General features: G+C 40.4%; 1 protein-coding gene and 1 long non-coding RNA gene across 3 annotated transcripts; one reads left to right on the top strand and one right to left on the bottom strand.

The window, feature by feature from the left end:
- Positions 1-33,241: 33,241 nt before the first annotated feature.
- Positions 33,242-59,794, bottom strand: A230098N10Rik. The gene is made up of 2 exons (XR_001784834.1): positions 58,296-59,794; positions 33,242-33,371 (listed from the first exon to the last, which is right to left on the bottom strand). It is a non-coding gene; the product is annotated as an RIKEN cDNA A230098N10 gene (long non-coding RNA).
- Il6 (interleukin 6) lies at positions 41,921-48,782 on the top strand. 2 transcript variants are annotated; one of them, NM_031168.2, is made up of 5 exons: positions 41,921-42,017; positions 42,183-42,367; positions 43,639-43,752; positions 46,812-46,961; positions 48,188-48,782. In NM_031168.2, the coding sequence occupies exons 1-5, from the start codon at positions 41,999-42,001 to the stop codon at positions 48,353-48,355; spliced, it is 636 nt and encodes a 211-aa protein (NP_112445.1). In that variant the 5' UTR covers positions 41,921-41,998; the 3' UTR covers positions 48,356-48,782. The 2 variants fall into 2 exon arrangements, with proteins under 2 accessions (NP_112445.1, NP_001300983.1); NM_001314054.1 differs by having other exon boundaries at positions 48,246-48,782.
- Positions 59,795-60,948: the final 1,154 nt, after the last annotated feature.

Genomic DNA, 60,948 nt, shown 5'->3' on the forward strand with positions numbered 1-60,948 from the left:
GAGGACAAATTCAATAATGATGTTAAGATTGCTATAAAATATACAACAAAGACAAACTTTCTTCATTATAACATATGTTTTAGTAACAGCAATTTATATATATATATATTAAAAGATATATAAGAGCACAAAAAAGCATAAAAGTACATAAGTACTAATGTAAAAGATAACATATCAGACCTGTGTGCTTTTTTAAATTATATTTTCATGTTTTTTTAGCCACAATTTAAAAACCTTAGTGGCAATAACACAAATTTATACCGAAATATGTAAAGTACTTTTTAAAAAATCAGTATAGGAGCTGGAGAGACTCATCAATTAAGAGCACTGACTGCTCTTCAATTTGATTTCCAATATTTTGTAACTAGTTTTAGGGGATGTTCTAGGGTATACAACACCCTTTTCTGGCCTTCATAGGCACCACACACATGCATGGCACATAGACATATTGCAGGCCAAACACCCATACACATAAAATAAAACTAAATTAAATGTCAAAATAGCAATAAATATTTTAAAAATCAAAATAAATTAAAATAGGCATAAACTTATGGTATGAAAAAGTCAACATTGTAAATATGTCAACTAAATCCATAATAACATATATTGCAGGCAAATTCCAATTAGAATTTTAAAATATTTTCTGAAATTTGAGTAAATGATGCCGAAGATAATAAGCTATAATGGATGAAAAAAACAATGAGAGAAAGTAGTAATGAAGGAGGCTTCTTAGTCACTAGGCAGCAAGACCCATTTTAAAGTCAGTACTCTACACACTGGCACTAGTGCTGGAGACTCTGTGACCGCACAGGAATGGCTCAGAAAGTCCAGAAGCTGACAAGTGCACATTTGTCATTCTATAATGAAGTGACAACGCTATCAATAGGAAAATGTGAAATTAATCAACAATAATATTGGGAGTTTAAGATATAGTTTTGGCATTTGAATACTGGCATTTTGCCTCACTTCACTAAAATCAGTTCAAAGTCAGTTGAAGGATCAAAATTTTAAGAAGAAGAAGAAGAGGAGGAGAAGGCAGAGAAAGAAGAGGAAGAGGAAGAAGAGGAAGAGGAGGAAGAGGAGGAGGAAGAGAGGGAGGAGGAGGAAGAAAGGTACCATACTAGAAGAATATAGTGAATATTTACATAATACCAAAATCAGAAATGACTTTATTATACATTGTATTATGACAGAAACTGCAAAAGTGATTTTTGTTTTACAGTAGGAAAAAAATGGAGGCACAAGGAAGCTAAATAACATACCCAGAGTCAAATGGAGTCACACAGTTTTAAGAGAAAGCAGGAGATTTGGGTTCATGTTAGTTGACTCCAGACTGGTGACCTTATTATTGTAACCTTGGGTTTCATATGGCAAAGCAAAGAAAGATGAAAAGGAAGAGCAAAATTGAACACCCAGAACCTAGAGCCTAAAGCATGCTCAGTTCTAAAACATGTGCAAACACAGTTACACTCATGCTGCAAGACAAGCATGAATGCAGACACCATTTTCACCCATTATTTAACAGATTTAATAATGCTGAGTGCCCAGGAACGGAAACAGGGATGGAAACGAGGTCTTCTCTTCACTGCAGTGAAAAAACTGGAACCACCTTCAGGAAGATCAAGGTAGCCAAACAGCAAAGCTTACCAAAAGCTGTAAAAGGTAAGGGTTCTTTAATGCCACAGTTCCCCTTTAGACTTTCCCTCTGAAGTGTCAAATGAGAGAAAACTGTGGCTGTGTTCAGTGTAGCATTACGTATGAAGGAAAATGCAGAAATGACTTGTGAATATAAAATTGAGCTGATGCAATATGTAGATCTCAGTGTAAAACTATTGGGCATACTCTGACATGGATTATTCTGGAACTATGACAACACGTTGCCAAATTTTAAAATGAGTAGGGCAGGCAGTGAGCACAGCGGTGTAGCTCTTTTGGAATATAACGTATTTAGAAAGATCAGATACAGGCATAGACAGAGGGCTGCAAACAGATACGCCAGTGCAGCAATAGTGGTGACTTCAGAGTAGTAGTTTATGAATGAGTTCTCCTTTGTGCTTTTTGGTGTTTTCCCAATTTTCTCTACTGAACAAGTTTTGTAGATAAGGAGGCTAGCATTCATTCTAAAGAAAAGGAAACAAGAAATCCAGAGCAATCTCTCCAGCCAAGAACAATTAAGAATTCAATGTCAGATTATAACAAACGATGGTGGGTGTAAAAAGGAGGGACCATTTCTTCAGTAACAAGGGACAACATGGCTCACTCAGGCCTTCTCTGGTGGGAGTTTGGCCTCCTTAGGTGATTGGCAAAAGTGCCAAAGGAGTTTTGAAAGAGATCAGGAAGGGAGGACAAGAATGAAGTTCTACACTTATCACCTGGTTATATTGCCCTGATTAAGGCTTGTAAACACATGGCAAATGCAGAGAATCGATTTGAAGCTGGTGGCATTCATAACTGTCAGATCAGTACTGACTCACAGATGCCATAGGCAAGAAGGAACAGGAAGAGGGTGTTGCTATCCTGCTAGAGATAATCAGTTCTGTTTCAAACATAGGTCTGGAGATAACAGCCATGTAAGCTACATGAAGCTCTTATGCAGTGTCACATGCTCCTTCAGTTTCAAGTGGTCACTCATATTATCTTGTGGGGTTAGAGATGGAGAGGTTCCTCCTTTTGTCTACAGAAACCCTATCAGATTTTGCATCAAAATTCCTGTGGCTGGATTGGCAGAACTTCACAGAATGCACTAGAATGGATTATTCTACTTTGGAGTATTAAAGAAAATAAAGTTGTACTTCCTGATTCAATGCCAACATTCCTACATCTTATTGAATTTACATTGTTAATTAATCTTGACTCATGTTATAAATACTAATGACCAGAGCTGGAGGCTGAGAGGTTGGAAATAGGAGAGGAAATATTTCAACAATGACAAAAGACCATCACTTTCAGTTTCTATGATGTTAGAATAATTGATTATTCAGCTATAAATTTCAACATTAATGGAGAATGGGTTTGGTGTCATAGGGAGAAAGAAATCAGGAAGAAGCTTTGAAGTTACTCAAAGGAGTAGAAGAAAGTACTGTAGCACACAGGTGGGGCCTCCTCATTGAGGAAGCCTGGGAAGATATCAGTTATGTGTAGTGGTTGGGTCTCTTTTCCTGTCTGTAATAAGATAGAAGAGGAAATTATTTCAAGAAAGTGAAGCAAGGACCTTCTGTCTTCAGAAGAATTTAACACTCAGGTTTTCAGAAGAAGGCCATAGTGCCTTCACTCTACCCTCACTGCTACCTGGAATGGCTGAGGGAAGCTCCCAGTGGTAAAGACGTGTGTGTCCCATTAGTTGGGACCTTTTGGTCTGTATTTCTATAAATAGTGGAAGAAAACTTAGATTCTTAGCTTTTGCCTCTCTATGTGAACTTCCATCTCATGGACACATTTTATTATTATTATTATTATTATTATTATTATTATTATTAGAGATACTTTACAACTAACTTGGGAAGCAAGGAATCTACTTTGGTAAGGAATAGCTAACTGTTTCTATAGCAGAAAAACACTTTGTTTTTCCAAATATATATTTACTTATCCCTAATGATATATGCACACCTACTGTGCAAATCTGCCTCTAAAGCAGCTGGTGGTCCTCAGCACAAGCTCTCAGGAACAAAAGAAAGAATCCAGGAAGGGGTAAATAATTTGTAATTTAAAAATATAAACATGGGCATTATATAGAGAAATATGAGCTGGGCATGGGAGCTTATGTGTGTAATCCTAGGAACCGGGAGCCTGAAACAAGAGGGTCACAGTGAATTCAGATCAGCCTGAGCCACATAGTGAGTTCCTAGTTATAGAGTCAGATCCTGACCCCCAAAGCAAAACAAAACAAACAGAATAGGAACCAAAAGATATAAGCAATTCAAATTTATAATAAGCAGTGCTACTTAAGCAATGACAAGCAGGAGACCTAGAACTGGACAGAATTCCTGTGGATCCCCATACTTCTAAGGAACTAATACCAATAGTCCTGCAGCTACTTCACCAACTAGAATGAAAGGAACATACCAAACTCATTCCTTGAGTATTACGTCAAGGCAAAACCAGACAAGGACCAATTTTCCGATGAACATAGATGCAAGAAAAGGGAGAGATTTATGCATGTGTGTGCTAAATCTCTGGACCGGACAATGCAGTGCTTTTAAAGCTTTGAGGCAAAGACAAATTATGAAAACTCAGAATGATGTTAGACAAAGAAATTGGGGAAAAAGGTAAGAAATATCAAAGGGCTAAAAATTCACATGTTTTGATCTTGTGTCCTGGGTCCCTCAGAGACCAGTCTGCACACGTGAGAGTACAGACTACAGAAGGGACGACACAGCTTCTGGGACAGACCCCGTTTAGGGATCCAGACATCTGGGCACCGTCCCCACCAGAGGAGAAGGGGCCACCTGGGAGGGCTCTGACTGCCTGAGCAGGTGAGGGAGCCATCTGGTGTCCCTGGTCCCTCGGAGATCAGTCTGTGCAGGTGAGCGCGCAGACTACAGAGGCAACACATCTTCTGGGACAGTCCCTGTTTCCAGACTTATATCTTCATCCAGGAGGCAGATCTGAGCGCCAGACCTTGGTGGACCTCGTCTGCAGAGTACTCTGACCACTGAGACTCAGGAGAGAGCTTGACTCCCAGGACTGCTGACAGGCTAACACAATCACAGGAGGAACAAGCTCCAGCCGGAGACAACTATAACAACTAACACCAGAGATTACTAGATGGCGAAAGGCAAACGTAAGAATCTTACTAACAGAAACGAAGATGGCTCACCATCATCAGTACCCAGCACTCCCACCTCAGCCAGTCCTGGATACCCCAACACACCCGAAAAGCAAGACTCAGATTTAAAATCATATCTCATGATGCTGGTAGAGGACTTTAAGAAGGTCATTAATAACTCACTTAAAGAAATACAGGAGAACACTGCTAAACAGGTAGAAGTCATTAAAGAGGAAACACAAAATTCCCTTAAAGAATTACAGGAAAACACAACCAAACCAGTGAAGGGATTGAACAAAACCATCCAAGACCTAAAAAGGGAAGTAGAAACAATAAAGAAAGCCCAAAGTGAGACAACTCTAGAGATAGATGCCCTAGGAAAGAAATCAGGAACCATAGATGCGAGCATCAGCAACAGAATACAAGAGATGGAAGAGAGAATCTCAGGTGCAGAATATTCCATAGGGAACATGGGCACAACAATCAAAGAAAATGCAAAATGCAAACAGATCTTAACTCAAAACATCCAGGAAGTCCAGGACACAATGAGAAGACCAAACCTACGGATAATAGGCATAGATGAGAATGAAGATTTTCAACTTAAAGGGACAGCAAAAATCTTCAACAAAATTATAGAAGAAAACTTCCCATACCTAAAGAAAGAGATGCCCATGAATATACAAGAAGCCTACAGAACTCCAAATAGACTGGACCAGAAAGGAAATTCCTCCTGACGCATAATAATCAAAACACCAAATGCACTAAATAAAGATAGAATATTAAAAGCAGCAAGGGAAAGAGGTCAAGTAACATATAAAGTCAGACCTATTAGAATTACATCAGACTTCTCACCAGAGACTATGAAAGCCACAAGTTCCTGGAGAGATGTTATACAGACACTAAGAGAACACAAATGCCAGCCCAGGCTACTATACCCAGCAAAATTCTCAATTATCATAGAGGGAGAAACCAAAGTATTCCTTGATAAAACCAAATTCACACAATATCTTTCCACGAATCCAGCCCTTCAAAGGATAATAAAGGGAAAACACCAACACAAGGACGGAAATTATGCCCAAGAAAGTAATCCTTCAACAACCTAAAAGAAGACAACCACAAGAACAGAATCCCAAATTTAACAAGAAAAATGACAGGAAGCAGCAATTACTTTTCTTTAATTTCTCTTAACATCAATGGACTCAATGCCCCAATATAAAGACATAGACTAACAGACTGGCTACACAAACAGGACCCAACATTTTCCTGCTTACATGAAACCTACCTCAGGGAAAAAGACAGACACTACCTCAGAGTGAAAGGCTGGAAAACAATTTTCCAAGCAAATGGTCTGAAGAAACAAGCTAGAGTAGCCATTCTAATATTGAGTAAAATTGACTTCCAACCTAAAGATATCAAAAAGACAAGGAGGGACACTTCATACTCATCAAAGGTAAAATCTTCCAAGATGAGCTCTCAATTCTGAATATCTATGCTCCAAATGCAAGGGCAGCCACGTTCATTAAAGAAACTAGTAAAACTCAAAGCACACATTGCACCTCACACAATAATAGTGGGAGACTTCAACACCTCACTCTCACCAATGGATAGATCCTGGAAACAGAAACTAAACAGAGACACATGGACACTAACAGAAGTTATGAAACTAATGGATTTAATAGATATCTACACAGCATTTTATCCTAAAACAAAAGGATATACATTCTTCTCAGCACCTCATGGCACTTTCTCCAAAATTGACCATATAATCAGTCACAAAACAGGCCTAACAAATACAAAAATATTGAAATTATCCCATGCATCCTATCAGATCATGGACTAAGGCTGATCTTCAATAACAGCATAAATAATAGAAAGCCAAAGTTCACGTGGAAACTGAACAACACTCTACTCAATGATACCTTGGTCAAGGATGAAATAAAGAAAGAACTTAAAAACTTTTTAGTGTTTAATGAAAATGAAGCCACAACTTACAAACTTATGAGGCACAATGAAGGCAGTCCTAAGAGGAAAACTCATAGCCCTAAGTGCCTCCAAAAAGAAACTAGATGGAGCATACACTAGCAGCCTTGTCAGGCTAGAAGCTCTAGAACAAAAGGAAGCAAATTCACCGAATAGGAGTAGACAACAGAAAATAATCAAACTCAGAGCTGAAATCAACCAAGTGGAAACAAAAAGAACTATTCAAAGAATCAACCAAACCAGGAACTAGTTCTTTGAGAAAATCAACAAGATAGCTAAACCCTTAGCCAGACTAACTAGAGGGCACAGAGACAATATTCTAATTAACAAAATCAAAAATGAAAAAGGAGACATAGCAATAGAACCTGAGTGGGGGGGGGGGGGGTGTGGGGAGTGGTGGTGGTGGTGGCGGCTCACTCCTTTAATTCCAGCACTTGGGAGGCAGAGTTAGGCGGATTTCTGAGGTTGAAGCCAGCCTGGTCTACAGAGTGAGTTCCAGGACTCAAGCCAAGGCTACACAGAGAAACCCTGTCTCGAAAAAAACTAAAAAAGCCAAAAAAAAAAAAAAAAAAACAACAACAGAACCTGAGGAAATCCAAAACATCATCAGATCCTACTACAAAAGGCTATACTCAACAAAACTGGAAAACCTGGATGAAATGGACAACTTCCTAGACAGATACCAGGTACCAAAGTTAAATCAGGATCAGATTAACGATCTAAACAGTCCCATTTCCCCTAAAGAAATAGAAACAGTCATCAATACTCTCCCAACCGAAAAAAAAAAAGCCCAGGACCAGATGGGTTTAGTGCAGAGTTCTATCAGACCTTCAAAGAAGACCTAATTCCAACTCTTCTCTAAATATTCCATAAAATAGAAACAGAAGGTACTCTACCCAATTCATTCTATGAAGCCACAATTACTCTGATACCTAAGCCACACAAAGATCCAACAAAGAAAGAGTACTTCAGACCAATTTCCCTTATGAATATCAATGCAAAAATACTCAATAAAATCCTTGCAAACAGAATCCAAGAACACATGAAAATGATCATCCATCATGACCATGTAGGCTTCATCCCAGAGATGCGGGGATGGTTTAATATATGGAAATCCATCAATGTAATCCACTATATAAACAAACTCAAAGACAAAAACCACATGATCATCTCGTTAGATGCTGAGAAAGCATTTGACAAAATCCAACATCCCTTCATGATAAAAGTCTTGGAAAGATCAGGAATTCAAGGCCGGTACCTAAACATAATATAAGCAATATACAGCAAACCACAACCAGTAGCCAACATCAAACTAAATGGAGAGAAACTTGAAGCAATCCCACTAAAATCAGGGACTAGACAAGGCTGCCCACTTTCTCCCTACCTATTCAATATAGTACTTAAAGTCCTAGCCAGGGCAATTTGACAACAAAAAAAGATCAAGGGGATACAAATTGGAAAGGAAGAAATCAAAATATCACTATTTGCAGATGATATGATAGTGTATATATAGGTGACCCTAAAAATTCCACCAGAGAACTCCTAAACCTGATAAACAGCTTCAGTACAGTAGCTGGATATAAAATTAACTCAAACAAATAAATGGCCTTTCTCTACACAAAGGATAAACAGGCTGAGAAAGAAATTAGGGAAACAACACCCTTCACAAGTCACAAATAATATAAAATACCTTGGGGTAACTCTAACTAAGGAAGTGAACGATCTGTATGATAAGAACTTCAAGTCTCTGAAGAAAGAAACTGAAGATCTTAGAAGATGGAAAGATCTTCCATGCTCATGGATTGGCAGGATTAATATAGTCAAAATGGCTATCCTGCCGAAAGCAATCTAAAGATTCAATGCAATCCCCATCAAAATTCCAACTCAATTCTTCCCTGAGTTAGAAAGGGCATTTGCAAATTCATCTGGAGTAATAAAAAACCTAGGATAGCAAAAACTATTCTCAACAATAAACAACCTTTGGTGGAATCACCATGCCTGACCTCAAGCTGTACTACAGAGCAATTGTGATAAAAACTCATGTACTGGTACAGTGACAGACAGGTAGATCAATGGAATAGAATTGAAGACCCAGAAATGAACCCACACACTATGGTCACTTGATCTTTGACAAGGGAGCTAAAACCATCCAGTGGAAAAAAGACAGCATTTTCAACAAATGGTGCTGGCTCAACTGGCAGTTAGCATGTAGAAGAATTTGAATTGATCCATTCTTATCTCCTTGTACAAAGCTCAAGTCTAAGTGGATCAAAGACCTCCACATAAAACCAGAGACACTGAAATTTATAGAGGAGAAAGTGGGGAAAAGCCTCGAAGATATGGTCACAGGGGAAAAATTCCTGAACAGAACAGCAATGGCTTGTGCTGTAAGATCAAGAATGGACAAATGGGACCTCATAAAATTGCAAAGCTTCTGTAAGGCAATAGACACTATCAATAAGACAAAAAGGCCACCATCAGATTGGGAAAGAATTTTTACCAATCCTAAATCTGATAGGGGACTAATATCCAATATATACAAAGAGCTCAAGAAGCCAGACTCCAGCAATTCAAATAACCCCATTAATAAATGGGGTACAGAGCTAAACAAAGAATTTTCAACTGAGGATTACCGAAGGGCTGAGAATCACTTGAAAAAAAAATGTTCAACATCCTTAATCATCAGGGAAATGCAAATCAAAGCAACCCTGAGATTCTACCTCACACCCCTCAGAATGGCTAAATCAAAAACTCAGGTGACAGCAGATGCTGGCGAGGATGTGGAGAAAGAGGAACACTCCTCCATTGCTAGCTAGTGGGATTGCAAGCTTGTACAACCACTCTGGTAGTCAGTCTGGAGGTTCCTCAGAATATTGGACATAGTACTACTGGAAAATCCAACAATACGTCTCCTGGACATGTACCTATGCTCCACTATGTTCATAGCATCCTTATTTATAATATCCAGAAGCTGGAAAAAACCCAGATGTCCTTCAACAGAGGAATGGATACAGAAAATGTGGTATATTTACACAATGGAGTACTACTCAGCTATTAAAAACAATGAATTTATGAAATTCTTGGGCAAATGGTATCTGGAGGATACCATCCTGAGAGAGGTAACCCAATAACATAAGAATTCACTTGATATTCACTCACTGATAAGTGGATTTTTGCCCAGAAACTTAGAATACCCAAGATACAATTTGCAAAACACAAGAAGTATCCAACGTGTGGTTACTTCATTCCTCCTTAGAATAAGGAACAAAATACCCATGGAAGAAGTTACAGAGACAAAATTTAGAGCTAAGACAAAAGGATGGACCATCCAGAGACTACTCCACCTGTGGATCCATCCCATAATCAGCCACCAAACCCAGACACTATTGCACATGCCAGCAAGATTTTGCTGAAAGGACCCTGTTATAGCTGTCTCATATGAGGCTATGCCATTGCCTGGCAAATACAGAAGTGGATACACACAGTCATCTATAGGATGGAACACAGGACTCCCAGTGGAAGAGCTAGAGAAAGTACCCAAGGAGCTGAAGGGGTCTTCAACCCTATAGATGGAACAGCAATATGAACTAACCAGTACCCCCGGAGCTTGTGTCTCTAGCTGCATATGTAGCAGAAGATGGCCTAGTCTGCCATCACTGAGAAGAGAGGCCCCTAGGTCTTACAAACTTTATATGCCCCAGTACAGGGGAATGCCAGGGCCAAGAAGTGGGAGTTAGTGGGTAGGGGAGCAGGGCAGGGCGGGGAGGGTCTAGGGAACTTTCGTGATAGCATTTGAAATGTAAATAAGAGAAAATACCTAATAAAAAGAAAAAAGAAAATGTAGAACTCTCAGGTCTGCTTCCTCTATGCCTGCCTGGATGGTTCCATGCTCCTGCTTTGATAATAAAACACTGAACCTCTGAATCTGTAAGCCAGCCCTAATTAAGTGCTGTCCTTATAAGAGTTGCCTTGATCATGGTGTCTGTTTACAATAGTAAAACCCTAACTAAGACAAACAGTATTAAAAAAGTGACTGCCCATGTGTTGTATCTGGAAGCTAATAGAAACGCTTTTGAATTCAGCAAGACATGCTGCTATACTTTTATTTCTAGAGGTATGAGAGTAACTCAGAAAAGTGAATGGACAGATGTGAGCTTGAGGATGAAGAGGTGAAAGGAAGGAAGCCCTGTTTTTCAGCATATGCTAAGCCATTGGTGTGTGTATATCTGCACACCCTCCAACTACAGTTTCTGTATCCATAGACTCAACCAACTGTGGATGACAAATCTTTGGAGAACAAAAAGTGTGTGCAGTGTGCATATATGTACTTTTTTGATCAATAACCCTAAATAATACAGTAAAACATCTATTTATATACTATTTGCCTTGTAATTTATGTCCTCAGTATACTTTTTAAGGGCACATAAGAATACGCAAGTCTATTTTATTTAAATACTGTGCACTTATAAAAAAAATTCACATGTTTCTTGCCACAAAATTATTTTCTTCCAGTATCATTTTTCATGTCCCCAGCCATTAGCCACAATTTTAGCAGGACTAGGTGGCCGTGGTCTTTATTTTTTGGGACATGTACAGTTGCGGTTATTTTAAATGATTTGATTGTCAACTATAAAATATAGCTAAGATAGGCATGTTCTCCTGTTCACTATCAAGCATTGCTAAAGCTTAGAATCCATCAAAAATATCTGTCTTTTCTATAAATCATTTAGAAAAAGACTAAAAATCTACAAAGGAGCCACAGGCCCCCTGTCCCCTTCCTTTTCCTTTCAGATCACAATGGGGTGAAAAACTGCTTCCCCAGACCCTCCCAACGACTTTACTCTGCCTTACCATGAACTAGAGTCACATCAATGGAGTGCTGACAAGAATTATAAAAAATAAGATGATTTACAGCAATCACGTGGTAATTTCATTCAGTCGAAGAGTATGCATTTCTATAAAGATAAACAGCTCTACAAGCACCACCAGGAAACTGCCCCAAATACATTCAAATTAAACTACCTGGTAGCCATATGTACACTTAGAGCAACACAATATTCCCATTCTCTTTCCCATCCTCCCAGCTGTGTTTCCAGAAACTATTACTTCTTAGCCTTTCTGCATTTATATGTCAGCCAGCCACTATGATTCCAAGTCAGTGCTGCTATTTCTGCAACGCATATGGTTTTATTTATCTAAATAGCTTATTTGTTGTGAGGAGCCGCCCTCACATTTGCCATTACAAGATGGCGCTGACAGCTGTGTTCTAAGTAGTAAACATAATCTGCACACGTGCAGGGGCAGTTTTCCCGCCATGTGTTCTGCCTTTCCCGTGATGACAACTGGGCCGATGGGCTGCAGCCAATCAGGGAGTGACACGTCCTAGGCGGAGGATAATTCTCCTTAAAAAGGGACGGGGTTTCGCCATTCTCTCTCTTGCTCTCTTGCGCTCTTGCGCTCTGGCTCCTAAAGATGTAAGCAATAGAGCGCTTGCTCTTGCTCTCTTGCTCTCTTGCTCTCTGGCTCCTGAAGATGTAAGCAATAGAGCTCTTGCTCTCTTGCTCTGGCTCTTGCTCTCTTGCACTCTTGCACTCTTGCGCTCTTGCTCTTTTGCGCTCTGGCTCCTAAAGATGTAAGCAATAGAGCTCTTGCTCTTGCTCTCTTGCTCTCTTGCTCTCTTGCTCTCTTGCTCTCTTGCTCTCTTGCTCTCTGGCTCTCTGGCTCCTGAAGATGTAAGCAATAAAGCTTTGCCGCAGAAGATTCCGGTTTGTTGCGTCTTTCCTGGCCGGTCGCGAGAACGCGTGTAAGAATTTGTGGAATACAAAATTTAGAAATATAGTGCATGCTTAATACTTACTTATTAATAAGGCATTATTTTGATTTGAATGTCTCTTCTAAATTTTATATTTAAATTTAACTGCCAGTGCACCAGTGTTGAAAAGTGAGAGCTTTGAAAATCTATTAGGTCAGGGGGTTCCTTCCTTATGAATGAGACTATTCATTTATTATCCAGGGGTGGACTACTTAGAAAGGTGAAAGTTCAGCCTTCTGAGATCATGTTATGAGTAAATGAATATTCTAGCTCTTCTAGCACTGTCCTTCTCTATTACTTCAAAATATAAATATTTATCTGAGTCAGGTCTTGAAGGCCAGATTGGGCTTGAATTTGTCATCCACCTGCCTCATCCTCCTTAGTACTAGAATTACAAGTGTTTGTTACTACAATCAACTATAAATTACATGTATTTAAGTTAATCAATTAATTTTCTCTACCAAGTGTATGTCTGTGTGTCTGTCTGTGTGTTTATGTGTGTATGTGTGCATGTGTGTGTCTGTGAATGTGAATGTGCTCGTGGGACCAAGTGAAGGTATCAGGTGTCCTGCTCTACCATGCTCTTCCTTATTCTTTCTTACTCCCCTTTCTCTTACTAAATCTGAATCTAGGCTGACTGGTGACTAGCAAACCTCAATGAGTCTCTCATTTTCCCCAACCCCATGTTGAGGTTATAGTAACATGTACTTGGCTTTTAAAATATATCTATTTATAGGTGCTGGAATCCAAGCTCTGGTCCTCATGCTTAGTGTTTTTACCAAGCTATACTTGCATAAAAGTATAGCCCCATAACTATACTTTTAAATTAACTAAATATTGTTATAGTATTTATCACAGCTAAGTGTATGTCCATGTTTCTTTGTTTTGTCATTGTTGACCTTAATAATTATTTTTTCTTTTCTTAGTTTGTGAATCATCTAGTTTCTTAGTTTGTGAATCATTTGTACTCATCACACCAACTCCTATAGCATTTGCGCTCCTTCCAGTATCTGCCTCAATGGTTAGTGCTAATAGAAAAGCTGCAATTCCCCAGTTTCCCATGGTCCATCCACATACTTTCTGTCAAAACCCCTTTCTGGTAGTTTCATACACTTGAACATATTGGAATAATTCTTCAGTCTCTAAGATTATCTAAAGATTCAACAAAGTCTATGGAAATCTCAATGGAATGCTTTGTAGATATGAAAACAGATACGTGTACACTAATCCAACTCCAACAAGCTGACACAAGGCAGACATATAGACCAGAAGGATAAAGTAGAAAACTTATAAATAAGCTGTTGCATCTATGGCCAAAGGATCTTTGAAAGAAATTCCAAGACCACTCACTGACTAGGAAAAATGACAATCTCTTCAAAGTATGCTTCTGGGAAAACAGAATAATTATCCCTTGACAAACAATCTGCAAAAATTAACTCAAAAAAAAAAATTAAAAGCCTGAACCTCCTACCCCAAACAATAACACTCCTATGATAAAATCTACAGAAAGGTTTCATAAAATTGGATTTGGCCATGATTTCTTGGATATAAAGCCAATGGCATACAAACCAAGGCAAGCACAGATGTCTTAATCAGGATTACTATTGTTGTAATGAAATATCATGATCAAAAGCAAATGGAGAAGGAAAGTGTTTATGTGACTTATACTTCTACATGACTGCTCATTGTTGGAGGAATTCAGGGCAGAACTCAAACAGGACAAGAACCTAGAGGCAGGAACTGATGCAGAGGCCATGGAGTGGGTGGTGCTTATTAGCTTGCTTATCATGGCTTTTTCAGCCTGCTTTTAAAAAAAAAAAGTTAGAACTCAGCCCAGAGATAGTACTCTCTCACCTCCCAGGTCTCTGGTGCATTCTGGAGGGTACCCCTAACCTCCTACCTCTCGAGGTTGCCTGTTTCCACTCTCTCGCTGGCCCTCGGGGCTTCAATCCTTTTCCCTCATCCAATACCAGATTAGGTCCCCTCCCTCCCATGTCCCTCCCTCCCTTCCTTCCCACTTGTGATTGCTTTCTTCTTCCTTCCAAGTGGGACTGAGGAGTCCTCACTTGGATCCTTCAGCTTTTTTAGTTCTTTGGACTGTATCTTGGGAATTCTGTCCTCCTCCTCCTCCTCCTCCTTCTTCTTCTTCATCTTCTTCTTCTTCCTCTTCTTCTCCTCCTCCTCCTTCTCTTCTTCCTCCTCCTCCTCTTCCTCTTTCTGTCTAATATCCACTTATTAGTGAGTACATACCATGCATATCCTTTTGGGTCTGAGTTACCTCACTCAGGATGATATTTTCTAGTTCCATCCATTTGCCTGAAAAAGTCAGGATGTCTTCATTCTTAATAGCTGAGTAGCATTCCATTGTGTAAATGAACCACATTTTCTGTATCCAATCTTCTGTTGTGGGACCATCTGGGTTGTTTCCAGCTTCTGGCTCTCACAAACAAGGCCACTATGAACACAGTGGAGCACATGCCCCTGTGGCATGGTGGGGCATCTTTTGGGTATATTCCCAAGAGTAGTATTGCTGGGTCTTCAGGTAGATCTATTTCCAACTTTCTGAGGAAACTACAGATTGATTTCCAGAGTGGTTTTGCCAGTTTGCAATCCCACCAGCAATGGAGGAGTATTCCTCTTTCTCCATATCCTCTCCAACATTTGTTGTCACCTGACATTTTGATCTTAGCCATTCTATTACTGGGGCTATCGGGAGTTCTCAAAAAGGGACCTATCATGACTGCACTCCGGAAGACCCAACAAGCAGCTGAAAGAGTCAGACGCAGATATTTGCACCCAACCAATGAACAGAAGCTGCTGACCCCTGTGGTTGAATTAGGGAAGGGCTAGAAGAAACTGAGGAGGGTGATCCTGTAGGAGGACCAGCAGTCTCTATTAACCTGGACCCCCAAGATCTCTCAAACACTGAATCAACAACCAGGCAGCATACACCAGCTGATATGAGGCCCCTAACACATATACAGACAAGGACTGCCAAAGAAGATGCACCTAACCCTCAAGAGACTGGAAACCCCAGGGAGTTTAGAGTCTGGTTGGGTGGGGGGTGGGGTGGGGGATGGGGACGTCCTCATGGAGACAGGAGGTAGGGAGGAGGTATGGAACAGTCAGAGGGTGGACCAGGAGGGGGAAATAAAATCTGGAGTGAAGAAAGAAAGAAAGAGAAAGAGAGAGAGAGAGAGAGAGAGAGAGAGAGAGAGAGAGAGAGAGAGAGAGAGAAAGGAAGAAAGAAAGGAAGGAAGGAAGGAAGGAAGGAAGGAAGGAAGAAAGAAAGAAAGAAAGAAAGAAAGAAAGAAAGAAAGAAAGAAAGGAAGGAAGGAAGAGAGAGAGAAAGAAAGGAAGGAAGGAAGAAAGGAAAAAAGGAAGAAAGGAAGGAAGAAAGGAAGAAAGAAAGAAAGGAAGAAGAAAGAAAGGAAGGAAGAAAGAAAGAAAGAAAGAAAGAAAGAAAGAGAGAAAGAAAGGAAGAAAGGAAGGAAGGAAGAAAGGAAGAAAGGAAGAAAGAAAGAAAGAAAGAAAGAAAGAAAGAAAGAAAGGAAGGAAGAAAGAAAGGAAGAAAGAAAGAGAGAAAGAAAGGAAGAAGGGAAGGAAGGAAGAAAGGAAGAAAGGAAGGAAGAAAGAAAGAAAGAGAGAAAGAAAGGAAGAAAGGAAAAAGGAAGAAAGGAAGGAAGAAAGAAAGAAAGAAAGAAAGAAAGGAAGGAAGGAAGGAAGGAAGAAAGGAAGAAAGAAAGAAAGAAAGAAAGAGAGAGAGAAAGAAAGGAAGAAGGGAAGGAAGGAAGGAAGGAAGGAAGAAAGAAAGGAAGGAAGGAAGGAAGGAAGGAAGGAAGAAAGAAAGAAAGAAAGAAAGAAAGAAAGAAAGAAAGAAAGAAAGAAAGAAAGAAAGAAAGAAAGAAAGAGAAAGTCCTCTAGGCTCGTGTACATTTTTTTTTGGAGACATTTTCTAAATTGAGGTTCCTCCACTCAGATGACATTAGCTTGTGTCAAGGTGACATAAAACTATCCAGCAGAGCTGGCCAGGATATTATCATAAGCTATTTTGCTAATATCTGTAGCCCCTGATAGGCTTCATTAGGTAATCTCACACTCAAGTACATACAGAAAGCACTAAGTGGCATCGGTCTTCAATTTTGAGGAGCTTGGGAGTTGGCTCAGTAGGTAAGAATATGAATTTAATCACCAGCACCTACAAAAAAAGCTAGCCATGTCCCTGGAACCCCAGTTCTGTGAAAAGGTGGGAACAGGAGAATTACTGGGGCTAGGTAACTGCCAGTCTAGCCAAAAGCTGCAAGCTAAAGATTTAGTGAGAAACCCTTCTCAAAAAAGTAAGGCAGAGAGTGCCAGAGCAGGACATTGGTCTCTGCAAGTGCAAGTTTGCTCATATACCACACACATGTGTATGTGTACACACACACATGCACATACATGTATACATACACACATGAATGAATGCATGCCTATATGCAGGCACACATACACTTGTCCCAAAATCTTATTGGGAAATAAGCGAAGAACTTCAATGGGCATTTCTGAAAAATTATATATGTGCTAGTCACCTTTTATAACAAACAAGTGAGATGATGAACATCTAGAAAAAAGTTTCTGTTGGACCCAGAGTTCTGGAGTTCTTGGTCTGTGATCAGTTAGCTCTGTTACTTTTTGCCTTTGTTGAAACTGTTTACCTCATGGCCAGAAAGAGAAGAGAAAGGGCTTAGTGAAGGACCTTTATGTCACTATTAGGCACACCCTCAAAGGCAATTGATGTCTCCGGGTCCTTTCTTTCCTCCTTTGGTGTTCTGGCCATAAGGTGTGTTTTGCATCACACGTCACACCATTCGAGTGCCATGCATTGTGCCCAAAAGCAAGGGGGGGCAACTGATCATGAAGAAACCCCCAAAACTGTGAGCCATACAGATCTTTCATCATTACAAATTAATTGTCTCAGGTATTTATAATAGCAATGGAAGGGTGACTAACAATCACAAGGGTTCAGCACCATCAATCAGCAGAGAAATCAAGACCACAATGAGCTTTCTTCACATCCATTAGGATGGTGCTAAAAATAATAATTAAAGAAAACAGGTTTTGGCAAGGATGAGGAGAGATTGGAACATCTGTGTGTTGTTGATGGGATTATAAATGATGCAATTACAATGAAAAACAGGGTATGGTTCCCCATAAATCAAAACAGGATGTGATCCAGCAATCCTGCTTCTAAGGGTATTCAACTGGAAACAGGGTCTTAAGTTGGTGCTTGCAAACCAATGTTCAAACAAACACAGGATTGTTGTTAGTCCTGTAGAAGCAACTCCCATGTCTATCAGTAGATGGACTCATTTATGCATGTGGCACATATTTAGTGGGCTACTATCTGGAGCTACAAGGGAAAGAATGCCTGCCATACACTGCAGCATGGATAAACTTTGAGTGCTTATGCCAAGTGAAATAAGTAGGTTATGAAAACATAAAAACGGTATGATTTCATGTATGAGGTTTTTAAAGTAATCAAGAACATAGGAAAAGAAAGGAGAATGGTGGTTACCAGGGTTACCAGATGTGGTGTATGACGCGGTGTGGCTATTTGATGGGGTGTAGTTTTTCAGTTTTACAGAATGAAATTCTTCTGTAGATCTGGTTTGTTTTTTTTTTTTTTTTACAACAGTACAAATATACATAATGCTTCTGAATTGTGCAGTTAAAGTGGCTAGGACAGTCAATGCTATAGCCAATTTTTTTTTTTTTAGAAGACTGGACTGATGGCCCATGACTTGGTGACTACACAACTCAACCTATCTCCTGAATTTTACTGTCTTGTTCTGTGAGGACTGCCTTGACATCACTTGCATAACTGTCATCTTGAATCAAGGAATTTCTTTCCCTCCTCTGTACCAATGGACTTTCTTGTTTTTCTACTCTTTTTTGGCCCACCATTCAGCTATACAGACTGAATCCTCTAGGAGCTTTCTATGAATTTTTGTTTTACGGCTTCAGTAGTGAAACACTTGCTCAGAATATTCAAGACCCTGGGTTTGATTCTCAGCACCCAAAATTTAGCTTCTTTAAAAAATACATTTTTATATGTGCCTGTCTTAAGGTTCCTTCTTTCCTTCCTTCCTTCCTTCCTTCCTTCCTTCCTTCCTTCCTTCCTTCCTTCCTTCCTTCCCTCCCTCCCTCCTTCCCTCCTTCCTTCCTTCCCTCCCTCCCTCCTTTCCTTCTTCCTTCCTTCCTAACCTCTTCCTTCCTTCCCCCTTCCTTCCTTCCCCCCTTCCTTCCCTCCTCCCTCTTTGCTTCCTTTCCTTTTTGCCTTCTCACTTGAAGGTTTGGCTTACCATTAAAATCTATGCTAGAAATCTAAGCCTTCCATCTCAATATATTAAAAGTTTTGCTCATTCTCATCTAATTTCCAGTGCTGCTAAGAAATTACTGTGACCTTTCCTATGATATATCTTTTACCTCTCTGTCCTCTCTTTCCCCATCTGAGCTTTCCCTTTCTTACACTAGCATAAGGAAATTTTATCATTTTGCTGGTAGTATTTTCTCATCTATTGAACTAACTAGACAATCACTGGCCCTCTTTAATCACTCAGGTTCTACAAAGTGGAAGACTGGCATGTTGTTTTATCTATCTATCTATCTATCTATCTATCTATCTATCTACCTACCTACCTACCTACTTATCACACCCCCCACACACACACAATTAGATGTAACAGAAAAGGTCGTTGTTGTTGTTAACTTCCTGGTGTTTGGATAGTGTAATGGCTATTCCTGGTTGTCAACTTGACTATATCTGGAATGAACTACAATCCAGAATTGGAAGGCACACCTGTGATCCAGATCTTGAGGATGGAAGACACAAGTTTCTGACCTGGATCTTGGCATGGAGATTTTGAGGCATAGTGGCCATGAAAAGCTGAGGCCCAAACAAGGAACTACACACCTTTAATCCCAGGAGATTGAGGCAAGGAGATCTCTGAGTTCAAAGTCAGCCTGAGACAAACAAGACTAAGATCCAGGCATGGTGGTACACACCTTTAATCTGGACTACACCTTTTGCTAGAGGCCTACATAAGGACATTGGAAGAAGGAAGATTCACTTTTCTTTAACTGCTTGCACTTACTTGCCAGCACATCTGTTAGAACCTACTTCTACAGAAGACCAGCTAAAACAACTAACTTCATGGGACTAAACAACTACTAGATTCTTGGACTTCACATCCACAGCTGCCCATTGTTGGGATAGTTGGACTATAGATTGGAAGTCATCACAATAAATTCCCTCAATATAGAGAGATATTCCATAAATTCTGTGACTCTATAGGACCCTGACTAGTACAGATAGTTTTAAAAATATAGCGAAATCATGTGTTTAAGTCACCATATTAACTCAGAAATCCCCTAAATAGAACTTTTTTTTTTTTTTTAGAAAAGAAGATTCAACTCACAACACAGGATATACTTTCCCATTTACATGAAAGAGAATAGATGGCTTTCATGCGATGTGGAAAAAAAGATGAAGGCGGGAGCTCTCCTAGTTCCCACTGGACCCTTATGTGGTGGATGGTTTCTTTTTAAAAATCCATAAAATGAATAGTTTGTGAAGGACTAATATTAACGACCCAGTGTAAAGCAGTGACCTCAGTCAGTGTAGTAGCACACACCTACAACACACCTACAACATACCTACAACACACCTACAACACACCTACAACACACCTACAACACACCTACAACACACCTACAACACACCTACAAGTTGTGGTTACTTGAGAGGGTTAGGGGAGAGGGTCATTCAAGCAAAGGAGCTCAAGATTAGCTGGGGTAACAGAATGAGACTCCGTCTCAGAAAGTACATGTATGAAATCATATTTAAGAGAGAGAATACACCATAGGTTCATGTGCCCCTTACCCAGACTATCGCCGATTTTAGTTTGCCAGTGGTATAACCAAGTTACAACCAGTCATATGACGTGTGTGGAAAGGACAGAACTCTATAATCGACTTTGTATCCTATAAAATACGTGTCTCAAGATGGGCATGGTGACGTGCTCCTGTAAGCCCAGTAATCAAAGCTGAGGCAGAACTATCAAACATTTGAGGCCAGTCTTTGCTACGTAATGAACTCAAGAGCAGCTTGGCTATGTAGTGAAGCCCTGTGAACAAAATAGTCATTATCACAACAAACAAACAAAAAACAAACAAAAATAAATAAAATTACTTCTTTTACTTAAGCCACTCTGCTTCTGCATAGAGAAACAACCTACAACTTAACTATTAATTCAAAAGAAGAGAAGCACTAAGAAAGGGAGCAGGCAAGACCTTGGCTCTGATGTTGGTATAATCAGGCTCACCACATCTTCCTGTGCCCCTCCTTACCTCACACCTTCCCCTCTAGCTTATAATAGGACTCCCAGGATCACTGAAATCCTGAATGCATGTCTGATTCACATCCCACACAGCCAAAGCTTCTTCAAATCTGGTCTGGTGAAGCCTTCTTTCTTTTTCAAATATTTGTAGCAAGGAAATAAGAATATGATGAATCTACCCAAACTGACTAGGTTCAACTTCTAGTTCTCCTACTGACTGCCAAATTAACTCACCCTCTCTGAACCCTAACTTCCTCACTTAGAAAATGAGGATAAAAATGCCAATTGCTTTCTAAGCTGTATGGAGAGTGATCTGATACTTGTAATTGCCAACTGAGACCCCACCCTAGACCAGAGATGGTTCCTGATCAGGTGGCTACAGAAGGCATCAAACTACAGTTTCTTGCCCCCATGGAGCTTTAGTCTAGTGAGAAAGGCAGATTCTATTTTCTGAAAACAAACAAACGAACAAGTCAGGAGTGGTAGTGCACACCTGTAATCTCATTCCTGGTAAATGGAGGCAAGAGGATTGTGAAACTGAATTCAAGGTCATCCTGGACTGCAGAATGAGAACTTTTCAATAAAATAAAGTGAAAATAGATAAGTAAGTACAAACAAAAATTTACAGCTTGCAAATAATTATATGTTGTGAGACATCCATAGAAGATAAATACATATAAAATAAAGTTTATACTAGGGGAAGCATTTTATTTTTATTTTTTCAACAAATTCTCATAGCAAAGATAGAAACTCAATGATTTTGAAAGGCAATCCATCAGTAAAAGCTCCCCCTTGACTAATGCTGATTTGAGAGTATGTTATTGTATCTCAGAAGAAATTGTCCCCTTTAAAATCCATAGCAAGCAGCTATCTGATTTGCATCCTACACAGCCAAGCCTTTTTAAAATCTGGTCCTGTGAGACCTTCATTCTTTTTCAAACATCTGTGGCAGGGAAATGAGTGTAATGATCTATACACCTAAACTGACTAGGTTCAACTTCTTGTTTCCTTCTTCCATGGAACAAGTCATAGGTTATCTTAGTAAGCAGATGGCAGATTCTAGTGTGCCCATTCTTTGGAGAAAAAGAAGCGCTGTCATATTACTTCTTACCCTAAACTAAAGCAGGGTGCCACATACCTTCCACAGCAATCAGAGCACGTTTAGCATTCACTACACAAGGAAGAGCACTGCACACCTTGGATAGTTCCTACTGTCACAGTGGTTCTTGGGGATACTCCCAGCTGCCCCAGGGAAGACCTCAGAGCCCTCAGTCAGTCTCAGCCTTTGGACAATAGTTTGTGTGACTCGATTATCTAAAGCACACTTGCCAAACTACTCTGTACCACAGACCCCAGCCAATTACTTATCCCAGACTCTGTGTAACATAGGTTGTAACTTAAAAACTTTTAATCCCTAATGTATAATAGTGTGAAATGTGAGTTAAGGTCCCCAAGACCACCAATCTACTACTACTATCCTCACAGATCCAATGGACTATAAATGGCTAGAGGCTTTCAGTTTCTTTGAGTTATTCAGGAGTCAAGACTCAATGAAAACTATGGGGGTCTGTAGTCTCCAATCAGAATCTGGCCCTGGTCTTTATGGTCAGAGGATTTCCCCAGAAGCTCAGTAAAAGAGAGAGAGGAAGTGAGTAAAGCCCTTCCCTTCCTTAGAGTCATGAGATCTCTGCTATTTCCTATCTGAGATGCTCAGATTAGAAATGTCCAGGAGAATGGACAAGATAGAAGGTGGAAGTTACCTTATATTAAAGAGAACATAAAATATACATCATCAGTCTGAGCGCAGATCCTTGTACATGTGTGAAAAACTGATGCAGTGTGCTGGGCAAGGTAAGGTGGGTTAGGGAGCTCTACAGAGCCCAAGACACATTTCACTCAGTCGTTAATTTTTACTGAGGAGCTGCCATTTGCCAGGCAGTATGCTAGACTATAAGCCAACAACAGTATGCAAAATCAGACCTGTTATCTGCTCTTAATGGAGTATTTACACAGGTGAGTGGGTCAGTTATTGGCTAATAAGCATACATACAAGGAGGCACTCTGGGAGTACCTGTAACTGGACCCTAAAAACTAGAAGCAACTGGGGAAGGTGAACTGACAAAAGAGAGATCTAACCTGTTTGGAAAGATAAAGAGGTGGGACATGGGAAAATCTACTTTGTAACATTTCTAGAACTCTTAGCTTACCTTTGGGGTGAGGTTTGTTACTGGAGATTACTCTATATGAGGTAGAGAAACATTAGCACTTTTAAGTAGGAAATGTTGAAACATTACATTTTTTTGCATTTACTTAGAGAGAGAGAGAAGGGGGAGGGAGTGAGAGAGGGAGGGAGGGAATGAGAGAGGGAGGGGAGGGAGAGAAAGAGAGAGAGAGAGAAGGAGGAGAGAGAGAGAGAGTCATAGGACAACTTGCTGAGGTCATTGCTCTCCTCCACCATGTGGGTTTGCTGGGTAGTGAGTGCCTCAAACCCATCGAGCCATCTCCCCAACCCTGTGAAAACACCTAAACAGGCATCTCAAGTGGTCTCACTTCCCATTTATTTTATTTCTACACAAATGAAAATGGTCTGCTGTTAAAAACCAATGCTTTCTTCTATTTTGTTGATTAAAAACACAACATCAGATTAATTTTTGCATAGCATATATCAGAAACAATTATTAAAGGGAAGGGCTTTGAGGGTTTTTTTTTTCCTGGTCAAAAGACACTTGTATCTTTATTCTATTCTTTTTTTTTAATTGGGTATTTTCTTTATTTACATTTCAAATGTTATCCCCTTTCCTGTTTTCCCTCCTTCCTGGAAACAGCCTATCACATCCTCCCTCCCCCTGCTTCTATGAGGGTGTTCCTCCACACACCCACCAACTCCCACCTCCCTTCCCTTGATTCCCCTAAACTGGGGCATCTATAGAGCCTTTATAGGACCTCTCCTCCCATTGATGCCTGACAAGGCCATCGTCTGCTACATATGCAGCTGGAGCCATGTGTACTCCTTTGTTGATGACTTGGTCCCTGGGAGTTCTGGGGGTTCTGGTTGGTTGATATTGTTGTTCTTCCTATGGGGTTACAAACCCCTTCAACTCCTTCAGTCCTTTCTTTAACTCCTCTATTGGGGACCTGGTGCTCAGTCCAATGATTGGCTGTGAGCATCCACCTCTGTATTTGTAAGGCTCTGACCGGGCCTTTTGGGAGACAGTCATATCAGGCTCCTTTCAGCATGTACTTAGCATCCACAAAGTGTCTGGGTTTGATAACTGTATATGGAATGAATCAGATTCTTCCACATGTGAACTATTTTTAACTGGATTTTTGCTGCAGCTAATTTTTGTTTACAAGTGTCTTTACATTTTAGAAATTATTATCATCATTATTATTATTATAAAATAAAATTATTGCATTGTTGTATTGTCCAAATTTCTCCCAATAAAAAAATAGCAGCACAGAAAGTGTAAAGCTAAAGGGTGGTACAAATAATGAGAGGGTCGGGAGGGTGGTGTGCTTATGAAGTTCTTCTGGAACCTGAGGCTAATGTGGTGCCAATTCAGCACTGTGTGGTCTACTTCTAGGCACAGTATGAGCATTTCATAGGCAGTGCTGTCTTTCTTTTTTTTAAAAGATTTATTTATTTTATGTATATGAGTACACACTGTAGTTGTACAGATGGTTGTGAGCCTTTAGGTGATTGTTGGGAATTGAATTTAGGACCTCTGCTTGCTCTGGCCAACCCCACTTGCTCCTGCCCAAAGATTTATTTATTATTATAAGTTCACTGTAGCTGTCTTCAAACTCACCAGAAGAGGGCATCAGATCTCATTATGGGTGGTTGTGAGCCACCATGTGGTTACTGGGATTTGAATTCAGTACCTTTGGAAGAGTAGTTGGTGCTCTTACCCGCTGAGCCATCTCACCAGCCCAGCAGTGCTGTGTTTTAAGACACAGAAAAGGAAACAAGAATATCACACCCAATGGCTCAAACTCAGTGGTTTTTTTTTTTTAAGATTTATTGTTTAAATTATATGTATGTGTGTATATATGTGTGCACATGAATGGGAGTGTAGGCGTACAGAGAGGCCAGAAAAGGGTGTCAGACCCTCTGAAGCTGTAGTTACAGGCAGTCGTGAGTGATGTCTGATGTGGGTACTGGGAACTGAACTCAGCAGCAAGCCTTCTTCACTGGTCAACCATGGCTCCCCAAAACTTGGTGTTAAACTTCATATTTTATAGCACTCTGTAGACATATAGGTAAAAAGGAAGGCTTTTATTTAAGTTCACATATATGAAGTGAAGATAGAAGAACAGTATTCATAAGTGAATGTCCTTCCATAGGTTAAGACTGGCTTCTTTGCTTTTCTTGCTTTGTTTGTTTTGAAATCTATATCTGAGGGAATTTGGGTAGAAAAGAATGCTTAAATTTTCACCGTAGCCAAAGACCATGAGAGAAGGCTCCCTTGCACATCTACTCCCAAGCATTACAGATTTGCAGTGCTAAAGAGTCAGAATTCTTTTGTTTGAGTAAATTTATTGTCAGTGGGAAAATTGCTTCTTATTGAGTTTGAATCTTCTAGAAGTTTTCCTACAAGTCTAGTTTTAAGAACCTGGCAATCTTGGATTCGAATTCTGCTTTGCTGCCTTCTACTTGTATGATCCCAGTGACTTTTCTGAATTTGAGTTACCTGTCTATAAAACATGAATGATTTATATATGACTAGAAGGGCTTAACAAACGTTTGCTGGCTATGGACCAAGCTGGCAATGGGCCAGGTGTGGGAGGATGAAGATGAACAAGAGAACAGTTTCTTACTCTTGCAAAGCACTTAGTCTAGCAGAGAAATGAATAAGAAATCGTTGTAATGCCACAACATAATCTCTACACATGGAGATGTATAGAGAGTGGGGACATCTCACCTGGGCTTGGGTTTCTAGCTCTCCTTTAGGTCTGTCTCTCCTTTTCTTCTAGCCTGTTGTCAACATTGTCTGTTCTACTTCTTGCAGTCAGTAGCAGCGGTGCTAACTAGGCTGAAAAGGGAAGGAACTAACCACTGTTGGTGTCTATCTTTAATTGCTAGCAAAATGACCTCTGGACTCATAATAGTAAAGAGTATATGCTCAAATATTTCCTTTAACTTTGCTGACAGAAGCAAAGAGGAGAACTGGTTGAATAAATGGCAAGACGCAATATATCATATATTATTTATAAAAGCAAAAGCCATGCTAACTGATATGGATGGATTACATAGGGAAAGAAGCCCCAAAGAACTGGAATTAACAATGTTTTTCCTCCAAAGAGTACAGCCAGCTGCAAAGGCATTGCCACCAATCTTTCAGCCATTAGATTCCTTTCTGGTTGAAGTTTTCCCTCCCCAAGGGAATGCAATTGTTTTTCAATCTAAGGCATTCTCTGTCATTATTAATTCCAATGGATTGAATCATAGGCTCTCAGGAGATTCTAGCCTTCAATGTTAATAGCTCCCTAAACAGAAGCATAGTTCACTTTTTGGAAATGAATGGGCCTTCCCATCAGGAGAAGCAACTTACAGGGCTTTAACGTATGTCTTGCTAAAGTATTTTTTGGCTTTAAAGCAGAAAAAAATATGCAAATCAAGTTGAATCACTAAAAGTCCCCTGAAGTCAAAATCAAGGCCTGTAGTCAGTGCTGCTGTCTGAAATTTAAATCAAATTCAATTAAAGATTTACAGTGTCTGAGTTAGTGTCTCCATGTTTCCTTTCACAGCCTTTTCTACCAGATACTACAACTCCTCTTTTCAAACCCAATCTTAGGGAATACGGGCTGAATTAAAGGTTCAGAGACAAGAACTCTGCTGTCTATAGATAGTGGAGAGGCAGCTCATCTGTAAGTGGCTTTACATACATTCCTGGCCCCTGGTCTACACACTGACGAGAGCTTATTTCTGCATAGCAGTTAAGGTCACGGCATCCTAGCTTCCAACCTGTGCTCTGTCTTTTCTAGATGGCGCACTTTGGTGTGTTCTTTAACAATTTTAATGCTCTGAGTTCCCACCTGATAGGCTCAGTTTCTAACCACAGCTTCCTCAGAAAGGTGTACAGAGGCATAGTGAGACCTCTAAAATGTGACCTCCTAGGAGACTCAGCTGGGACAGTGGCCTGAGGTACATCTACAAAGAGGACAGAGAGGCATCAGAGGGGGGTGGGGGAGAGAAAGCAAAGAACTAGCATTAAGGAGTGGTCAGGATCAGGAGCTTCACAGATGCTACTTGAAGTACATGTAGACCACACAAGCTTTTATAGGGGCTAGCAATGGGGAGTCATTAGGAACACACTGATGATATTTGAGAGGGAGACTGTCTTAGTGTTCTGTTGCTGTGTCGTGGCCAAGGCAACTCTTACGAAAAATAGTGTTTAGTTGGAAACTTCCTTACAGCTTCAGAAACTTAGTCCATTATCATCATGGCAAGAAGGTGTAAGTAGCTGAGAACAACACCCTGTTTCATGAACTCAGAGCAGAACACTGGGCCTGTTATGAGCTTTTGAAACCTTGAAGTCCACTTCCAGGGACACACCTCTTCTAACAAAGCCACACTTATTCCAACAAGGCCACACCTCCTAATCCTTCTCAAATAGTGCCACTCCCTGGCATTTAATTATAATGGGGGTCATTCTTACTCAAACTACTACAGGGAACAAAGCAAACAGTCAGAATTTCTAGCATTATTCAATACCTAGGAGCCATGTAACGACTTTATGGGAGTTTAAAGGTAGCTGGGTGATGGCTCATGCCTATAATCCTGGGACACTGAAGCAGAATTGCCATGAATTTAAAGACTGATGGACATAGTGAGATCCTTTCTCAGAAAAAAAAAAAAAAGTCAAAAAGCTCCCAAAGGTCAAAATAAGGCAGTGCATTACACAATAGTAATACACAATACAGAAAACCTGGAAAACAGAAAAAATTGTAAAAAGAAAAAAGTCTTGATTGTTTTAACTTATAGCTAGACCTACAATTTTTCTTTGTTTAGTTTATTTATATCAAGGGTTGATGAGCATAATCCTTCTTGTTCTCTGATGAACAGCCTGCATTTGCCAAGGTCTTGAAGCCCCATACCTTGAATGAAGGAAGGATCTGAGAATGTTCTTGTGACATCTGAGCAGAGTAAATAACCCATTAAGCTCAAAGAGTGAAACCAGATTCCTTTTGTAGCTGCTCCAGAGCTGTCAGTTGACAGATAATAAAATTTAAAGTGGTTCTCAAATATCTGACAGAAGGCTCCACCTTTCTTAAAATAAGATGCACATTAGAACTCTAGTGAAATCTGCTTTTCTCTTCCTCTTATCAGGCTGGTAACGATCAAGAATCTGGTTGCCTGAGGTGTTGATGAACACACTGGGGAACCTCCTGGGAGGGAGTGTCACATTGGTGCAGCTTCTGTCACTATCTGTCAAACTTGCCCAGATCTTTTGAGTCAGCAATACCATTTCTAGGAAACAATTCCACCGATACAAGAAAAAACACACTCGGACAAGATTATTCACTATAGGTTTGGCTGTAATGACAAAAGATTGGAAACAACCTAAAATTCCATTGATGGGCTGTGGGTCAGTTAAATGGGATACAAGGGCTACAAGGAAAGGGCCAGTCCTGTATCACCTATTGAATGGTTTCTAAGACATACTCCATAGAGAAAGATGTCATAGGAACTAATTCCTCACTGTATATGCAATGAGTGAAAATAGATAATAGAAAAGGAAATTATAAATTCATAGAATATTTCTAGAAGGAACCACAGAAGTCAATAGTCTATCTAATAATGGTTGGGCTTAGTAGATGTGATTTATTTTTCACCGTGTTCCTTCTGTACATTCTGAATTTTTTGTTATAAGTATGTGTAATTTATGCAAAAACTACAAAGGTAAAATATAACATTCTGAAACGAGATGAAACCTCTGAGCCATGTATTAGCAGGTTTTTTGCTTTGGTGCTGGGGTTAACTCTAGAGCCTCAAGATGTTCTATCAGCAAGGTATTACTCTCCCACCCTTTGTTTTAAAGACAGACTTTTACTGAGTTTGCCAGGATGGTCTTTGAACTCGCTTTGTATTCTAAATAGACCTTGAACTTGCAATTCTTCTGCCTCAGCTTCTCACATAGCTGGTAGCAGCTTTTATTTTTGAGTAACCATGCTCTTGTGTTGTTTAGTTTGATTCTTTTGTTTCATATTTTCCCCCTTGTCCTGCCTCCATGAGAACTGAAAAACAGCAGTTACCACCAACTGACAGCTTAGTACAATCTAGTAATGGTCCGATGGATATGACTTCATTTAATTCTCACAACTTCTCTCAGATGGTTAATTATGTCTGCAAAATCCCAGAAATCCTGGGTATAAGAAATGAAAGCATCTTGGCAAAACCACACAACAAATAAAGCGTGGAGCTGGATTATAGACCAAGCCTACCTCGAAAATGTAGGCTCTTTCTAGACAACTGTACAACCAGTGATGCAGCATCAGCACATATATTTTGAATGATGCTTTAGTCTTCTTTTATAGTTTTTGAATCAAAGGAACTTAGTATTTTATGTGGTTTTTAAAACCACACAGTACTGCATGAATGAACCAGCTAGATGCTCTTCACCTCACACAGGCTCCAACCACCAAGAGATAAGGTACAATTGCTATTCCCATTTTCCAAGCAAAAACAATGAAAGCTGATGTTAAAAACTCCCCAGTGGAGCTCAGTGTGTAAATTACAGAACAAAGATTTGGATCTAGGCAGTTTGGCTCCATGATCTGCCATCACCACACTGCCTGGAAATACAGTTGTACAGTGCATGACCCTAGGGGAGAGACCAGAGGAGAACCTTCACTATTCCTGGAAATCTGCACAGGCTTCCTGGAAGATTGAGGCAGGATCTGAGTCTAAAATATTAAGGCATAGAGACATTACAATATCCAAAAGACGTCATTCTACCCTGCACTGAAACAGTTCTGGAAAGATCAACATGCTTTGTGGGGAGGGAAGAGACGGAAATTGTAGCACAGAGCCTCATATGACATGTCTGGGAATTGTGCCATGTAATAGAACTGAGTTTCTGTGAGGGATTTCAAATTTTACTCAATATTCTGAAGTCTAGCTAAAACACAGTTAAGTGTTGACCAGGTTCTTATCATCAGTAGGTACTGTCGAAAGCAGTTGGGGGTTGGATTTAATGGCATTGTTTGTTTTTATAAGGCAGCATCCTAGAAATTAGCAACTGAGCTGCAGCAAAGATGAATCAGATGTGATGCCGAGAATAATATTAGAAGTGGTGCCATGCCACTCTAGTGAACTTGAAAGCAAGGCACAGTTCAACAACAAACAGTCTTTTGGGGACTCTCAAAGTCCTCATGGCTCTGCTCATCTTGTCTTACAAACGGCCTCAAAATTAGCCTTTTCTTTCTCATCCTCCCAGACCAGGATGAAACAGGTGCACAAACCTAGTCCTAAACAGGATGAAAACCTAATCCCAAGATGTCTCTGTATTGGTCAAATTTCTTCATGGTGTAACTATCCTTTAGTCTTAATATGGCTTGTAAGAGCTAGACTTGACCTCTGCCCATGCAGGCAAGATCCATTTCCAGGCTGGACAAAATCCAAGAACATGTGTAGAACAAGGTCTACCCTGCATATTTCCTAATTCTCCTTTAATTCAGCTGGATGCTTTTATTTGGGGGGCACGGAAGAAGCAGCATACTTTGACCACAACAATCTTTTTAAAACTACACTTATTTATTTTATGTTCATGGGCTCATTGTACATGTGCCATGGCATGTGCATGGAGATCAGAGAACAATTTGTGGGAATTGTCCCTCTCCTACCATGTGCGTCCTGGGGTTTGAAATGGGCTCATCAGAATGATGAGTGAGGATATAAAGTGGGTTCATCAGAATGCCTTTACTTAATGAGCCACCTCAACCAACCTCCACAAGAATCTTTAATCAAACATTCTTTAATATGTTTGCTGTGTCTTTTTCTTATGCTCCCAAACAGTATTCACATAATAACTAATCTCTATGTTGAATTGATTGTAATGTCAAAATACCCCTGCATTTCCTTGGCCAGCTGACGTATGGGGAGATATTTAACAACTCACTGAGGAAGGGAGGGAAGTAGGAGGAGGGGTCTGATTTGTAGCTCCTGCCAACAGTTACATTATAAATATTTTCATCTTGTCTAATTCTAGGTTGCCACCAGGAGTAACTGGATACAGAGTTGGGAAGTGATAAGCACAGTTTTCTCTTGAGCCTAATTGAACCAGCCAGCTCTAGTGGGTGTGCCCACTGCGTTCTATCCTCTCAGGGGAATATGACTGCAACATCCTCCAAACCCTGCTTCCTGACTTCAATCCTGGGATCTTTATTCTGCCCCCTCAGATAACACTATTCCCACTATTTCATAGCACTATTCCCTGTTTGATCCATCTTCCTTGGCTCTTCTTTCTTTTTACTGCCACCTAGTTTTCAATGTCCTTGGTCCTGCCAAAGAAAGTTATTGCTTTTAATAATAATACAGAATATCCACTGGAATTTCAGTGAACAAAGAACATGTTTTAGCATGATCATTTGATATATATATATTACAATATTACATAAATACTAGAAGTTTATTTGTATGTATCTGAAGTTTATATGAGTAACAGCTTTTATCTGACAATCTTATTCCTGACCCACCCAAACATTGATCTTAGGTAAGTTACTAAACCTCTTAGACATTCTTAATCATCAGGGAAATGCAAATCAAAACAACCCTGAGATTTCACTTCACACCAGTCAGAATGGCTAAGATCAAAAATTCAGGTGACAGCAGATGCTGGCTAGGATGTGGAGAAAGAGGAACACTCCTCCATTGTTGGTGGGATTGCAAGCTGGTACAACCACTTTGGAAAGCAGCCTGGTGGTTCCTCAGAAAATTGGACATAGTACTACCAGAGGATCCCGCAATACCTCTCCTGGGCATATATCCAGAAGATGTCCCAACCGGTAAGAAGGACACATGTTCCACTATGTTCATAGCAGCCTTATTTATAATAGCCAGAAGCTGGAAAGAACCCAGATGTCCCTCAACAGAGGAATGGATACAGAAAATGTGGTACATTTACACAATGGAGTACTACTCAGCTATTAAAAAGAATGAATTTATGAAATTCCTAGGCAAATGGATGGACCTGGAGGGCATCATCCTGAGTGAGGTAACCCAATCACAAAGGAACTCACACACAATATGTACTCACTGATAAGTGGATATTAGCCCAGAAACTTAGGATACACAAGATATAAGATACAATTTGCTAAACGCATGAAACTCAAGAAGAACGAAGACCAAAGTGTGGACACTTTGCCCCTTCTTAGAATTGGGAACAAAACACCCATGGAAGGAGTTACAGAGACAAAGTTTGGAGCTGTGACAAAAGGATGGACCATCTAGAGACTGCCATATCCGGGGATCCATCCCATAATCAGCTTCCAAACGCTGACACCATTGCACACACTAGCAAGATTTTGCTGTAAGGACCCAGATATAGCTTTCTCTTGTGAGACTATGCCGGGGCCTAGCAAACACAGAAGTGGATGCTCACAGTCAGCTATTGGATGGATCACAGGGCCCCCAATGGAGGAGCTAGAGAAAGTATCCAAGGAGCTAAAGAGATCTGCAACCCTATAGGTGGAACAACATTATGAACTAACCAGTACCCTGGAGCTCTTGACTCTAGCTGCATATGTATCAAAAGATGGCCTAGTTGGCCATCACTGGAAAGAGAGGCCCATTGGACTTGCAAACTTTATATGCCCCAGTACAGGGGAATGCCAGGGCCAAAAAGTGGGAGTGGGTGGGTAGGGGAGTAGGGGGGAGGGTATGGGGGACTTTTGGGGTAGCATTGGAAATGTAAATGAGAAAAATACCTAATAAAAATATTAAAAAAAAAGTAGGGGCTGGAGATTGAACACTTGCTCTTTCTGTTTGCAGCACATACGTAGTGCTTTACAATACCCATAACTTCAGTTCTGGAGGATCCAGCCCCTTTTCTGACTTCCTTGGGCACCAGTCATGCATATGGCACAAATACATATGTGCAGGCACTACACAAAAACAAAAAATAGAAAGAAATAAATCCGGTTTTAAAATGAAAAAAAAAAAGAAGTTTATATCCTCATCTTTGAAGTGACATTAAATGATTCAGTTCTTCTTAAAGATAACCCAAGGGCATTTCAATCTGCAGAATGAGCTTTTTGTCTTGAGCACATCCTTACCCTTCTAACTTAGTTTGGCTTGCACCTGTCTGTTATATGAGACCAGCATTGCACTTAGGCAGACATCTACCTGGTGGATGCTTGAGGGCCCAGCTTGCTGTGGTGATAGATGCGGTGCTGAAGATGAGAAAGAAGCTTGGGTCATCTCTCTGGCTTCCATCTATGAGGTAGAAGGGACATTTTATTTTCTACATTGCACATTATAGTCTCATAGCTCATAGAAAATAAAATCACACAGTTCATGGTTTATAAAAAATTTGAAACTCATGATAGTAGTTTTCAATAAGCATTTACATTTACTATCAACCATGAAAGATGGGAAGAGATGCAAGGTCTAGCTCCTTGAGTAAAGGAATTTTTATATGTAGGAATGGAATTAGATCTTCTACTAATCTTGAGTTAATGCCTGATGAATTCCAGACAAAAATGGGTTGTTGTTTCCTTCTTTTAGCCCCTTTTGGTTCTGTTCTCTCCAGGAGAACCCACTTGTGCTCAGCTCCTGCTGCTATACTACTACCTTCAGTCTGTCATGGAACATAATAATATTATCTTTCTGGAACTGAGTGTTCCTACAACATTGATAAATAATTTTCCAAACTGGTCTCCATTAATAAAATTGTGTTGCCACCATTTAGCAAGGTTTACTCTTGTAAGAAGAAACAATCTGCTATAAGTTTAACAAATCCCCCATTTGGGTTTCTGTGGTCATGGTAGCTTCGTTTTTCATTTGAGGTTTAATATTGTTTATAAAATTCTTAAATAACTTAGACAAGAAAAAGGGCATTCCTAGTAATTGGCATTCAATAAATATTTGTTTGACTTATCTGGCAATCTTTATTTACTCAAAGAAGTTTAGAAAGAGTGAGGTAACCCAATCACAAAAGAACTCACATGATATGTACTCACTGATAAGTGGATATTAGCCCAGAAACTTAGAATACCCAAGATACAAGATACAATCTGCAAAACACATGAAACTCAAGAAGAACGAAGACCAAAATGTGGACACTTTGCCTCTTCTTAGAATTGGGAACAAAACACCCATGGAAGGAGTTACAGAGACAAAGTTTGGAGCTGAGACGAAAGGATGGACCATCTAGAGACTGCCATACCTGGGGATCCATCCCATAATCAGCTTCCAAAAGGTGACACCATTGCATACACTAGCAAGATTTTGATGAAAGGACCCAGGTATAGCTGTCTTTTGTGAGAGGCTATGCCGTGGCCTAGCAAACACAGAAGTGGAAGCTCACAGTCAACTATTGGATGGATCACAGGGCCCCCAATGGAGGAGCTAGAGAAAGTACCCAAGGAGCTAAAGGGGTCTGCAACTCTATAGGTGGAACAACAATATGAACTAACCAGTTACCACCACCACCACCCCACCACCCCACTCCCAGCTCGTGTCTCTAGCTGCATATGTATCAGAAGATGGTCTAGTCGGCCATCATTGGAAAGAAAGGCCCATCGGTCTTGCAAACTTTATATGCCTCAGTACAGGGGAACGCCAGGGCCAAGAAGTGGGAGGGGGGAGGGGCTTGGGGGGCAGGATATGGGGGGACTTTTGGGATAGCATTGGAAATGTAAATGAAGAAAAATACCTAATTAAAAAATTCATTTAAAAAAAAGAAAGAACACAATAGAGTCAAAAGATAGGTCTTCTCGTGACTTCAGAAAGCATATCAAACTATCACAACTGGTACATATAACTGTATCTTTTAAAGGATTTTAAATCTTAGTATTTGCTGAAATACTTAGTGTTTACTATTTCAGCATCTCATCTGAGTTCCGAGAAGTTGTGGATTCTCTCCTTATCCACATCAGCCCCGCCTCCCCCACGGTCAGCTCCTTGCTGCCTGCTTGTGATAGTTCTTACTATCAAGATACGCAGTTTCTCTTGCACAAGCAAGACTATCATACTAGGTAACTTAGTCCCCTGGGAAGATACAACCAGATCTTAAGTAAAAAGAGAGAAACACTTCAATGGTAATATCCTTTTATCAATAATCCATTTGTCACCTTGTGAAACAGGCCCCAGTAATGAATTTCAAGATGAAGTAATGTGACATATGAAAAGAAGAGTGATAAGGTCAGCCTTTGTCCATGAAAATGATCTATACATCTTGCCATCCCTGAATACCAATTAGCTACTAATGCCCACTGCGAGTCCAATCAGGACTAGTCTGTGTTCCAGACCAGCTGAAAAGCAAATATCAAGTCAAGCTGCAAAATGTGCATGGTGTCAAACAACCAGCATAACTTAATAATTTAGAGATGCCATTACTGCATGAACAAACAATAAGTTAACCTTTGGGAAATCAGTGATTATTTTCAATGTGTATTATCAATACTAAGCTATGAATACATTCCCTGTGCTTTGTGAACAGTGAGCATCTATATACTTCACTTGATGCTTCCCTTCTGAACTCCAACTAGTTTATATTCAGAGAGTTACTCTGTGTTGTATATGCAGAGAAATACAAGAAAGAAAGAAAAGCCAAGCCAGGTCTGGTGGCATGAATTTGTAATTCTAACTTTTCAGAAAGCTGAGAATCACTACTAACAATCTGAAAGAACAAGAACCACCAACAATAATTACTAAGAAATGTGCTATTTTATTGCACTGGCATGTTTTCACACAGACTCTAACTTCTTGAATTTGTTTATTTTGCCTGAGGCCACCAAGATCCTGGACATGTAAAAATGGAAAGCATCCTAAACAGCTGAAATTAGTTTACTGAATTTTCTTTGGGTATGAGCAAGATGATGGCATCAGACTTTCAAGATAACATTCAAGAGTTATTTCTCAATTCTGAGGACATATCAGGCAACAGCCCATGATGAGTAGATTTTGGGGTGTTGAGTGGAGAGCTGTAGAATCACACAGTGTGGACAGACTGTTGGAGCAGGGAAAGAAATTGGAAAGTGTAATATGTGGAGGGCTTAGGTAGGAAAACACTGTGCTCTGACACCCTCCTGTTAGTCATCATCTCAATGTTTGAATCTGAAAACAGTTGTACTACTAAAATACAACCCACGGATTTAGTAATGTAGAAAGAAAAGCGAACAAACAAGGACAATTTAGGGAAACTCTCCATTCAGCCAAAAGATTTGCAACCTCATTCTGTCTGAAATCTGCATTCCATTCAGTAAGGCTATTCAGATCTTCACAAATCTAGACAAAAGAACAGCTACATAATACCTGGGCCTGAGTCTCCTTCTAAATACAACTTGCCCAAGACTACATACCTGGGTCCCAGAGTAGCTTCCCTAGAGCTGCAATGAATAAACTAGTCATAGAGGAATATTTATCCTGTATTTACAGAGCCATGAGAGAATCTGATGCAGCCAGCAGCTGTTGCTTAGGCACCAAACCTCCAAACAGATCTTTTGCCATTTCCAGGCACTGTGATCCCTTGTAAAGCTGACTAGTGGGAAAGTCAGGCCTGCTCTCTGGTCACTCACTACCTTGAGTTCCTGAATTTTACCTACATGGAAGAAATCTGGTTTCCTGGATACGGAATCTCAATAAGTCATCCCACAAGAGCCCAGACCTTCACCAATATGGAGGAGTCACAGGCCCTGTCAGAATAGTGACAGCAGACAGATAGCCCTGGCTCTTTGAATACTTCAAGGTTATCCAGCACAGAAGGGACAGCATTGTAGAGATGTGACAATAGTAGGTCTGTGGGTCAAGGAATCTCTCTCTCCCCTGCTGTACCACCCTACCCCACCACATATCACATATACACAGAGCAAGTCACACACACACACACATACACGGGAGGGATGGGAGAGAAAGAGAGAGAGAGAGAGAGAGAGAGAGAGAGAGAGAGAGAGAGAGAGAGAGAGAGAGAGGAGAGAGAGAGAGAGAGAGAATATTCAGCAATTTCAATGTATCACCTGTAAATTTTTTTTTTGGCCTTAACTTGCTTACCAGGATCTGAATTCTTCTGTAACACTTTAAATCAATCCAGGTAGATCTGCGATGAAGCAACTAGACCTAGTGTCTCAGATGTGGAGAGTGTTTCACACATCCAAAGTTTTTTGTGGAAATGGTTCAATATGAAGATTAGGCCTTTCCTACCTTCATGAATCCAGCTTGCAAGACTACAGCAGAGACTTTATTCAGAGGAACTAAGACATTAGCAAATAACTGATAAAAAGGAAGGGAGGTAAAATACATCACAGTCAGGCCAAAAGAATCCCCTGGTTTTGACACAACATGTGATGCTTTCAACTAGTTCCTACTACCTTAATTTTAAGGGAAAATTGATACTTTGCATGCTTAGTTTCTGCTCATGGCTCTGAACCGAGAGAACTGAGATCTTTGGAGAAGCCAAAGTGGTTTAAGTGACTTACCAGAATAAATGAGCTGGTTTCTCTTAGCTGAGGTTTCCTAATGGTGAAGCACAAGTAGCAGCCACTGAAAATCAACCCCACAGAGAGAGGCAAGCACAGAAAGTCAGCCCAAGGGATCTTCCCGGACCGGGGAGAGTTCAGGATATCAACTCGATGTCTTATCACCAACCAGCTCGGAGAGGCCATCTTATCGACACTTAGGGATCAGAGCACTCTCATTAAGATAAGACAGAAATGTGTAGCAGGTCCTTAGGCAGGGAGACTGTTCCTTGCTATCCATAGAGCCACTCCTAAAATGCCTGGGAGTTTCTAGTTTTCTAGGGATAAGATATCTCCATGCATAGCAAAATAACAAGAGCAAAGAAGAGATGAAATCATAGGGCAGATTTGAATTAAACTTAGCATAGAAGATCTAGGTTTAGCCCTGTTGCAGGTTGGAAAAATCTAAAACTGGGTCAAGAAGTTGTTAGGTACTACACTGAGCAACACTGAGGCTGTAAGGCCAGAACTGAAACTGAACTGTCTGGCAGCTATCAAGAGGTTAGGGCAATTAGCCTGGCTCTCCTTTAAAATTAGCCAGTGCCTTCCAAATAAACACAGCACCCTTCTCCCTAACAGTCGCTCTCCAAATAACAACAATACGTTTTCTCACTACAAGACATTTTCTAGAGCCTCTCTCCCAGAAGAAGCTGTTAAATTAACCATTGTTTCACTTTGCAAACATCTTCTGCCTTGGTGACAAATGAAACTACGTTCTAAAATCAACTGCAAGTTCTCTAGTACCAGTAACTTCTCTTTTCTCTTTGAGATACGCTTTTTAGTTAAATTGCAGACCTAGTCATCTCCAACCCCAGCCAAAGAGCACATCACCCAAGCCTGAGAGTGTGGAAAGCATTTCTCTTCTAGAGAGGTAAATGTCCTTCTTCCACTTACCTGAAATGTACTAATAAACTCTGGAATCCATCAGCACATAGAAAAGTGCATGTGAGTAGTAATTCAGAGGGATACAATCAGCCCCATACAAAAGAAGAGAACTGTGATACACACATTCTATCCCTGATCTCTTGATTTGCATCTAGCTTAGCATCAGGAGATCTAGGTGTAGCCCTGTTTCAGGTTGGAAAATCTAGGCTGGGTCGAGAAGTTGTGAATGCAACTTCTTGCAATGCTGAAGTCCTCAAATTTTTAGTTAGTAATGACAATGTATACTAGCCTTTCTTGTTTATTAAAACATACTAAAATATGAATGAGATTTGGGGTTAAGTAAGTGCAGCTAAGGAAATGTGTGCCTCAAGTTTTGCTGTGATCTTAAAACTGCAGAAAAAAGTGTACGTACACACACACACACACACACACACACACACACACACGAGGAGTTTTTCAAATGGGAAACCCATCAAGATACAGAGAAAAGAATCTGTGATGGTAGAAACAGAGTTTAGAGTTACTGTGCTAATATTTTGGTTTAGGAAGAGTCTTTTTCTCCCATAATCAAATGCCAATCAAAGGCAGTGGTACTAACAAAGATCTATGCTGGTGGCATACAAAGGGACAACACAGAATCACCCTACCTTCCAACCCTTGAATATCTGACTAGTAGAAGCTCAAGCTCTGGGGTTGTCAAGGCCATTTATGCCTGAGAATCATACTCAGAAACTTGAAGGATAGCGTTATGTTGTAGGCTGTAACTTCTCACATAAAAACACTTAACAGAAGGCTTCGGGGAGAGTCTAGGAGTAAAGCACAGCTGGGTAATTACTAAGTAAGGGACGTAGTTTGAGCATGGTTTTTTTTCTGCACGTGTGAAGGTGCAGTGTCATTCTGTATATTCAGTGCCAACTGAGGCTATAAGAGGGCATCAGAACCCCAGGAACAAGAGTCACAGAAGGTTTAAAACCACCATGTAGAAACTGAACCCACAACCTCTTCAAAGAGCAGTAAATGCAATCGGAAGTTATAGAGTTGGAGCTTATACTTTCTTAGTCATCTTCATGGCAGCTCCGTATGATGATCTATTATTATTCTCATGTTAAAGAGTAAATAAACAAGAACACAGATCTTGAGCTAACTTAGCCATTGTCAAACAGCTAGCAATGGAGTTGGGCTTCTAATTCAAATTGTTACTCAAAGGCTATGGTCTCCACGTGTACCCTTGGAAAGCTAGATAGACAGCATCCAGACCATTAACATACAGTGTGTACCTCTATGTATAAATATGTATTTTTACACACATTTATGTATGAAATGTATATGTATAAATATATGAGCTGAGAAAGCCTCTTCCAGATGAGGCTGACAAGAGTTCCACTAAAACTACCGGGGTTTAGGCATCTCCTGTGGGACCATTCTTCTGATGTCTTGTTTAAACATTTTTATCATGGATGTATGCTCCCGACTTAAAAAGCACCTTTTTTAAAAAACTAAAAACAGAAATCTGAATGTTGTAGTAAGTGTAACAATCTTAAGTTTATTCAGTAATTTAAAAAAATTGTTAAGCGGAGAAAAGAAACTCTGTACTAACAGAGGCCTGAGAAAGCACACGGCAGGGAATAGGGGAAATGGCTTCCTTCATTGCTGGACACAGACTGAGCTCCAGGCTGTTTCAGCTGCCTTTTTAAGGCTCAAGGGCACTAAAAGTAAAACCATCCTGCTTCCTCTCCCCATTTTCATTTTCACCTAAAATCCCCTAGTCCCTTTGTGAAGACCAGGGCTTCACACGGTGAAAGAATGGTGGACTCACTTCTTTCAATAGGCTGACCTAGTATGTACACTAAGTCCACCCATGTTTTAACTTTCTTCCTAGTTTATTCCCCTTCTGATTTCTTCACAAGAATCAACCGGCTTTTCATTTTAATCTACTCTAATCGCCTGTGTGTTTACACTGGGTTACATTCTTTAGAGTGTACTTATATTCTCCTTTTGCATTCTCAATATAAATTAATCTGCTAGATATAAAGCTGTTCTCTTTATTTTAGTGTAATTTTTTTCTTCACATTGAATTCTAGGAGAAACTATGCTAGTGATATATAATTCTTGAACTATTAAACATGGGAGCATAAGAAAACAAGAATCTTAAGGCAATCTGCAGAGTGAAGAAGCTGATTGTGATCCTGAGAGTGTGTTTTGTAAATGGTTTTGGATTTTATGTACAGAGCCTACTTTCAGCCTGGAATCATTCTGAATGCTAGCTAGATATCTGGAGACAGGTGGACAGAAAACCAGGAACTAGTCTGAAAAAGAAACTAACCAAAGGGAAGAAGTCTGTTTAAGTTTGACCCAGCCTAGAAGACTTGAGCATTGGAGGGGTTATTCAGAGTGAGACGTACCACCTTCAGATTCAAATCCTGTCATCCAGTAGAAGGGAGCTTCAAACACAAGCTAGCTAAGATACAATGAGGTCCTTCTTCGATATCTTTATCTTCCATATACCATGAATCAAAGAAACTTCAACAACATGAGGACTGCAACAGACCTTCAAGCCTCCTTGCATGACCTGGAAATGTTTTGGGGTGTCCTGGCAGCAGTGGGATCAGCACTAACAGATAAGGGCAACTCTCACAGAGACTAAAGGTCTTAACTAAGAAGATAGCCAAGAGACCACTGGGGAGAATGCAGAGAATAGGCTTGGACTTGGAAGCCAAGATTGCTTGACAACAGACAGAAGATATTTCTGTACTTCACCCACTTTACCCACCTGGCAACTCCTGGAAACAACTGCACAAAATTTGGAGGTGAACAAACCATTAGAAACAACTGGTCCTGACAAGACACAGGAAAAACAAGCAATATGCAACATTACTGTCTGTTGTCCAGGTTGGGTGCTGGGGGTGGGAGAGGGAGTGTGTGTCTTTGTATGATCTGAAAAAACTCAGGTCAGAACATCTGTAGATCCTTACAGACATACAAAAGAATCCTAGCCTCTTATTCATGTGTGTGTGTGTGTGTGTGTGTGTGTGTGTGTGTGTGTGTGTGTGTATGTGTGTGTCGTCTGTCATGCGCGCGTGCCTGCGTTTAAATAACATCAGCTTTAGCTTCTCTTTCTCCTTATAAAACATTGTGAATTTCAGTTTTCTTTCCCATCAAGACATGCTCAAGTGCTGAGTCACTTTTAAAGAAAAAAAAGAAGAGTGCTCATGCTTCTTAGGGCTAGCCTCAAGGATGACTTAAGCACACTTTCCCCTTCCTAGTTGTGATTCTTTCGATGCTAAACGACGTCACATTGTGCAATCTTAATAAGGTTTCCAATCAGCCCCACCCACTCTGGCCCCACCCCCACCCTCCAACAAAGATTTTTATCAAATGTGGGATTTTCCCATGAGTCTCAAAATTAGAGAGTTGACTCCTAATAAATATGAGACTGGGGATGTCTGTAGCTCATTCTGCTCTGGAGCCCACCAAGAACGATAGTCAATTCCAGAAACCGCTATGAAGTTCCTCTCTGCAAGTAAGTGAAGGCAGTTCCTTGCCCTCTGGCGGAGCTATTGAGACTGTGAGAGAGGAGTGTGAGGCAGAGAGCCAGCATTGTGGGTTGGCCAGCAGCCATCAGCTAGCAGCAGGCGCCCAACTGTGCTATCTGCTCACTTGCCGGTTTTCCCTTTTCTCCACGCAGGAGACTTCCATCCAGTTGCCTTCTTGGGACTGATGCTGGTGACAACCACGGCCTTCCCTACTTCACAAGTCCGGAGAGGAGACTTCACAGAGGATACCACTCCCAACAGACCTGTCTATACCACTTCACAAGTCGGAGGCTTAATTACACATGTTCTCTGGGAAATCGTGGAAATGAGAAAAGAGGTGGGTAGGCTGTGAAACTGATGAAGACCCAGTGTGGGCGTCCATTCATTCTCTTTGCTCTTGAATTAGAAATTCTCTGCTGGGATCTAGGGCCCTTAGGATTTGAAGCTAAAGGTCAGACTAGACTGTGTTCTCTCTTTCTCACCTCTTTGCTGGTTTTGAGTGGAGGTTGGGAAGGGGTTCCTTTCCTGTCTGGAAGATACAGAATGTGACTGCATTTCTAGAAAATTCACAGTGGGCCATTCTCTGTTCCAATTTAGCTATTGCTTCTTAGGTGGGGATTCCTTTTCCCTCATTATTCCTTTTTCCTTATCTCTTTGCCTTCATTTATCCCTTGAAGTCTACAAGGACCAGAAAGTGCTTTTTGGCTGAATGTAGTAAGTTCTGTGTGTGTGAAATCAGGATGCTCTAGGGTCAGCCCAGATAAGATGCATATTGTATAGAGCCCAATAAAGTGCTAACACACACACACACACACACACACACACACAACCTAGATTAGGCTGGGCATGGTGGTGGATGCCTCCCAGCACTTGGGAGGCACACGCAGGAAGATCTCTGTGAGTTAGAGGCCAGCTTGGTCTACATATTGAGTTCCAGGATATCCAAGACTACATTGAGAGATCCTTTCTCAAAAAAAAAAAAAAAAAAAAAAAAACAACAACAACAAACAAACAAACAAACAAGAAAAAAAAAACCCAACCAACCCTACCTAGATTAAAATATCTCCCATCTTTAAATGAAAAGTATTTTGACTCTGCTTGACAGAAAGGAAAAAAAAAATCACAAACAAGATTAATAGCCTAGGTCTGGGTGTGTAGAACCAACTTTGTAATCTTGGGAAAATCCTCAACTATTTAGTACTCTTTATCTGCATAATTATGGAGTTACAGATAATGGCACAGACCCTTCCAGATGGAATATTCTGTGACTTAAATTTATTTGCCCCAAGATATCATCAAAATTTCTGTCCTTTACCAAGTTCCTACTCTATGCTGGGCAGTTTTTATCGTTGAATCCTTGAGACAAATGTATAAGAGGGACATCAATAATTCTTTATTGAAACATAGGAAATACTTAGGAGAGTAACAAGCTTAAAGCCAAGGGACTGAGCCTAAGGGTGCATTTTTATTTATTGGGCTGCTTAGTAGGGTTCTAAGAAGGTATAGCTTCCCTTTTCTGTGTCCTGGCTATGAAAGAGCATGACTTGGCCCTCTAGTGGTGCTTGTTGTAAGAGGTGTTTAAGTGATTGCTCTGGTAATCTTTTGCAGTTGTGCAATGGCAATTCTGATTGTATGAACAACGATGATGCACTTGCAGAAAACAATCTGAAACTTCCAGAGATACAAAGAAATGATGGATGCTACCAAACTGGATATAATCAGGTAGAAACTTGTCACGTTTACTTTCAACAATTCTTCAAGGTTCTCTCTTGCACGTGATACCTGCATTTGTACAGTCCCAGTCAGGCAACAAAGATGGGGGGATACATCCAATACCACTTGGATGTAACTGGCCTGCAGTAGCTTGAATACAAAAGGAGATTGAGAGGTACCTCAGCAGCTGCTAGGGTGAGGGAAAGTTTACCAACCAGTGCTATAAATGTTCACTCAATCTATGTCCATCAGGAGCTAAATGTTTAAAGTCTCTATTCTCATCTTGGCTTTGAGGTGTTAGATGATTAAAAAAAAAACATTTTTTTTGTCTAAAAAAGTGGAAGAGTAGATATAAAACATGTTATGTAAACGTCATGAGGAAAGTAACTTACAGATTTAATTAAAAAGCAGTTTATTTAAACAGGTAAAGGCCCACTATGCTGGGATTCTTCACCACTGTTAAATGTTAGAAGTCATAGCAAGTTTAGCTAGTTCATGAGCCATCTCTTCTCTGGCTGCCCCTGGAAGGATCCAGGCCTACACTCCCTACTGAGAACACTCTTCACACCCCTCTCCTTCCAGCCGGTGAGATAGTCTACATCAGGTCTCAGGACAAGTCAGACAAGAACAAGAGTACAGGAAGGGCACTGCAGGATAGAAGGGAAGGAGTGAGGGTCAGAAGTGGATTCCCACTGCCACACTCTGGGGTAGGGGGTGGGGGGATATTAAGTGGTGCCTCTCTCTACTTGTCCAGATAATTCAGGAGGTCAGCTGATGCTGCCTGTTGTCTAATTCTGTAGAAGATACTGAACAGCAGGAATCTTTTTTTCAATTTTTTATTAGATATTTTCTTCATTTACATTTCAAATGCTATCCCCACAGTCCCCTATACCCTCCCCCCCCTCCCCGCTCCCTTACCCACCAACTCCCACTTCTTGGCCCTGGCATTCCCCTGTACTGGGGCATATAAAGTTTGCAAGACCAAGGGGCCTCTATTCCCAATGATGGCTGACTAGGCCATCTTCTGCTACATATGCAGCTAGAGATATGAGCTCTGGGGGTACTGGTTAGTTCATATTGTTGTTCCACCTATAGGGTTGCAGACCCCTTCAGCTCCTTGGGTACTTTCTCTAGCTCCTCCATTGGGGGCCCTGTGTTCCATCCAATAGAAGACTGTGAGCATCCACTTTTTGCCAGGCATTGGCCTAGCCTCACACGAGACAGCTATATCAGGGTCCTTTCAGCAAAATCTTGCTGGTATATGCAATACTGTCTGGGTTTGGTGGCTGATTATGGGATGGATCCCTAGGTGGGGTAGTCTCTGGATCTTCCATCCTTTTGTCTTAGCTCCAAACTTTGTCTCTGTAACTCCTTCCATGGGTATTTTGTTCCCCATTCTAAGGAGGAATGAAGTATCCACATGTTGGTCTTCCTTCTTCTTGATTTTCTTGTGTTTTGGAAATTGTACCTTGGGTATTCTAAGTTTCTGGGCTAATATCCACTTATCAGTGAGTGCATATCAAGTGACTTCTTTTGTGATTGGGTTACCTCACTAAGGATCATACTCTCCAGATACATCCATTTGACCAAGAATTTCATAAATCCATTGTTTTTAATAGCTGAATAGTACTCCATTTGTAAATGTACCACATTTTCTGTATCCATTCCTCTGTTGAGGGACATCTGGGTTCTTTCCAGCTTCTGGCTATTATGAATAAGGCTGCTATGAACATAGTGGAGCATATGTCCTTATTACCAGTTGGAACATCTTCTGCGTATATGCCCAGAAGAGGTATTGCTGGATCTTCCGGTAGTACTATGTCTAATTTTTTGAGGAACAGCCAGACTGATTTCCAGAGTGGTTATACAAGCTTGCAATCCCAACAGCAATGGAGGAGTGTTCCTCTTTCTCCACATCCTTACCAGCATCTGCTGTCACCTGAATTTTTGATCTTAGCCATTCTGACTGGTGTGAGGTGGAATCTCAGGGTTGTTTTGATTTGCATTTCCCTGATGATTAAGGATGTTGAACATTTTTTCAAGTGCTTCTCAGCCATTCAGTATTCCTCAGTTGAGAATTCTTTGTTTAGCTTTGTACCCCATTTTTAATGGGGTTATTTGAATTTCTGGAGTTCAGCTTCTTGAGCTCTTTGTATATATTGGATATTAGTCCCCTATCAGATTTAGGATTGGTAAAAATCCTTTCCCAATCTGTTGGTGGCCTTTTTGTCTTATTGACAGTGTCTTTTCCCTTACAGAAGCTTTGCAATTTTATGAGGTCCCATTTGTCGATTCTCGATTTTACTGTACAAGCCATTGCTGTTCTGTTCAGGAATTTTTCCCCTGTTCCCATATCTACGAGGGTTTTTTTCCCACTTTCTCCTCTATAAATTTCAGTGTCTCTGGTTTTATGTGGAGTTCTTTGATCCACTTAGACTTGAGCTTTGTACAAGGAGATAAGAATGGATCAATTCGGGCTGGAGAGATGGCTCAGTGGTTAAGAGCACTGACTGCTCTTTCAGAAGTCCTGAGTTCAAATCCCAGCAACCACATGGTGGTTCATAACCATCTATAATAAGATCTGATGTCCTTTTCTGGTGTGTCTGAAGACAGCTACAGTGTACTTACATGTAATAAATAAATAAAACTAGATTATTTAAAAAAAAAAAAAAAGAATGGATCAATTCACACTCTTCTACATGATAACCACCAGTTGAGCCCGCACCAATTGTTGAAAATGCTCTCTTTTTCCCACTGGATGGTTTTAGCTCCCTTGTCAAAGATCAAGTGACCATAAGTGTGTGGGTTCATTTCTGTGTCTTCAATTGTGTTCCATTGATCTACCTGTCTGTTGCTGTATCAATACCATGCAGTTTTTTTTATCACAATTGCTCTGTAGTACAGCTTGAGGTCAGGCATGGTGAGTCCACCAGAGGTTCTTTTATTGTTGAGAATAGTTTTTGCTATCCTAGTTTTTTTTTTTTTTTTTTTTTGAACAGCAGGAATCTTATTCTCAAATTGAATCTATTCCTAGAAAGAACTGACTTCCTTTTCCATTTTACTTATAGGAAATTTGCCTATTGAAAATTTCCTCTGGTCTTCTGGAGTACCATAGCTACCTGGAGTACATGAAGAACAACTTAAAAGATAACAAGAAAGACAAAGCCAGAGTCCTTCAGAGAGATACAGAAACTCTAATTCATATCTTCAACCAAGAGGTGAGTGCTTCCCCATCTCTCATGCAGTGTGGGAAAGAGGACACCCGGCACCTCAGGGTAGCGGCACTTTTTCCAGACAGCTGCTCAGAAGGGAGAGAGTCTGAACAACAGTTCTTGATTATAAGGCCTTGCTTTGTTTTACTTTGGGGTTTTGTTTGAGGTTCTCTTTTGCAAAGAACATCAATACCTGCTTTAAACTGTATTAATAGAATGTTACTAATTGCGTAAGAGGTATGAAAACTATGACAGCCATACATAGTCACCCATTATGAGAGCACAGAGACAAAAGTGACTTTAATATTTAATCCTTGGCAAGTGACATTTTTGTAACCAGAGTTCTAATGCAGAGAAGTAGCCAAAAGCTAAAATGTCAGGGAAGGAAGGGATCAAGGGCTTCTGGCTACCATTAGCCAGAAGAATGGTAGATATGGAGGATTAATGACTCAGAGTGTGGGCGAACAAAGCCAGATGCAATAAGAAGGGCCTGGAATGAAACCCTCTTGCTAAGGCTGCTTTTGCCACTTGTAGTTTCTTGCCTTAAACCAGAGAGTTTCCCAATTTAATGTGCACAGGAACCACTTAGGGTCTTGTTCCAGCAGGGTCTTACTTAGGAGGTCTAGGAAGGGAACTAAGATTCATTTTTGTAAACAGCTGCTTGTTTATGACCCTGCTATATAGTATTCAGGCTCCTAAGTAGTGGGGCAAGCCTTCCAGTTAGTCTTCCCCATGCCAGTGGGCCCATGGAAGGGTGTTTCCAGACTTCTTCATGCTACCACACTAAGAGACTCTCAACAGAGTCTGAATGGAAACCACGAAGGAACACATTTGTTTTAGATTCCTCTGTGCCACCTTTACTGATGGGAGCTTCTGTTTTCCAGTAGAATACAGTATGTTAGCATGGATGCTTGGATAACAGACAAATAAGATGGTGGTGCTGACCTCTGGACGCTTACTCTCTAGTGGCAGACAGAACAGTAAGGTTAGAATTCTGTTGCTATTAAAAAACTAATAATAATCACCTTGAAAAAGAATGGAGTTGTTAGGCATGGGTCTCTCTCGAGTAAGCTTGGAACAAAAGCATCTCCCCTGGCTTGGGTGAGTCAAAGCAGATGGACTTAGCTCGTCTCATTCATTCTAAATTAGAACTTCTTCCCACAGCCCAGAACACGCCACAAGAAAAAAAAAATGTGCAATATTTAACCAGTCTTTGTTTTTTCCTCCTTTAGGTAAAAGATTTACATAAAATAGTCCTTCCTACCCCAATTTCCAATGCTCTCCTAACAGATAAGCTGGAGTCACAGAAGGAGTGGCTAAGGACCAAGACCATCCAATTCATCTTGAAATCACTTGAAGAATTTCTAAAAGTCACTTTGAGATCTACTCGGCAAACCTAGTGCGTTATGCCTAAGCATATCAGTTTGTGGACATTCCTCACTGTGGTCAGAAAATATATCCTGTTGTCAGGTATCTGACTTATGTTGTTCTCTACGAAGAACTGACAATATGAATGTTGGGACACTATTTTAATTATTTTTAATTTATTGATAATTTAAATAAGTAAACTTTAAGTTAATTTATGATTGATATTTATTATTTTTATGAAGTGTCACTTGAAATGTTATATGTTATAGTTTTGAAATGATAACCTAAAAATCTATTTGATATAAATATTCTGTTACCTAGCCAGATGGTTTCTTGGAATGTATAAGTTTACCTCAATGAATTGCTAATTTAAATATGTTTTTAAAGAAATCTTTGTGATGTATTTTTATAATGTTTAGACTGTCTTCAAACAAATAAATTATATTATATTTAAAAACCAGTGACTGAAAGACGCATCTCAGCTGGTAAAGTTCTTACCCAACATGAGCAAGGTCCTAAGTTACATCCAAACATCCTCCCCCAAATCAATAATTAAGCACTTTTTATGACATGTAAAGTTAAATAAGAAGTGAAAGCTGCAGATGGTGAGTGAGAGATGCCATGAGAAAGCATTGCATATACCACATTAGTTAATTTCAGGTCTTGTACATTCTTTTCTGGACATGAGAGAGTAAGGGATCTAACTAAGCCACCTTTTGGAAACATAAAACATAATCTCTGATTTGAATTCAAGTCTACCTCCCTCTAGGTCCATTTTTAACTTTTAGTTGTAATTTGAAGACAGATATAGAAAAATCTCAAAACATTTTAATATGAATTATACACTTAGAGTTGATGTCACAGATTCTGAGACCATGGGACTACTTAGATAAGATATAGCTCCAAAAGATAAAAGCGCCAAAATAATATCCAGAAGTTCTGCCTCCCTCGTCTGGAGTCTCCATGCACTGCATACCTCCTATTAGTGTCTGCCATTATATATCATACCTTAAAACTGAAGGAGCTTTCTATCCAACTAGCATATGGGTCCCTCAAGAAAGCAGACTCTAGTGTTTTAACCTTTTCGTGCTATATATAGGTAAGGAGCCTGAACAAAGGAGACCCCTATAAGTATTTGCTGAATGAAAAGAGAATAGTTAATCACAGTATAACAAAAGTCAGTTCTTGGTAAATACAGAGCATTTGGGTGACATTACAGTGATGTGTTATTGTCTTTTAAAAAAAGTAGAAAAGAATGGAAATGAAACATTTTAAGGATTTCTAAATAAGGGGCAGATACAAGAGTATTTTGGGTTTTAGCCCAGACTATACTGTAGGGGGAAAGCCTGTCTCAACTTTATCCCAATTTCATATATGTATGTCCATATATGTGCATGTATGTGCACATGCACACATGGGTGTGTATGTGTGTGTGTATGGTGATTATGATGATGATGAAGAGATGATGTCTATAACTTAATGTGGTTCTTCCTATTTCTGTACAAAACTGAGAATTTGGTGCCAATTCTCTCTCTCTCTCTCTCTCTCTCTCTCTCTCTCTCTCTCTCTCTCTCTCTCTCTCTCTCTCTCTCTTTTTCTTCTTCTTCTTCTTCTTCTTCTTCTTCTTCTTCTTCTTCTTCTTCTTCTTCTTCTTCTTCTTCTTCTTCTTCTTCTTCTTCTTCTTCTTCTTCTTCTTTTTATTATTATTTTATGTACATTCCAGCCATTGCCCCCAGGATCCCCTCCCACAGTTCCTCATCCCATTCCTCTTTCCCCTTGCCTCCGAGAGGGTGCTCCCCCCTACCAGACCTCCCTCTTCCCTGGGGTCTCAAGTCTCTTGAGGATTAGGTGCACCTTCTCCCACTGAAGCCAGACCAGACAGTCCTCTGCTACATATGTGCCTGTGGCCCTCAGACCAGCCCGTGTATGCTGCCTCATTGGTGGCTCAGTCTCTGGGAGTTCCCTGGGGTCCAGGTTAGTTGAGACTTCTGATCTTCCTATGGGGTAGCCCTTCCCTTCAGCTTCTTCAATCCTTCCCATAATTCAACCATAGGGGTTTCCAACTTCAGTCCAATGATTGGGTTTAAGTGTCTATTTATGTCTCAGTCAGCTTCGGATTGGGTCTGAGGACAGCCATTTTACACTCTTGTCTGTAAGCACATCATAGCATCAGTAATAGTGTCAGGCCTTGAACACCCTCCAGCCCCCTGTCATGAGATGGATCCCAATATGGGCTAGTCATTGGACCAACTTTCCTTCAGTTTCTTCTCCATTTTTGTCCCTGCAGTTCTTTTAGACAGGAACAATTTTGGGTCAGAAATTTTGACTATGGGTTACTAATCCAGTCCCTCTACTTGTGGTCCTGTCTATCTACTGGAGGTGGACTCTCTGAGTTCCCTCTCCCCATTGTTGAGCATATTGGCTAAGGTCACCCCCCCCCCATTGAGTCCTGAGAGTCTCTCACCTCCTGGGTCTCTGGTACTTTCTAGAGGGTTCCCCTACCCCTCACCATCCAAGGCTGCATATTTCCATTCATTCTCCTGGCCCTTTGGTCTTCTCTCCTGTCCAACCCCAATCTAATCTTGTTCCCTTTCCCCTTTCACTCCCCTCTCTCACCCAGGTCCCTTCTTCCCTCTGCCTCTCATGATTATTTTATTCCATATCTAAGTGGGATTAAAGCATCCCCACTTGGGTCTTTCTGCTTGTTACACTTCTTATGGTCTGTGGGTTGTATCCTACATATTCTGTACTTCTTGGCTAATATCTATTTATCAGTGAGTATATACCATGCATGTCCTTTTGGGTCTGGGTTACCTCACTTAGGATGATATTTTCTACTTCCATCCATTTGCCTGTAAAATTTGTGATATCCTCATTTTTAATAGCTTAATAATATTCCATTGTGTAAATGAACCACATTTTCTGTAACTATTCTTTGGTTGAGGGACTGCCGTGGACTGGACTTAGTCGGTCCCTCAACCCACAAGAAACCAGAGTTTCAGTACTCATGTGGGCAAGGAGATGGCAAAAAAATGACAGACACTGACACACAGAGAGTGCTGTATCTGAATATAATTTCTCAAAGCGAGCATCAGACTTATATTACAGAAGAAAACAAATAAGTTATGTGACACATAAGCCAAGGTACATTGAAGTTATCTGACACAAAACAGAAAAATTCATAAAGACTGACAGGAACCAGGCAGTGGTTGCAACTGAGATAAAAGGCAGCCCTTTCTAAAGTCAGCCATTAGGAAGCCAGGTGAGGATTTCACACCCTAGTTACAATTTATGCTATTCCACTGAGCCTTGTGAAAGCTTGTACCAAGGGGGTTCAGCTCTTGCTTATGAATAATGCAATACTGTAGTTCCACCTTAAACCACATCCCTCCTTCTTCCTAGGCCATTGTAAATTCCTGCATATGAGAGTGACCGGCTGTAATTCTAAGCTTACTTTGTAGAACTTGCCCTGAGATTTTTAGCTCTTATCCAGTAAAATACTGCAAGAAAGCATGCAAAACCCTCCACACTAACTCAGGGACAAATCTGGTTATGGGGGGGGCTGGTGAGATGGCTCAGTGGGTAAGAGCACCCGACTGCTCTTCCGAAGGTCCGAAGTTCAAATCCCAGCAACCACATGGTGGCTCACAACCACCCGTAATGAGATCTGATGCCCTCTTCTGGTGCGTCTGAAGACAGCTACAGTGTACTTACATATAATAAATAAATAAATCTTTAAAAAAAAAAAAAAAAAAAAGATTTAAAAAAAAAAAAATAAAAATAAAAAAAAAAAATCTGGTTATGGGGCACCAGAGACTCTCCAGGAGACAAGTTTCTGTGAAACTTTTTGCCTCAGGACTGTGTCCAAGCTTTTGGGCTTGCCACGCAGACTTCACTGGAGTGGGTGTGGCAAGAGACATCTGAGTTGTTTCCAGATTTGTTTCTGGCTATTACAAATAAGGCTGCTATGAGAATAGTGGAGTACGTGTCCTTGTGATATGGTGGGGCATCTTTTGGGTATATGCCCAAGAGTGGTATAGCTGGGTCTCCTAGTAGTACTATGTCCAGTTCTCTGAGGAACCTCCAGATTGATTTCCAGAGTGGTTGTACCAGTTTGCAATCCCACCAGCAATGGAGGAGTGTTCCTCTTTCTCCACATCTTCACCAGCATCTGCTGTCTCCTGAGTTTTTTATCTTAGCCATTCTGATTGATGAAAGGTGAAATCTCAGGGTAGTTTTGATTTGCATTTCCCTGATGAATAAGGATGTTGAACATTTCTTTAAGTGCTTCTTGGCTTCTGATATCCTTCTGTTATGAATTCTCTGTTTAACTCTGTACCCCATGTTTTAAAGAATTTTTTATTATATATATATATATTTGAGACAGGGTTTCTCTGTATAGCCCTGGCTGTCCTGGAACTCACTTTGTAGACCAGGCTGGCCTCAAATCTGCCTGCCTCTGCCTCCCAAGTGCTGGGATTAAAGGCGTGTGCCACCACGCACTGCTTATTATATATTTTTTACAGTCCAGTCACTGCCCCCTTTCCAGTCTGCTCTCCCACAGTTCTTCATCCCATTCCTCTTCCCCCCTGTCTTCAAGGGGATGTTCTCTAGAACCCCTGCTAGGCCTCCCCACTCCCAGAGGCCTCAAGTCTCTAAGGTTGGGTACCTGTTCTCCCACTGAAGCCAGACCAGGCAGTTGTATCCCATTTTTAAATTGGGTTATTTGTTTTGTTTTTTGGAGGTTAACTTCTTGAGCTCTTTATATATTTTAGATATTAGCACTCTTTCGGATGTAAGGTTAGTAAAGTTTTTTCCCCCAATCTGTAGGTTGCCAATTTATCCTATTGATGGTGTCTTTTGTTTTACAGAAGCTTTTTGGTTTCATGAGGTCCTATTTGTCAGTTGTTGATCTTAGAGCCTGAGCCATTGGTGTTCCTTACGATCAAGAAAATTTCCCCTGTGCCAATGAGTTCAAAGCTCCTTCCCACTTTCTCTTCTATTAGATTCAATGTATCTGGTTTTATGTTGAGGTCCTTGATCCACTTAGACTTGAACTTTGTGCAAAGTGATAAATATGGGTCTATTTTCATTGTTCTGCATACATACATACATACATACATACATACATACATAAATACATACATAGTTATACCAGCACCATTTATTGAAGATGTTTTCTTTTTTCCACTGCATGATTTTGGCTTCTTTGTCAAAGATTAAGTGTACATAGGTGTGTGGGTTTATGTCTGGGTCTTTGATTCTATTCCATTGTCTATCTCTGTACAAAACAGTTTTTATCACTGTACAGCTTGAGGTCAGGGATGGTGATTTTCCCCAGAAGTTCTTTGTTGTTGAGAATTGTTTTGGCTATCCTGGATTTTTTTTGTTTTTAATTATGAAGTTGAGAATTGCTCTTTCCATGTCTGTGAAGAATTGAGTTGGAATTTTGATGAGGATTGCATTGAATCTGTAGATTGCTTTTGGTAAGATGGTCATTTTTACTATGTTAATCCTGCTGATCCATGAGCATGGGAGATCTTTCCATCTTCTGAGGTCTTCTTAACTTCTTTCTTCAGAGACTTGAAGTTCTTGTCATACAGATTTGTCACTTGCTTGGTTAGAGTCACACCAAGATATTTTATATTATTTCTGACTATTGTAAAGGGTGTCGTTTTCCTAATTTCTTTTTCAGCCTGTTTACCCTTTGAGTATAGGAAGACTACTGATTTGTTTGAGTAAATTTTATATGCGACCACCTTGCTGAAGTTGTTAATAAGCTCTAGGAGTTCTCGGTGGAGTTTTTGGGGTCACTGCAGTATGCTATCATATCATCTGCAAATAGTGATAGTTTGATTTCTTCCTTTCCAATTTGTATCCCTTTGATCTCCTTTTGTTGTCTAAGTGCTCTAGCTAGAACTTTGAGTACTATATTGAATAAATAGGGAGAGAGTGATTGTTCTGATTTTAGTGAATGATGGTTTTGATGTGTTCTTGGATTCAATTTATGAGAATTTTATTGAGTATTTTTGCATCAATACTCATAAGTAAAATTGGCCTGAAGTTCTCTTTATTTTTTGGGTCTTTGGTTTTGACTGAGACAGAAGCAGATACTTACTTACACCCAATAATTGGACTGAAGTTGGGGACCACTATGGTTGAATTTTGGAAGGATTGAAGAAGCTGAAGGGAAGGGCGGCCCTATAGGAAGATCAGAAGTCTCAACTAACCCGGACCCCAAGGAGCTCCCAGAGACTGAGCCACCAATGAGGCAGCATACACGGGCTGGTCTGAGGCCACAGGCACATATGTAGCAGAGGACTGTCTGGTCTGGCTTCAGTGGGAGAAGGTGCACCTAATCCTCAAGAGACTTGAGACCCCAGGGAAGAGGGAGGTCTGGTAAGGGGGAGCACCCTTTCAGGGCAAGGGGAGGAAGAATGGGATGAGAAACTGTGGGAGGGGATCCTGGGGGGCAATGGTTGGAATGTAAATAAATAAATAATAAGATAAAAAGAAAGAAAAGAATTGGCTTGAATGCAAATAAAAAAAAATTCTTAATGCCTAGTGTGGGACAGCTACCACTAAGTCATTGGTTAAAAGTGTCACAGACACTAAGATATCAGGCTTCTGACTAGTCATCTTCAGTATTATAGGTTATATTTTTTGTCTTTTCAAATAAAACTCTAGAATTAGTTTGTCAACATCCATAAAATTACTTTCTTAAATTTAGATTGGAATTTTATTGAATATATAGATGAAAGTGATAAGCTGATATTATGGAGTCATTCTATTTATGAAAATGGAATGACTTTCCATTTCTTTAGTTCTTTCTTAATAGCTTTCATTCAGGTTTTTGGTTTGTGTTACATAGATTTTAACATATGCTTTTGATAGTTTTATACCTGCTTTATTGTTTTCCTGGATGATAATATAAATGGTATTAAGTTTTAATGTCAAATTTCATTAGTTCACTGATAGTAAGTACTAGTATTTTTTAAAACTTATTTTATGTATATGAGTACACTGTAGCTGTCTTCAGACACACCAAAAGAGGGCATTGGATCCCATTACAGATGGTGGTGAGCCACCATGTGGTTGCTGAGAATTGAACTAAGGACCTCTGGAAGAGCAGTCAGTGCTCTTAATTGCTGAGCCATTTCTCCAGCCCAGTACTAGTATTTTTTAGTTGAAATTATTTTTGTTCAGCCAGGTTCAGCCATGTGGCACACACAGTGAAACTCCAGAACTCAAGAGGCTGAGAATGGAGGACTGAAAGTTTCAGACAAGTTTTGGTTACAGATTTCAGGTCACCTTGGATTATTCAGTGAGCTCTGTCTACAAATTCATACATTCATTTTATTTATTTTTTGATGTAGCAGTGAAAATTACAAGCTTGAATAGTGTTTTTCTAATCCTGTTTTTATTAGGAGCCTCATCTACCTTTCTAGTGTGATTTTACAGTTTACAAAATATTTGGTACTGCCAAATATTGGGCGTGGTCGCACACGCCTTTAATCCCAGCACTTGGGAGGCAGAGGCAGGTGGATTTCTGAGTTCGAGGCCAGCCTGGTCTACAAAAGTGAGTTCTAGGACAGCCAGGGCTACACAGAGAAACCCTGTCTTGGAAAAAAACAAAAACAAAAACAAAAACAAAAACAAAAAAAATGGTACTTTACAAATAGTAACATATAGCTATAGGCCAATGAGAGATCCAACTTGCCAAAGTAGAAAACATGTACACATTCACCTTTTGCTGCCAGCCCTTGCCATCTCCTCCAGAGTGGGAAGAAACAAAGGGGTTGCCAAACAAAAGCAACTGAATTGATGCTAAGAAGGTAAATGTACATCTCTGTTTTCATCTCTCACTCAAATTTCAGAGTACTGTAGGCCACGTGGGATACTGGAAGAGTTTGGGTATTTTTGTCTCGTCCTTCTCCCCACTAGAGGGGAGGGAAATTTTAAAAACCACAAATATCTAAAACATATCCATACCAGGAGATCCAACACAACAGTTCTTTATAAAGTTCAAAGAAATACATGCCCTGTGTGCATACACTCAAGAGTTTAGTTAATACTTTAAAATGGACAATCAACTAACGCAGACATCTTGGAAGGCAGATATCACAAATAAAAAGCAAAAAATGGCCATTTTAGGACACAAGATACACTAAATTAATTGAAGTTACATAACAGAGAGGACAACTGAAAAAGAGAACTGAGAATCAAAGTAACTCAACAAAGTGTCGGTCTCCCAGGTCCTTCTGAGACCTGTCTGCACAGGTCAGCTCGCAGACTGCGGAGGAGAGTGAGCAAGCAGGTGAGCGAGCAGACTGCAGAAGCGACACTGCTTCTGGGACAAGCCCTGTTTTGGGCTGCAGACATCCCGGGCACCTTCTTCGCCAGAGGAGAGGTGGCCGCCCAGGAGGGCTCTGACCACCAGAGCAGGTGAGGGAGCCATCTTGAGTCTTGGGTCCCTCAGAGACCAGTCTGTGCAGGTGAGCACACAGACTGCAGAGGAAACCCATCTTCTGGGACAGGCCCTGTTTTGGGCCTTCATCTTCAGCAAGGAGGCAGGTCTGAACGCCAGACCTCTGTGCACCTTCCCTGCAAGAGGAGAGATTGCCTGAAGAGAGTACTCTGACCACAGAGACTCAGAGGAGAGTAGGATTCCCAGGATAGCTGACAGAGGCTAACAAAATCACAGGAGGAACAGGCTCCATGCAGAGACAACTATAATAACTAACATCAGAGATTACCAGATGGCGAAAGGCAAACGTAAGAATCTTACTAACAGAAATCAAGACTGCTCATCATTATCAGAACCCAGCACTCCCACCTCAGCCAGTCCTGGATACCCCAACACACCCAAAAAGCAAGATTTGGATTCAAAATCATATCTCATAATGCTAGTAGAGGACCTTAAAAAGGGCATTAATAACTCACTTAAAGAAATACAAGAGAACACTGCTAAACAGGTAGAAGTCCTTAAAGAGAAAACACAAAAATCCCTTAAAGAATTACAGGAAAACACAACCAAAGAGGTGATGGAATTGAACAAAACCATCCAAGACCTAAAAAGGGAAGTAGAAACAATAAAGAAAACCCAAAGTGAGACAACTTTGGAGATAGAAACCCTAGGAAAGAAATCAGGAACCATAGATGTGAGCATCAGCAACAGAATACAAGAGATGGAAGAGAGAAACACAGGTACAGAAGATTCCATAGAAAACATGGGCACAACAATCAAAGAAAATGCAAAATGCAAACAGATCCTAACTCAAAACATCCAGGAAATCCAGGACACAATGAGAAGACCAAACCTATGGAGAATAGGCATAGATGAGATAAACATTTTCAACTTAAAGGGACAGTAAATATCTTTGACAAAAGTATAGAAGAAAACTTCCCATACCTACAGAAAAAGATGCCCATGAACATACAAGAAGCCTACAGAACTCCAAATAGACTGGATCAAAAAAGAAATTCCTTCCGACACATAATAATCAGAACAACAATAATCAGACTCAGAAAATCTCACATCTTGCAAACATGGTCCTAGATTTACTTCAGTAGATTTCACATGTTGTAGATGTGGTTCTAGAACCTTTGACCATGGAATAGCACCAGAAGACCTGATTTCTTGTACTGGGAAATATAATATTGCTTCATCAGATTTCAAATTATAATGTGGGGAGCCTGAGATAGAATTTGCTGGATTTTCCCCTTGAAGAAGTTGCCCTTGATATAACTTTGGAAATCTGACACTTTGCAGGTGTGGCCCTGAAATCAATGGCGATTTGACAACTGGCGGCTCTTGGCCCAGATTCAAATCCTCAGATTTCACAGTTGGAATCTGTGTCCCCTCAACTAACTCATTTGGTGATAAACTCTGAAGCTCTGGCTCTGGTTTTGCCTTTTCAGGATCTACCACTCCTAGAGAAGACTGTTGTACTAAATCCACAGATAACTTACCTTGTGACTCTAGTCCTGTATCTATTTGCATAGACTTCAACTTCAGGCAATGTCAATTCGGTGTTTGCTGTGTATTCATGCAGATTCATTTCTGATTGGTTAGTAATCTTTGGTTCCCTTGTTTGATGCTCAGGATTTACTATATTTATGGATTCAATTACTGGATTTGATGACTTGGGAGGTACACTCACTTTTTGAGCTTCATTTGATGGCTGTGATAAGTCAGTCTTATCTTTTGCTTTCCTCACAGGGTCGGTTACCTCTGAATGTGAATCTGGGATTATTCCCATTGAATCCATAACCTGAAGCAATGCCATCGGAGTGACCTTTATTCTGTCTGTGGCTGAACATGGTGGCTTGGGTGTCAGCTTTGCATGAGTTCCTTGTGCCTTATGTGACTTCATCCTTTCTTCTGGAAGACCTATGACCCTCTGTTCTATATTCAGCTCTAACACTTGCTTTGGATCCTTTTTCTGTAAAGTGGTTTCTTCCTGAATTGCATTAACTTCTACATGTCTGGAAGATGGCCTGTCCATTGATATAACCAAAGGATAGTATCTAATGATTTGGTGGTCATTCTCAGATTCTAACTGCTTGTTGGAGGTAAGTGGCCATGACATTCTGGCTTCTGTCCTATTTACTTCAGAATTGACTCCGATGTTCACATGTAGATGAATCGATGGAACACCTGAAGATCTGTTGGTACTTGGCTTGGTGCTCTGAGGGATGGGTGTAGGTAACTGAGTGTGGGGGATCTCTTGTTCAGGAACTCCTTGTACATCCATCAGATGATTGAGTGTTTTCCATGACTTCTTCACAGGCAGAGGTACCACTTGTTTCTGCAGAGTAGAAACCTTCTGAGACATATGTCCGTGCTGCTCTCTCCTGACTAACAGATCTAGGGATTGTAAATTAGAGCTAATAAAAGAGCCATGAGCTTGTAAGGGAGGAAGGACAGCAAAATTCTGGAAAAGATCTGACTTCTCAGTGTGGGTCAGCTGAAAGGTAGGCAGTGGTGTGCTTCAGTTCCTGGACTCGGGCAATTCCTTTTCCGGGGAATCGGGGACAATATTGCCCTGGATTTGCCAAGTTGTTCTTTCAGGAAAGATTGGAAGATAAGACAGGATCCAGCTGTTGTTGGAGGATTCAGAGGATATGCTGTAGTCAGTAGAACGTTTCCTATTTTTACAGTAATGGCAATGTGGGACACTCTCATGAGCCATAGTGTCAGAGATGGAAGAAGACATACCATGGGATTCTGGTAAATCCGGTTCCAAAAGTGTTGCTCTAAAAACAAAGAGAGTTTTCTTTTCATTTTCTTTCGAATGAGTAGTGGGAAAATTAGGACAAAGGAAGACAGTGGTAATTCCAAGTCCAAAATATTTTTGGCCAAAGGGATGTGAGGGTGGAAAAGGGATGCTATTCACAAGCATCAGTTACTTCTGTAAAGAATCCCTCTACCAAAGCTCGAGTCTAAGTGGATCAAAGAACTCCACGTAAAACCAGAGACACTGAAATTTATAGAGGAGAAAGTGGGGAAAACCCTCGAAGATATGGGAACAAGGGAAATGTTCCTAAACAGAACAGCAATGGCCTGTGCATTAAGATCAAGAATCGACAAATGGGACCTCATAAAATTGCAAACTTTCTGTAGGGCAAAAGATACTGTCAATAAGACAAAAAGGCCACCAACAGATTGGGAAAGGATTTTTACCAATCCTAAATCTGATAGGGAAATAATATCCAATATATACAAAGAGCTCAAGAAGCTGAACTCCAGAAATTCAAATAACCCCATTAAAAATGGGGTACAGGGCTAAACAAAGAATTCTCAACTGAGGAATACTGAATGGCTGAGAAGCACTTGAAAAAATGTTCAACATCCTTAATCATCAGGGAAATGCAAATCAAAACAACCCTGAGATTCCACCTCACAACAATCAGAATGGCTAAGATAAAAAATTCAGGTGATAGCAGTTGCTGGTAAGGATGTGGAGAAAGAGGAGCACTCCTCCATTGCTGGTGGGATTGCAAGCTGGTACAACCACTCTGGAAATCAGTCTGGCTGTTCCTCAGAAAACTGGACATAGTACTACCAGTTGATCCAGCAATACATCTCCTGAGCATATACCCAGAAGGTGTTCCAACTGGTAATAAGGACACATGCTCCATTATGTTCATAGCAGCCTTATTTGTAATAGCCAGAAGCTGGAAAGAACCCAGATGCCCCTCAACAGAGGAATGGATATAGAAAATGAATGTGGTACATTTACACAATACTACTCAGCTATTAAAAACAATAAATTTATGAAATTCTCGGGCAGATGGATGTATCTGGAGGATATCATCCTGAGTGAGGTAACCCAATCACAAAAGAAGTCACATGATATGCAGTCACTGATAAGTGGATATTAGCCCAGAAACCTAGAATACCCAAGATACAACTTCCAAAACACAAGAAAATCAAGAAGACCAACGCGTGGATACTTCATTCCTCCCAGGAATAGGGAATAAAATATCCTTGGAAGGAGTTGCAGAGACAAAGTTTGGAGCTAAGATGAAAGGATGGACCATCCAGAGACTGCCCCACCTGGGATTTCATCCCATAATCAGCCACCAAACACAGACACTACTGCATATGCAAGCAAGATTT

Source organism: Mus musculus, chromosome 5, assembly GCF_000001635.26.
Source record: "Mus musculus strain C57BL/6J chromosome 5, GRCm38.p6 C57BL/6J".
NCBI lineage: Eukaryota > Metazoa > Chordata > Mammalia > Rodentia > Muridae > Mus > Mus musculus.

Coding starts and splice junctions, on each gene's coding strand:
- Il6 (NM_031168.2), top strand. Junction 42,368..43,638: donor TCGTGGAAATGAGAAAAGAG/GTGGGTAGGCTG, acceptor AATCTTTTGCAG/TTGTGCAATGGCAATTCTGA. Junction 43,753..46,811: donor ACCAAACTGGATATAATCAG/GTAGAAACTTGT, acceptor TTTTACTTATAG/GAAATTTGCCTATTGAAAAT.